At 44.7% G+C, this 72,089-nt stretch overlaps 1 long non-coding RNA gene across 1 annotated transcript; it reads left to right on the top strand.

Annotated features, from left to right (window-relative positions):
- The first annotated feature begins 32,266 nt into the window (after window positions 1–32,266).
- Window positions 32,267–65,127, top strand: LOC128324435 (uncharacterized). Its single transcript, XR_008306854.1, has 3 exons — window positions 32,267–32,320; window positions 60,463–60,638; window positions 64,196–65,127. It is a non-coding gene; the product is annotated as an uncharacterized LOC128324435 (long non-coding RNA).
- Window positions 65,128–72,089: the final 6,962 nt, after the last annotated feature.

The raw sequence follows: 72,089 nt of genomic DNA, 5'->3' as shown, positions 1-72,089 counted from the left end.
TGCATACAATGTCTCTTTTAAGAGGCAGTGACCAGAACTGTACAGAGGAATGTTCAGGGATAAAACAGTGACTGAACATTGTCTAAAATGACATTTGGATGCAAACTTTAGGAACCAAGTAGAAATATCCAAGGGATTCAGTTATCAAAAACTACGTTTTGATAAGGCTAGCACAGTTTCTCAGGGCCGAGTCTCCACATCCCTAGTAAATGCAGAACAAAGCAAAGGGAAACCAAGACAAAAACTGGTTCAAGGTGAGGCATATCCAGGAAGCTCTAAATAAAAGATACTAACCAGCCTGCTAGGTCAGTATCCTTTCCTTTGCTTTAAGGATCTTCTGTGATACTGGGGACAATCAAACCAGACAAGCTCAAGTGGTTTTAGATCCACGCAGCCACATGTTGCATTACATGTTCTGTGAGTGGCCCTCAGTTTTCTTCTAAAAGCAGTTGGATAGATGTGGTTTTGAGTGAGGCTGTGGTGTAAGGGGCATATATTCCCTCACAGCAGTTCCCGGATACAAATATGATGAATATGTATATACCACTTTTCAACAAAAGTTCCCAAAGTAGTTTACATAAATATGACTAAATAAATAAAGAACTAATCTGTCTACTTTCCTTTCATTATCTCTACAACTGGACTAAATTAGGTTCAAATCAAAATCCACAAGTTAAATCTCTTGTGCCTCAAATGTTCATGTGTCTGCCATCTTGGATTGCGGTGGATGACATCATTACAAATGACACCATTAAGGTGTCCCTGTGTGTCACTCACCACCCTGAGCCTTTCTGGAAGAGCGGTATAAAAATTGAATGAATGAATGAATACAACTTTACCAAATTTGGTTCAAATCAGTTAGTCATCCTCAAGTTAGTCCACTTGTGCCTCAAAAGTTCACACATCTCCCATCTTGGATCAGAGTGGATGACATCACCACAAATGACACCATTGGGGCATCCCTATGTGTCCATACAGCTGAAGAAAATTTGGTTCAAATTGATTAGGTGATTCACAAGTTAGCTCACTTGCACCTCAAACATTTTTGTGTCCACCATCTTGAATTGGGGTGGATGACATCATCACAAATTATGCCATTGAGGTGTCTCCGTGTGTCACTCACTACAATTGTACCTCATTTGGTTCAAATCAGTTAGGCAGTCCACAAATTAGTACAGTTGCATGTCAAATGTTCATGCATCTGCCATCTTGGATCAGGGTGAATGACATCATCACAAACTATACCATTGAGGTTTCCCCATGTGGCCCTACAGCTATAGCAAATGTTGCTCAAATCAGTTAGGTGGTTCTTCAGTTAGGCCACCTGTGCCTCAGTTATTTGTGTCTGCCATCTTGAATTGGGGTGGATGACATCATCACAAACTATGTCATTGAGGTGTCCCTATGGGTCCCTACAACTGTGCCCGATTTGGTTCATATTAGTCTAGGCCAGTGATTCTCAAACTTGGGTCCTCAGGTGTTATTGGACTTCAACTCCCATAATCCTCAACCAAAGGCCACTGAGGCTGGGGATTATGGGAGTTGAAGTCCAATAACACCTGAGGACCCAAGTTTGAGAAGAATCCCTGGTCTAGGCATTGTGACGTTGGGGACGGGGGGAACACACACATGGACACAAGGAATGCTAATAAAATGGCTCCCTGTCCCCAAAGGACATAAGATAGATACCAGAAACATGTATAGAAACATAATATAGATACTAGCAACAACCATTGGAGGGATGATGTGCTGGGGATGGATAGTGCCAGTTCATCTTTCCCTGTTAAATAAAGAGACTCGCCACTTTAAAAAGGTGCCTCTTTGCTCAGTTAGGAGGGGACTGAGGCAAACAGCAGTTCCCGGATGCAGACTGCATCACTGAAGTTGCTATTCAACATATGTATGGGCATGGAGGGGAACAGATAAGACATGTTCCCCCACAACACAGCTGTAGTTCAAAATGCTCTCCAAAATTACTTTTAGGAGAAGAAACAGATGTCAAGAGATTTCATCAGGGAACTCCCACATTATGTGGATCTCCCACATAATGCCCTCACCCTGGTATCTCATGTAGAGGCTATGGCCAGGAGTGCTTTCTTTCAGCTTCAGCTGATTCGACAGCTGCATCCATTCCTTGAAGAGGATGACCTCAAAACAGTGGTAACCATCAGCTGGTAACCTCCCAGCTTGACTACTGTAATGCACTCTACTTGGGGCTGCCTTTGTACGTAGTCCGGAAACTTCAGTTAGTTCAGAATGTGGCAGCCAGATTGGTCTCTGGGGCAACCCAGAGAGACCATATCATGCCTGTTTGGAAACAGTTACACTGGCTGCCGATATGTTTCCGGGCAAAATACAAAGTGCTGGTTATTACCTTTAAAGCCCTGGACGGCTTAAGTCCAAGTTATCTAAGAGAGTGCCTTCTTCTACATGATCCCCACCGCATGTTAAGGTCATCTGAGGAGGTCTGTCTCCTGTTGCCACCAGTTTGTCTGGTGGCGACACAGAGGCGGGCCTTCTCTGTAGCTGCTCCTGGGCTGTGGAATGCACACCTGGCAGAAGTTTGTAATTTGAGATCATTTCTGTCCTTCAGGAGAGCCCTTAAAACCTATCTGTTTGGCCTGGCCTTCCAGGGTTTTAAATGATTAACTGTTATAAATTGTTGCCCTGATTTCTAGGGTTTTTAACTGTTTAATTGTGTTTTAATAGTTTGATTTTAATTAACTTTTTTTAATTGTTTTTATCATACTGTAAACTGCCCTGAGCCATTTTGGAAGGGCAGTATACAAATCAATCAATCAATCAATCAATCAATCAATCAATCAAATAAATAAATAAACATGGAGCTATGGCCTCTAGTGAGCTTTAGGGATGTCCAAACAGGTTCAATGTGGATGTTGAGCTGACCCCACCCCACGTTTGGTTCAGCTTGATATCAGACCGACACACACACAACCCCCCCGCTCTTTGGGGGGGGGGTTGTGAGATTTTTCTGTTAATTTTTAAAAATTGTGTGTGTGTGTGTATAGATAGATAGATAGTACTTATCCAAGCTGGGAGGCTTCTCTGAAGCCACGGGGGGTTGTGTCTCTGGAGGTTCCCCCTCCCCCCTCTGTGGGCTTCTTTTATGCTCCAATCGCCCTGTTCAGGTGGTCTTCAGCCTGATCCGGGCCTCAACCTCACCACAGTGGCCATTTTTGAGGCCACTGCACATGCCCAATGGGCCTCTGTATGGTCAGAGCATGACCCAGGCCACGCAGAGGCTCATTGGGCATGTGCTGTGGCCTCCAAAATGGCCACCGTGATGAAGGTGAGGCCTTGAATGGGCCAAAGACCACCCAAACAGGGCAATTTGAGCCATAATGGAGGCTGGGGGGGAATCTGGAGCTCCCCACAAGCAGGTTCTCTGTGACTCCCAATTACTCTTTTGTCAATTGGGAGGAGAGCGGCTGCAGCAGCAGAGAAAGGAAAGGCTTAAAGCAGCCTTCTCTTCTCCTAACAACAGCAGCAGCCATCTCTGATTGGTCCTCCTCATCTTGAGCTCCTCTCCCACTTGACAACTGAGTGCAGTTGCTGAAATAGGGATGGAACCCAGCTGGGAGCTAGCTGTTCAAGTAGAAAGGAAAGTCGAACAAACAACTCTTATCTGTGTGTGTTTTGTGTGATTTGTTCCCCCACCTGCTTCTCATGTTTATGGAGTGTGTGTGTGTGTGTGTGTGTGTGTGTGTGTGTGTGTGTGTGAGAGAGAGAGAGAGAGAGAGAGAGAGAGAGAGAGAGAGAGAGAGAGAGAGGTGTATTCTATCCCCAATTGAAAGCCTTCCTTCCCTTGTGTGTCTGTGTTCCCCCCCCCCGCCCCCCGAAAGCCCTTGCTTGTGCCTAAGCTATTTTTAACTTTTAAAAAATGAGTTTAAATGATTGGGTGCTTCCCTTTAAGTCCTGACCCATGTGATCTTCCCCTCAGAACTTGCAATGAGTCATTTTCCTCTCTGTGGAAAGGAATGAAGGTGTGGTGGCAGGGTGTTTGTTGGTTGATTCTTTGATGGTGGTTGTTGAACATATATTCAATTGTTTTTCAACCAAACAAATATTCCTTCAAAAAAATGTTCCTTGCTCCCAGAATGGCTCACAATATTTGAGAGTTGGGGAAGAGTGGAGCTAGCCTAGCATCCTGGATTGTTTGCTAATTTTAAACTGGTTTGCCTAGATATCCCCTCACCTGCCTTTTACAAATGCATATTGTTTTTTTAAAAACCCACCATGCTACAGCCCTGAAAAAAGTTGTTAAGCTTGGAACAGAAGCTTCCTTTGGAATCCACAGAAGCAGAAGAGATCAGGAGGCTATTCACACGATGGGGCAAAATCAGGCTAGCGGAGGCTAGCCCAATTTTGTCCCATCGTGTGAGCCCGGTGGTCCCTAGGTGGGTAACCTCCCTAAGTACCCCTGCCCTTAAATCAGGTTTGCAGAACAAGCACTCCACAAACCTGGTTTTAATCATCGTGAGTAGCCACGGCGCGGCTTCACGCTACAGTTACTTATGAGGAGATCCCCGGAGGGGAGGTGAAAAGCCACCTCCCGGCTCCGGGGGTCTCACCAGCATGCCCTGTGAACTCACACAGGGCATGCTGGACCTTCTGGGGGCTGATTGGCCCCCGCTCCCCCTGCCCCCTGGCTCCGTCACGGAGTTGGCAATTGGGCTCCCTCTCTGCTCATGTGCGGGGAGAGTGGGTTTAGCCTGCTCTCCCTGCGCACCCTGCTAAACTGGGTCTCACCAATCATGAGACCCGGCTCCTGGTCTTGTGGTAGCAAGCATGAATTGCCCTCTTGTATTTCACAAAGCTGATACTGTTGCATTATTTGGTTCTGATGTTGTTTACACGTTGTAACTGTAGTCTCCTTTCCTCTTTTAATCTGCTACACTATATTACATGTGTCCTTAATGTTCTTCTGCAGCAAAGACATGGGAACAGGAGAAGGAATGGAAGACAGTGAGGGGCCCATTTTAAAATCTCATCTCCGGTCCCACTACAACCTTGGTACGCCCCTGCCAGTTTGGGTCTGTTTTGGACTTGAACCAAGCCTGGCCAGCTGGTTTTTTGCAAGCTCACCCTTAGGGAGCTTGCATTCCAAAATCAGGATGGAGCTGATGAGTGATTTTCAATCAGACAATGTCCCAAATATTTTTTAGGGTAGCAGAACAGCATAGAAAGGCTGAGAAGTTTCAGACCATTTGTTTTAGGTTAGATTCCCACTTTCATTTTTGAGGAGGTCAAGTTACCATAGAGTGATTTCTTCTGAACGTGTTGAGATTGTACGAATTCATCCTCCCGTACAAATGGGTAATTGTTGCTTCAGTTGGGCTGGATTCTTTAAGAACTTGCAAGAGTTTGAGTGAAAATTAATCATGTAGCCTTCTCCAGCCTGACCCCAGGATTTTCCATTATCACCATCAGTGGCATCTGCGAAAGGCATTTTTCTTTCAGATACAATGAGAGATAGCATCATACCTGCACCATGGCACCTATTTCAGCAGTATTAAAAGATGCTAATTGAAAAATGAAGCCACGTTATACACTTGAACTGTAGTTAACAGCTGCGCAAAAGTGCAAAGGTATTTTTCAACATGGCAACACTTGCTTTATCTTTTGAACGTACAATGTATTTTCATACCATTCTTTCAGAACAGGTTTGTCAAGCCCATATTCTGCCACTAAGACTTCACAACAGACCAGACATTTACAATAAGGCCAGGATTTCTCAGCTTAATCAACTGAAGCTTGAATCAGCCTGTAGTATCTAGAGGAAAGAGTTGTGGCACACAGGGATTAGGCAATCGAGTATTATTAGGAATATTAATTGTTATTAATATTAATAGTTTAATAAAATAAGTTAGAAAAGTGCAGACTGCTTTCTATTCTCCTGATGCTTATTATTTATCTGCCCCGCCTCCAGTCTAGTACTAAATAGTAACTAAAGCACCATCCAAGAGCTGGCCTGGATCAAGGAATGGATTGGAATGGATTGACCAGAAACATCACACAGCCCTCCTGCCCTAAATGTTCAGGTTAGCATATCTTCCATTCTGGTTCTTCTGATAGCCGAACCAAACTCAAATGCATGTATTATTATTATTATTATTATTATTATTATTATTATTATTATTAATCCAGAGCAAAGCTACATTCAGAAGGGGAAATCTGAAACAGAAAAGCAGTGTGGAAAGGCATTCCAATTCTCTCTCTCCCAAATCATCTCTTCCCCTACCCTTCCAATTAAAATGCTCTGGCATTTCTTGGGTTACTAGTCATGGGAAGAGATCCCTATGCTCATATAAATGTACAGATGTAGCCCTTATGCAGACATTCAGCTGTGTGTGAGGATGTCAGGAGAAAGAACAGTATACATGATCCAGCTTTCTTCCCACTGGATATTTAAGGTAATGTGTAAAATGACTAAAGTGTGACTTCAGCATGGTGACTTGCAAATATGTTCTCCTAGGCCAGGACTGCACAACTTAGGCCCTCCTGCAGATATTGGACTACAATCCCATCACCCGGGACTATTGGCTGGGGATGATAGGAACTGTAGTCCAAAAATGGCTGGAGGGCCAACGTTGTGCAGCTCTGTCATAGTTATCCAGCCTACGGGCTGTGCTATGCAAATAGTAAGTGGTAGTGGTGGTGGTGGCTGAAGTAGTTTCTCCTAGCATGATGGCTGTTTAGATTCAGTTTTTTTGCGAGCCAGGGATTGGTTCTATGTTTTCCTTCCTTGTAGAAGAAGGGACACCTTCCACCAACTAGCTTCATGTCCAAGAGAGATTGCATTACAGGCCAACAGAATGCTTGGACAAAACAAAGGCCTCACTTCCTTTGATCAGTTCCACAAATGACTTTATTTGGTTTCCTTTGGTCAGATTGCATTGGTGCAATCAATTAACAGATGCTGAAGAGACCAAATTTTCAGTCAAAAAAAGGCTCCCTACCCTGAAAAAGTAGAATGTAACTCAAAAATTAACTGAAGGAGGACCATTTTGGTGAAATATGCCAAAAAGTTTTGTTTGGGGTTTGGCTCCCCACCAACACACACACTTTATATTCCTTGAATATCACCAACAGCTAAGTAGGAATTTCATTTCCAACAACACCTCCAAACTGAGAAGTCCTTTAGATGATTAATCAGCCATCTTTTGTTATTAGTCATAGCATGATTATTCATATTGCAAAAGGTTTGCAATTTAGAGTGTTCAGTAGGAAGTAGCTGTAATAAAGGGTCAATGTAATTATTTTAATAATGAAGGTATAATTAGTATAATTGGGCTTTATTAGAAATGCTTTCGAATTTTTTATGTACCTTTTTAAATGAAAGCCCAAGATTGGTTTCACTTCAACAGTGAAGTGTGCTTTTAAAGAAAAAGCGGTGTGTGTGGGGGGGGGGGAGAAACTAATTAAAGTAGCAGCAGTTTCTCAGGAGGAGGGGGAAAGGGCCCCTTTCTTATTGAATGTATTCTTGAAAGAAATATTATGTGACATAGCATTCCTAATCATGGAAAGGATAGCTATGAGTAGAAATGATGAAATGCGTGGATAATTGGGATGTGCATGAAATGGATTTTGCATTTTGCTTCAAACTCGAAACAAAAACGCATATGGCCAAAGTGTTTTGCTGAAACAGCGGAAGAATCGGGAGCTTTCTCACATAGGGCCTTTACCCTGAATCTGCTCCAGAAGGGAGGGTGTGTGTTCTCACTACAGCCAGATTCCCGCTGAGGTCAGTTTGACATCTTTGGAAGCACCCCCCACACACATTGGGCTTTTCCTGCTGGATTTCTCCTCATCCAGGTTTATGTCTGAGTCTTTAAAATGCTGTTTTTCAGTGAAGTTTCCTGGAAAATCCACTGCAAGGAGCTGACATCAGTCTTTACATTTACATGATAAGTAATCAGTTCACACAGACAAGTAAGCAATTCACACCTATGGAATGAAAAACTGCCTTCCAAACCAAAGCTGCCTAGCAGCCTCGCCTTCACCTTGAGGCAAAGAGTTGAAAACCCAGTTTTCAGGCTTTTTGCTCATTGAAAGTTTTTAGAGGGGGGAGATAGGGAGGAGGATTTGCAGCCTTTTGCAGAAAATCAGCATTTCCTTGCATGCCATTCAAGCTAGGATGAGGTTGCAAAAGCTTAGGCAATGCCGCAGAAGGGCTGACACATGCTGGGGACGTGTGTGGGGGGTTGGGGGGGGGCAGAGCATAGAAAGCCAAGGCTGCTGGCTAACAGGCAGTCTGATCCACAAACCAATTAAGCAGAAGTATGTCTGTGTGGACTTGAAGAGAGCCAGATCAAAGAGGGTGCTTTCATTACTAAATCCTTGGGGGAAAGTGTGTGGCAGCCCGCCTCCTCTAGGAAGCCATTGGCTATAAGGAAAACATGGAAGTGAGCTGTGTGTGAACCCACACAAAAGATATAGTACACTTTAGGTGAAACTCAGTCCTAATTCAGGATTGAGAAGAGGCTGCACCAAAAATGCTTGACTTCAGTTGAGCACTCTTGGCTTGAATTGTTTTTTGTTTGTTTGTTGTGTTTTTTTTTGGGGGGGGGGACATCCCTTCAGTGCTCCTTTTTATTTTTAATGCCACTGCCAGTTTGCAGTGGCAATATTCCTCTGTGCTGCATGAAAGAGAAGGAGGGAGAACTAACTCACTCACTCTTTCTCTCTCTCTCTCTCTCTGGCACAAGGTGCTGGTGTATACTGTAGTTTTCCCAAGGGCAACTGGAATGTGGACCACCTAATGGCACAGCAGGGAAGCAACCTGCCTAGAGAGCAGGAGGCTGTTGGTTCAAATCCCTGCTGGTATGTTTCACAGAATATGGGGAACTCTATATCGGGCAGCAGCGATATAGGAGGGTGCTGATAGGCATCATTTCATACTGCATGGGAGAAGGCAATGGTAAACCACTCCTTCATTCTACCCAAAAAACCACATGGCTCTGTGATCACCAGGAGTTGACACTGACTTGATGGCATAACCTTTCCTTTTTTACTGGAATGTGAGGAGCACTGGGGCCCATGCGGTATCTGGGTGCTTAGGAGGATAGGACAGAACAAATTTGGATTGGCTCAAAAGGCTGAGCCCTTTCCCATCTTTTTGGACAATGGTTTAGCTTATTTGTGAGCCAGTGACATGAGCCTGTGGGGATTTGCCCATTATCAGGGGCATACCATCCATTCGGCAAGAGGAGACAGTTGTCTCCTGGCCCACTGCCTCAAAAGGGCCCCCCAGAGGCCAGCCACACACACACCCGATTGCAGCTGCCTGCCTGGGCAGGCCACGCAATGGCCGGCAGCCTCGCTGCAGCAAGGGCGGCGATGGGTGTGTGTGCTTTCCCTTGGCAAGACCTGAGCAGCTGTGCCTGCATGCCCTCTCTCTTCCGGGTGGGTCAGCAACCGCCTGCCTGCCTATGCACAAGTTCTTGAGAGGAAAGGAAAGCCTATTGATATCATTGCTTCTGAGTAATGCAGGGCATGAGGGCAGCATGCAATTGGGCTGTGCTTGGTACTTTTATTCCTCGGAAAACTTCCTTTTGATCATGAGAAGGGAAAGGAGAGAAACCAATCCCAACATCGTGTGTTGTGTCCCTTTTCTTTCTGTTTAATTCTATCCCAGGAAGGAAGCTCATAACTAACCCAACTCCATCTAGTTGGAACGACATCTCTAGCTGGATATTAGCTGAAGGGATTCCGCTTGCTTGGTGTCCCATCTCTCTCCTTCTCCATTCACCTAACTTACTCATCTTGCTATACCTCTTGGCTGCCGTGTTTCCCTTGTTACTGTTTTCTAGCTGTCTTGCCATTTACAGTATTTAGCTGTCTTGCATCTCTTTCACTTTCCTGTTCCGTGTTTATCTGTTCGACTCCTTTTCTCTTCACTCTTCAGCTACATATTCCTCACCCACCTTTCCCAGCCTTTAGTCCTTCCTGTTTACATTCCTATCCCTTGCCTACTTCCCTCCCTTGACTCTAAGCTCTTCAGCTGCCCACATCCATTAAAAGATCAGTTGTTTCTGCTGTCCCCGGCAAGCCTGGGGGCAGACACGCTGCTGCCTTTCTCCCACCGGGTGGCAGCGTGTGTGCTGCCTGGCTTGCAGGTGATGGAGTTGAGTTGTCAGGGGAGCAAGCCATGAAAACGGTTGGGTGGAGGTGGATAGCGGTGGAGGAGGAGGAGGCTACAAGCCTCCTCAACACCGGAGGCAACAGGCTAGATTCTGCAAAGGGTGGAATGTCAGGTGTGGAGGAGATGGTGAATAAGGTTTGCGCATTCAGTACGTCCTGGTGTGTGTGCGCATGCGCGTGTACACTTCTAGGGGAGCCGTTTATGTGTGTGTGTGCCTGATCCAAGAGGAGGCATGTAAAAGTGAGTCATGCAGAGACACAGGGGAAGGGGTTATCTGAGGACAGGCAATTCCTTAGTCTTGCACATACTGTAAGAGGGTGTGCAGCAGCCTCAGATATACAAATGCTGGGAAGCACAAGACCAATACCTGACAACTCCGCCTCATCATTTTTTGCACGTTTTTGAGTAATTCTGTTAATTAACATACACTGCATACAATTGCTCCTATTGGCTCTTGAAGTGAGCTCCTCACAACAGTAAAATGACATTAGGAGCATAGGAAACTGCCTTATACCAAGTCAGACCGTTGGTCCATCTAGCTCAATATAGTCTACACACAGACTGGCAGGCAGAAGGTTCTCCAAGGTTGCAGGCAGGAATCTCAAAGCTGCAGGAGTGAACCAAGGCGAGAGCTGGAGCTTCCCTGCTCAGATCCCCCAAATAAGCTTAGAGAACCACCCTGACGCCATACTGGGAGATTGCCCATAACGTGATTGCGGGGGCGTTGAAAAAGCAGGAGAGGAGAAGAAAGAGTGCAAGCAAGCAAACTCAGGGTTAAATGGAGCATGTGGAGGGGAGGGGGGACTGTGCATGTACACTGATGGAGGGATTTCCACCAGACTAAACAAAGGAGCTCTCACAAGAGAAGGAACCATATAAATGCTCACTGTGGTGTAAAGCTTCTACAATAAATTAGATTTACTTAATCTATTAAATTATCCAGTTGTCAAACTGGGGTCCACAGATGTTGTTGGATTACAACTCCCACCTGAAGGCCATTGTAGCTGTGGATGATGGGTCCAACCATAACTGGGGATCAAGTTTGACAATCTCTGGGTCAGATATAATTTTGTATCCATTTCTGAATTCAGAGGCATGTGTTCCTTACTCATATCACCGGGCTGGGTGCAATAAACTTGGTTCAAACTCAAAAACTAAGCATAAGCACCCCACATGCCTTAAAAGGCACCCCCGCATGCCCCACCTCTGAGCTTCAGGCTGACATATAAAAGGGGCTGTTGCTGCCTGTTTAAATAAGAAAGATCCACTTTTAATGTAAGAAAAAGAGGAAATCTGAGCAGAGACCTTGTGCTATTTTTACTCTCGCCCCCTCCCAGACACTCTCTTGACCCCCAGATGCTCCTTACACTGGTCCTTCATGGTTTCAGAGACAGAAGGGGAGTGGGCAGAGGCGTATCTAGGGAAAATAGCGCCTAGGGCAAGCACAGAAATTGCGTCCCCTGTCCAGACATCTGACGCCCATCTTTCAGATAACTTTACTGTAATATAAGCTCAAAAATACAAGTCAAGCTTATTAATCTTTTAATATTTCAAAAACTATTTAGCAGTGGACGTAGCCAGACCAAAAAATGCTGGAAAACTACAAATTTCAATATTCTGGGGCTCATGAAATACCCAAATACTATGTGGAGGTGTACTTGGAAAACTAAACAGAAGTGCCTGTCTAATTCTCTACTATGCATTGTAGCATCATTATTACACAAGTTTTAAAAATAAATGGAGAATTTGACTCTTCCCAGATACTCTGAAAATATTTAAAGAATATGCAGAGTAACCTGTATCTCTGCTTGGAATATATTCTAGTATTTCAGAAAGACTGTTAAAATAAGAGAAAGAGAGCAAGAAAATCCCAGTGGGCCTTAATACTAAGGATTTCACGCTGATTCAAAGACAAACTCACCATTAATAGCCATGTTATTAAGACATCACATTTGAATCACTTATCACAAGAAGCAAAGTAAGAGCAAATGAATACAATCCTAGCTCATAAGCTTCAGCTCAGTATTCACAAGCCCTGATTCTCTGTACATAGTGCCAATCTGAATATGTGTGCAGTGACTTATATTATATTAATTTTAAAAAATTGTTTTACCTGTAGCCTCTTCGGGGGGCTTCCTAAAGGCTGGAGGGGTCTGCAAAGCTTCCATCTCCCCCCGTTGGTCTCTAGGGCCTCGCAAGGACCATTTCAGTATGTGCAGTGTGCATTTTAAATTATTTTTTAAAAAGGCTGCTGGAAACAAAATGGCCACCACGCATGCTCAAATGGCCTCTGTGAGGCCTGGCATGGCATTGGGCCTCACAGAGGCCATTTGAGCATGCACAGTGGCCATTTTGTTCTCGGTGGCCATTTTAAAAATTAATTTATTAATTTTTAGAAATGGCACCCCCTTCAAGTGGCGCCCGGGGCATGTGCCCTGCCTGCCTTACCCTAGATACGCTCCTGGGAGTGGGTAAAGAAATATGTGGCAATTCTCTTTATTTTGCAGGGAGAGAGCAACTGGTCCTATCCATCCCCAGAAGAGCATCCCTGCAGCGGCTATTGCTACAGTTGAAAAGCGGTATATAAATATACCATGAGGGCCCATTTTAAAATATTGTCTCCAGGCCCACTCCAACCTTGGTACGCCCCTGCCCATTACTAAAATATTTTGGGTATACACCTAACACGTAAGCAGCCTTTATTCACCACTCACATTTGTTGGATTGGACCCAAAGTCTAAGAAGACTGAGCTACACAGAATTTAAGTTATTGAAGCTGTGAAGGAAAGAACTTTGTTTCCAGTAAAATGTATAAGTGGTGTATTTCCTACATGTTGTTATTGCTGGTATAGTGTGGCTAGTTATGTCATCAAAAGCAGGTTGTATGAAGCTGCTGGTAATAGTTCCAAAGAACAGAAATGTAACAGAGATCTGGAGGGAATAGAGGCATAATTCTTGTTATAGCAATAAGAGCAATTTCTCCTAGTAAGTAGCTAGAATGGAATCATTCACCAAGTGCCTGTGTGTGGTTATTTGCATGCAGTACTATGACTCACCTAGTCAGTTCCTATCAGGTTGTCTGCCTTCCTTTCAGGTCATCTGCCTTGATTAAACCCCTCCACTTTGCATTCTCTATCCTCTTGCTTGTTTGCTGTTAACCCTGGAGAGTTGGGGTGCCTCATGGGACTATAGGGTTATAATCTAAACTGATCGTATCCACCCTGAGATTTTAAAAGGGGAAGATGATAAACATAAAGCACCTTGTCAGGGAAGAGATTTAGTGCACCATGGGAACTTCAGCTATTATATATAACATTTTGAATTGGCAAATGTTACATTTCAGTCCAATTGTGTCATTAGCCTTTAAAGATTTTGGTTGATTACAATTCATTATGATTTTGTGAGGAAGGATATCAGTATTGCTATTCTGCATGTGGGCAACTCAGACTGAGACAGAGAGACTGAGCTACAGCCTCCCTAGCCACAGGGCCCACTCCTAACAATGTTGTTGACACGGGAAAGCAAATAATTGAGAACATTTTAGCTGCAGCTATTTCTGTATGGTTTGGGATAATAGTAACTCTCCTAGAAAACCATAGGAACTGCTCCAATGTAGAATCATGCCCTGTTCCAAGGAGAGGGGAGATTTTACCTGTGACTAGTGTTTTAGTGATCAACCACCCCTCCCCTAAAGAGTTAACTGGAAGTGAATCTTGTCCTGACTGACAGGCTGGTAAACTCCAGGGATCAGCCAATCAGCCCACCAGGTGGGCATTTCTTTCCCTCATGTGAGCTTGTTCTTAGACAAAGGCTAAAATCTACTACAAGTGCCCACCCTTCCACCACTTGATTGGGGTGGGGCGCAGAGACTCTTTATTTATTTCACCAAGCTTTAGCTCACTTATTGATTTTAGGTTTAATTCTTATACGTTATTTTCTGCCCATGTTGCTAACAATAACACATTTTGTTAATTTATTCATTTTGATTGTATTTTTGATTAGCGTAAATATTTTTGAATCAGTTCCTCAAGAATGGTGGGGTATATATTTTAAAATAAATAAATAAATAAAATGGCCTCATTTGCACATCACAAGAAACCAGAGGTTTCTGAATCTGTGGTTAATTTTTCTGACGGTGAATCGCATTGCAGATGTTCATCAAACTGCAGCCCGGCAACCTCTGGTTTTAGGGTGGGGAGCCCCTCCCTCTTCCTGTTCTGTCGAGTCCACATCCTAGCAAACTCCATAGCACTTGCATTGCCAGACTGTGGGCAAGGTGACAGGACTTCTGCATGGTGGCAGCCATTAGCCATGATCTTACCCAATAAAGCAGGGCAACTGCTTTATTGGATCAGAGATGGGAGGCATGGCAAGTGCTCAGAAAGGTGACCAGCAAGAAATGCCTCAGGCATGGAGCAGGAACGATCCCAGGTGGGTCTTGGCCACCCTCTCTATGATTACAATTCTAGAAACAGCATGAAACAGCATTTATGGTGGTGTCTGCATTCAGGTGTAAAACTGCCACCACGAAACCTCAGATTGGGGAGGTGAAACTCACTACAAATGGAAGGTTAAAATAGGATTTTGGTAAGGGAAACCATAGGTTGCTTTTGCCATGGAACCATGGTTTCACGCATTCAGACGTACATAAATTCCAACCTCTGCCCCTTTTAGCTGCAGTTTTGTGTTACTTGCAAATGTGACCGATGTTTGTTTCCTGTTTGCCTCTCAACACAATGAGGTGTGTGAGCTAGAGGAAGTATGGAGAGTTGCTTGTGACTGCTCCATACTCAGACATGGAGTATGACTCCTGAAGGGAGTACAAAATAGGGAAAGATGTGCTTTTCATGCCTTGCACAAAAAGGGACCCAACTACTGACAATGGGGCACTGTGTACTTTACTGGTAACTAGAGACCAGTAGAAATCTCTGGAGAGGGGAGCTGGTCTTGTGGTAGCAAGCATGACTTGTCCCCTTAGCTAAGCAGCGTCCATCCTGGATGCATTTGAATGGGAGACCACATGTGAGCACTGTAAGATATTCCCCTCAGGGGATGGAGCCACTCTAGGAAGAGCAGAAAGTTCCAAGTTCCCTCCCTGGCATCTCCAAGATAGGGCTGAGAGAGCTTCCTGCCTGCAACCTTGGAGAAGCTGCTGCCAGTCTGTGAAGACAATACTAAGCTAGATAGACCAATAGTCTGATTCAGTATATGGCAGTTTACCATGTTCCTATATTCCAAATGCTCACATCCATATTCTTAGTCAAGTTGTGTCTTTAGTCACAGACTTTAGCAACTCAACTCGCTCTGTCCTCCATCTGGCATCCACAGGCAAACATACAGCTTGCTTTCTTGAAGACTATTGCCCTACCAGTGTCATATCACATGGGAACTAGTCCTTTGAAACTATGCAACTTTGATTCATAGGCAATATGCGCTTTTCAAACCATTTCAAACATGGAACTCTATTTGGGCTTGATATGTTTATTTCTTCTGATATGAACAACTTCTTCTTCTTCTTCTTCTTCTTCTTCTTCTTCTTCTTCTTCTTCTTCAAATTGAGCTACTTGGGTTGATTGATTCCCAGATAAGGATTTTAAAATGCCACTTCCCCACCCCACCGAAACCACAGAGTGAAAAATCAATTAGAAAAGAGCACACTTTGAAATACCTGAGTTGTCATTAGTATGCTAGCTGCTCTTCAAAGCTGAAACTTTTCATCTGTTTTTCCTGTGATCACTTAAGGGCTCAGTCATTTGTTGCATTGTCTCCCTGAATCCTGCCATCTCAAAAACATATCTAAAAATGGCAACACTAAGGATGCCAGCAATTAAATTCAAGAGAAAATTACTGCACGGGAAATTGGTTTTAGGGGGTTTGTAAATCTAAGCAACATGAAGTACTAAATGAAGCTGGGCTAGGAGATGTTAAACGGTAGCTTTAATTTTCATGGAATAGATAAAAATTGTGAAGATCTAAAGTAAATTCAGAGGCTGCTGACGTGTTCTATGTCCTCTTGAAACTTTGCTTAATGATCGCTCGATACTATTTTAAGGTCCCTCCCCCCCATTTCTTCTTGCAGCCATTAAATTTTTAACAATGTTTACAGGGCCATCCATTTACCCTGTGGAATTCACTAAAGAGTTATTGGTTCAGTTCACTTAAAAGGAATCTGTAGTAGCTGAATATTGCTGTGTTTAGTTGTTGTAGGACTGAGCAAACATTATCCATGAATAACTTTCACCTCTAATTTGGGTGGCAACTGAAAGGTGGAAGGGGATTGAAATGGTCTCCAGTTCACCTTATTGTCGTGTTGCAGTTGTGAAACGCTTTCTACTGGCGTTTACCACTCTGAACCCCATGATGGGTGGCTTCTCACAATCACCCATAAGTAGGTACAAAATAAGTAGGAGGGAACCACAGGTGCCCGGGGAGTGCGCACTCCCATCAGGCATGTTGTCTGTGGCTGAGAATCTCCGCCCAACTTGACTCCTAGATTTGAAGTTGGATGGAGATTTCCGATAGCATCTTGGGCAGAGGCTGATAACCGGGCACATTGGAGGCTTTAGCTGACATCCCCCTGCCGGGCACTCTTTCCGCCCAGCTCCATGGATGCTTGGGCTGCTGTCAGCCCTTATTTCATGTTCCATGAATGAGCATTGCAGCAGGATCATGGCATCCCAATCTATGGTGCCCCCCCCCACTTAAATGTATGAATGAAATATCAGGGTTCCTGTTTGTTTATTTGATACATTTTAATACCACCCTATACATAAGTCCCTGGATGGTTCACAATCTAAAAACACATTAAACACAATTAAAAGAGTTTAAAATGCAGATAAAAACTGTAAAACATAAAACTTTAAAACTATAAACTAAAGGCTATTAAACATACCTGTTTAACTAACTTAAACAGGTATGTTTTCAGGTCCTTCTTAAAAGCATCCAGAGAAGAGGGGGCTCTAATTTAGTCTGGAAGCATTTTCCAAAGTCCCATGACAACCCTAGAAAAGGCCAGGTTTCAAGCCAGTGACAACCACAAATGGAACTCCCCGGTTCATGTGGAGACAGTTTTACACATGTGACATTGTACATGTTGGCTCTAGTCATAATTTTACAGTTCATGTGCATAGGCTGGATGCAAGCCTTGCTATATGATTGCACTCTCTTGTCTCTTGCTCTTTGTCATTTTCAATGACAAACCACGAATCCACTCTCATCTGCTAACCTTAAAGACACATAAACTTCAAAAATCACTTAAAAATCAGCCCTTTGCCCAATTCCTTTCAAATAATTCTGATAGCTTCCTGGCCCCCCTTGGGCACTACCACCCACCACACTCTGCTCTAGGCCACCCCTTTGCCCCCGACGTGAAGCTATACATTTGCTGACACCTCCATGCTTCTTTATGGAGAAAAACCTTAAAGTCGCGTAAACTTCAAAAATCACTTAAAAAGCAGCCTTTTGCCCAATTCCTTTCAAATAATTCTGATAAGTTCCTTGCCCATCTTGGGAACTACCACCCACCACACTCCACTCTAGGACACCCCTTTCTCCCCAACGTGAAGCTATACATTTGCTGCAATCCTCATTATTCTCTATGAGGAATTACAAAATAATTTTAAAATTCACCAATAATCAGAGGAGTGTCTGATTGCCTTGGAACTTTGTGGATAGTAGGCACCCCTGGTTGTCTACCACCCACCCCATGTTTGTGCCCCTAGGTGCTCCACAATAGGGGATATGGGCTGGTTTGGGTCCCATTATACCCTATGAGAAAAATAATTAATAATATTTCAAATATTCATTAAAATCATAGGGGTGTCCAATTGCTTCAGGGTTTGCATGGTTGTTGGCACCTATGAGTGCTCCACAATAGGGAATAATGGGCTGGTTTGAGTCCCATTATACCCTGTGAGAAAAAAATAAAAATAATTTTCAAAAATTCATAAAAAATCGTACGAGTGTCTGATTGCTTTGGGGTTTGGGTGGCAGGTACCCCTCGGTGCCAGCTATCATCCTACCAATTTTTGGATGTACAAACCGGTTCAAACCAGTTTGAAATGGTTTGAATTCGAACCGAACCAGGGGGAGGTTCGAGCAAAACCAAAACCGAACCACCCCCTCCTGGTTCTAACCTGGTTTGAATTCGAACTGAACCGGGCAAACCGGTTTTGTGCACATCCCTATACTCTAGTCCCCTGCTAACTGGGCAAAGAGGCACCTTTTTAACATGGTGATTTTCTTTATTTAGCAGGGGGAGAGTAACTGGCCCTATCTACCCCCAGCACAGTACCTCCAGTGACTGTTGCTGGTGTCTATCTTCCATTTCTTTTAGATTGTGAGCCCTTTGGGGACAGGGATCCATCTTATTTATTTATTCTCTATGTAAACTGCTTTGGAAACTTTTGTTGAAAAGTGGTATATAAATAATTTTTGTTTTTGTTGTTGTTAGCCCTGTCCCTGGTACACCTTCTCAACTCAAATGACCTTGTGTATAGGCCTAATAACATATAGGTCAGACCATAGAGAAGGGTAATGCACTGGAAGAGAGAAATGCCCTGGTCTCAAACATATAGCTAGAAAACAACTATCCAGGTTATACATGTCAGTCCAGGAAAGCCTTCGGCACCCTTAGTGGGGTCAGCTGGTAGCACATAGGGCGAGGCCTTAGAGATAGGGGAAGGGGGTTAGCATCACCCGGGTCCTCCTCCGAGTCAGTCACATCCCTGGGCTGACTCCTTATTGGGAGGCTACAGCCCTTCCTCACACAGCTCTACCCTCATCATAGGCTAAGCCATTTTTAAAGGCAGTTTCACATTCTGACCATCTGAACCCTGCCCTTCCTGAATCCTTCCCCAAGAGTTTTATTACCCTTTCAATTACTGCATTATCTCCTCCTTTCCCCTAATCTGCTCAGCAAACCCACACCTGCTCCCTGACTGGAAACAGTCCCAGTCAGCTGCACCTCTGGGCTGGAATCATTGGTAGGTGCTGAATGACCTGCCAGGCCTTCTACTGCAGTCCAGACACCACACCGGCCCTGTCCAAGACTGGCACTTTGCCCCAGTGCCCTCTTCACCGTTGCCACTCTGAAGGTTGTTGAAGGGTGTGGTTGGGCAGGCCAGACAATAGGTTTGTAGCAATCGGCCCCTCCCTTACCCTAACGAGTAAACCAGAAGTGAACCCTGACCTGTCTGTCAGGCAGTGACCTCTAGGGATCAGCCACTCAGCACATGGTATCCGGGACCTAGAGGGTCTGGTGGCAGGAAATGAAGGGGGTCTTTGTTCTCAGAAGGAGCTAGGAGAGGGAGGAGAGAAGATGGGTGGAAGGCTTCGTGAGGAGCAATGGAGTTTGTTTCCTCATAGTCTACAGCTAGCCTGGAGACATCTCTCATGAAAGGACATCTGCAGATCCTTGGGAGACAGGATTGCAAGAAGCTTGAATTCTCTTCTGGAGTTTGGGGTGAGTTCAAAGGGGAAGGGATCCAGGGCTTTTTGGCTTCAGAAAGGCTTAGCCAGAGAATAAGTGGTCTATTGTGTTTTATTTGTAACGTAACCTTCTAAGAAACCCTAGCCAGAGCCCTTTTTGTCCAACCAGGGCTCTGTAGAAGTCCCTGTACCATGTAAAGGGGCTTTTGAAGATTCCTTGCAACTGGATCATCACAAGTTTTAAAGTGTGCCACTCCAAATACCAGCAGAGTGTTCTTTGTAAGTAAACTTGTAAAGTACTGAGTATTTCTTTTTACCTGTAACTCAAAGCTGAGAGTGCCTCAGACTGAAGCAGTCTGTAGTATTTTGAATAAAGTTTTTTATCTTTTTGTTCTTTATATTTCACCTGCCTCTGAGTGGATTTTTAATTCTGGGGAAAGAGGGGTTTTATTCTGGTGCAAACACATCTCAAGTCTGATTGCTCAGCAGCTCACACTACCAAGTTTGCTCTTCATGTGTAGACTGCATTTTGAAGGTTTTCTGTATTTTTCCACTGGTAAACCAAGGAGAGTTTCCCTGGAATTTAGCCCACACAAGGGAAGGATTAAACTCTGTCAAAAGTGGACATGGTGGCAGCAATTACCAAGAAACAGTTAAGTTTTAAAGGAATAGCCTTTGTTGAGCAAACATGGAGGGAATGAATCAGCATTTTTCTTTCCCCCACATGGACTTGCCTTGAGTCAAAGACTGGGCTTAAATCTGCTACTTGCTACAAAGTTATGCATTATAACAATTAACAAAGGTTTAAAACAACTGGACAATAAAAAACAGACAAAATGCACATTACAAAGTATTCCACTATAGTATTTCTTCTGGAGTACAAACAAACAAACGTCAATGGACAGGATGTGGAAAACCTGAAAAAAATATATCCAATATTTGGGAAGAACCCTGAAATTTTCTTTCAAATTTTACTTTGGAGAAATTTCAGTTCTCTGTATGCTAAATGCACTTTGACCAAAAGGTCTTTATCGGTGTCTTAAATAGGATAGCATTCAAGCTGCTCCAAGATTCAATAAGGTTCAGCAAGTATACAATTATAATGGTCCAACATCCAATCATCATGGGCTGGGGAGGTGTATGGTGGGGCAGGGGATTGTGAACCTGATTGCTCCTACCATGCTAAGAATGTAATGGCTGCAGATAACTATTATGTTCAAACTTCACAGTACACAAGTGCCAACAAAACCTGATAAAATAAAGATTTGAGATGAGGTAGGGGAACTGCTCTCTAATCACATTTGCTTTTACTAAGCAAAGTAATTTCAGTCACATACACACACATACTGTGATTTCCATGTTAACAAGGTTAGCATTTGAGCAGATATAACCTCATATAGCAGTATGATAAAGTGCCCACTAAAAGACAAAATACAAGCTCCATTCACCATGTAGCAGTTTTATCCCAATTATTGAAAGACAACCCAAGATGAAAAAGATATGACAGCTTTTGGGAAGGTTTTTCAGGGTGTAATTTCAACAGCTGTCTAGACGAAGGAATTCTATTACAGCCTCAAAGACTGACTCTCTCTGTCTCTCAATGCTTAGAAACTTAGGCTCCACACAGCAGCTGTAAAAAGCTCAAAGATTTCACATCAGAAAGGTGGAAGCCAGAGCACAAACCTACCTGCAGATCTTAATTTGGGGCAAGAGAGGGTATTCATATGGGACACTGAAGACAATAACTGCTTTGTTGGATTAGAGCAGGGTTGATCTAGTCTAGTATTCAGTTTTCAGTCAACCAGATACCTCAGTAAAGTCCATAGGCAGGACCCAAATGAGATCACCTCTCATCATTATTTGGTATTCAGAGGTATATTGTCTCTCTACATTACATGCATGCATTTGTTCTCAGAACAAAAAGAACTCACACTGAATGGGCCCCATCTGATTAAGGTTCCATTCATTCCAAAAAATGGACCAGTGGGGGCAACTAACTGAAGGTCCATTTCTTGAACTCTTACTCATTTTCACTATTATGGTTTGCAATGCTCTTATTTTTGACCATTTCTTTGCTACTGCTCATGATGAAGGCAGGAGTTCAAATGCACAGCTGCCTCCTGGAGGGAGTCACTTTTGTTTTGTTTTTGATTTTTTTAAACTTGTGCTGCCCAGGATAATACTACACTCTGGGGAATATGGATGAAAAAGTATACCAGCACAATAGTGGCAGTATAGTTAAGCTGGAGAGTGTTTCCAACATTCCATCATTATAAGCCCTGTACATTCTATTGCTTATAAAATCAAAACCATTTGTCTGATCTCAATGGCCAAGGGCACACATTTACTAGGTAACAAGAGACACCTCTCCTGTAAATTTGGTGAAGATCCATTGGAAAATGGCTTAGACAGAGCAGTTTAAAGTTTTTCTCTTTTGAACAGGGGTTTAAACATATTTTCGGACTAAGGAAGTGCTATTTAAATGCTTTTGTAGTCCATTTGCATAGTTTTGGCCTTTAGACTACATGCCAGAAAAGTACCTTTTGTATATCCTCCTGGGACCCAATTGATTGCTTACAATTAATTGATTACAATTAATCTTCAAAGTTGGGTTTTAAGAGGCATAAAAATGCATTTTTAGTGCTAACTAGGGATGTGCACAAAACCGGCTTGCCCTGTTTGGTTCGATTTCAAACCAGGATGGGTAGGTTTGGTTTTGGATTTGCACGGACCTCCCTGGTTTGGTTCAAATTTGAACCCAGTTCAAACCAGTTCTAAAAGGTTCTACATAGGGTATAATGGAGATGCAAACCAGCCCATAAATCACTATGTAGACTACCTAGAGTTACCGAGGGGTGCCAACCAGCCACCGAACCCCCAAAGCAATCGGACACTCCTACGATATTTAATGAATTTTTCAAGATTTTTCCAATTTTTGCATTTCTCCCATAGGGAATAATGGGGATTTGAGGCAGCCTCATTCCCCCCCTTTTTTGGGGGGGCTGCCAGGGCACCCCAAAGTGGGTCTGGGAGCATGTGGGTTTTACCACAACTCCCCACTGCCGGACTGGGAAGAAGAAGGGGTGGGAACTTAAAGGTTGCCTGCACTGCTGCTGCTGCTGGGTGTGGGTCACGCACACTCAGCGGGTGCATCATCACCACCCTCCTGGTCTGTGCAAGTCCTAGTGACCTCCTCTTCCCTAAGTGTATCGACCAGGAGGTCCCTCCACCTGGGCAAGTCATCCGCACAAACAACATTGCCCTTAATGGTCGGGTCACAGAGACAATCCAGGACATACTCCTCCCTGTCACCCAACTCATCATCCAGCCTGTTGACAACCCGGGCCCTCAGCCTTCCAGCCAGAGCATGCCCCTCTGGCATGGTCAGCAAATTCTGGAGTTTACATCAGCTTCTCCAGGAGAAGAGCCGCATGCAGGGCCTGGCTCAGATGAGTGGTGTCACCACACAAGCTCTTTGTGGCAAACAGGAAGGGCTTGAGTGCCGACACCATCTCGGACATGAGTTTGCACTCTGCAATGGATAGGTTGCACACATCTAAGGACTGGGTCCTCGCCAGGTCGTCGAGGGCCACTTCCTGCTCCAGAGGTGCAATCAACTGGGCCAAAGAATTCGCCGATGGGGACCTGTGGTACCCCAGGATGGCATCTTCTCTGCTCCCACCCTGGCCTCCCGCACCAGCTTGGGGACCCCTCTCACCTCTGCCTGACACCCTGCTGCGAGCTTTGCTCACCACACAGTGCTCAGACATTCCCAAAGACCCTTGGGGCTTTTTTAAAAAATTGGGGAAATGTAAGAAAAAATGGAGGAGTGTTTTAAAAAGCCCTATTGGGGGGGGGCTTTTTATTTTTTGAAGCCTATTGTGGGGTAACCTTTAAACAAAAAACATATTTTGGGGGGAAACCTTTTAAAAACAGAAACCCTATTTAAAGAAAATCCATTATAAAACAAGCCTACTCACCCACTCCACCCACAATACAATACAATAAAAAATAATGCAATAAAATACACAAGGGGGGCAACTAAAGGAGAACCTGTAAAAACAAGAAACAATTTGTGAAAACAAGAAACAGCCTGTAAAATATATATATATATATATATATATACACACACACACACACACACACACCTCCCCACACCTAAACACAAAAGGAGCCACTATTTAAGGAACACTAAAGTGGGAAAGGGGGACAACAAAAAGTAATCACTTAACCCCTCATTGTCTTGGAGATCTTCTGCCCCACAGGTCAAGAGAAAAAAAGAAGGAATTCCAGACCAGTGGCAGGCTGGTACAGCTCAGGACAGGCACAGCCAGGGTGGAGTAGGGCAGGATGAAAAGCTTAACAACAATTTCACCCGCCCCCAAAACAAATTAAAAGTATAAGCACTAAAAAATAAATTAAAATGCTGGTGGGGGGAAAGGCTGTGGGCATGGGGATGGGGAACTGGGGGGGGGGAGAAAAGGGGAGGACAGAGAGGTGCTGGAGCAGGTGGTGTGCTAAGCACAGAAAGAAAAGGATTAACAAAGAAAAGCACCTGCTCCAGAGAAAACAAGGAACACCCCCGCCCAAATAACCCGGAATAAAATAAAAACATCTCGCAGTGGCTGCTGAGTGGAGGAGGAGGACACACACTCTCTATTTCAACTCAGCCAACAGATTTAAAAGCAGCAGCCACCAAAAGCAAAAAAGGGAAAGTGGGGACTGGGTTAGGGAAATGGGCCAGAGAGAGGCCTCAGGCCAAAGGGCCTAGGCACCCCTGTCCCAGAGGAAAGGGGAGAGAGACAGACACAGACACTCACTCACTCACTCACTCACGGTAAAAAAAACACCAACCCAACAACAGCAGAACAAACACACACACAGTCACACCAGGGGGGAAATGGTTTAAAGCAGGGGAGGGGGGACAGAGAAACAGGCAGAAGAGAGGACTGGGAACAAAAACACAGCAATCTGCCAAGCAGACTCTCACCACACCAGCAGTAGCTCCAGCAGGCAGAAGGAAGCCAAGGATCACTGTTGCCAGAGTGATTTTGCTAGGCCAGAGGCTTGGCTTTAAATAGGATTTGAAACTCCCTCCTTTGGGAGGCCCCACCTTTGCCCTGCCCCCTGGCAAATAGGGTGCCAGTTCTCAAGGTCTGGCACAGTGCACAGCCTACTAGAGAGCCAGACTCATCTGGCCAATCAGGGAATCAAGAGCTCAGCCAATGAAATCAAGCAACACAAGTCACACAAAATGGAGAACATCTAAAATGGTCTCTAGAACCTTTGAACTGGCTCAACCAGGCTCAAACTGATCCTGGCTCAAATTGATTTGATCTCGGACCAGCACTGCCTATGCATTGCCCTGTTTGGTCCGAGATTGAACCTTCACACCGAACTGGTTCACACATCCCTCGTGCTAACAGAGTCTGTGCAGTAGCAAGTTTGAGGTTACGGAGCCCACAGCGCTGCCCACAATAACCATGGCAGTTGACTCACTGCTCTGAACCTGTTACTGCTCCTGCCCATTGCTCTCACCAGCCACTGCTCCAACCTTGCTATCCACTACCACACTTCGGCCCACTGCTTTTTCCTGCCACTCACCATGGTCCCTGGCTTCCAGCTGTCCTGGCCTCTGTCTAAAGGGCTCAGATGGTCACTGCGTATGTGTGGACTCAGCACATGTGCGGAGGCCATCTGAGCCCTGGGGGTGCAGCAGCCAGCAAAGAAAACTCCTGCCCTCTGTTCTGGCATGCACCCCTCACCCATTTGGGCACATGCTTCATTTTGGCCCCTCACCCTGACAAGCTGCTATTCCCTGCTGGCAGCCCTGGCCTCCACCCCCGGGGCTCAGCTAGCCTCCGGCAAGTGCGGACTTTTGATCTGTGCAGGTGGGGCAGCCAGCAGGGAATCCCAGCTGGCTGGGCACCAGGCTGAGTGGAAAATGCCCAAATAGGTAAGAGGTGTGTGCACGTGAGCACGAGCGAGAGAGAGTGTGCGTGTGTCTGTGTGCATGTGTGCCTGTATGTCTGTCTTTCTATCTGTCTCTGTCTCTCTCTGTGTCTGCCTGTGTCTGTGTGTTTCTATGTCTGTGTGTGTGAATGGCTATGTCACTTGTGTTCAACATTTACATTATTTTGCTAACACCATCCTGAAGGAAATTAAATGAAGCAGGAGAACTGTGAGGTTTATGCAAAATTTCTAGGAAGAGAGTCTGTAGTTTTGGGCACAGTTGTTAAAACTTGTTATTAAATAATTAATAACAAATATATTTGTTATTTTTAATTGTGTGTGTGTGTGTGTGTTTAAGAAAAAGGAAAAAGGAAGTACAGATTTAAAGTGAACACAAATTACTTGCTTCTTGTTGTGTCCTTATTCACTGCTGGATAATCATGAGGTGGGGTCAAACTGTCACCATTACTGAATCCACTATTTTTATTGCCCCCGCACCCCAAGAAGACATGAGACATAAGTATGGTAATAAAAAGGGCCATAATTTTATTTATTCATTCAAAACCTAACATTAAAGAATAACAGAGATTGGCTCTCCACCCCTACGGTGTGGCAGCTAAAGGCATGCACACTCGGTGCATACCTGCCTAAAGCGTAAACAGCAATGCCCCTTGGCTCCAGACAGCCCCACTGCTCTAAAGCAGGAGCTGCCCATCCTAGCCGACCTATGTCAGGCCTTTGCCATAGCAGCACCCGCCCCCTGCCCCCCGGCAGCCGCCGAGCATGTCTGGGGAGCTTAGCCTGACAGAGTTGATTGGTCCAAGCCAGAGTTCCCTGAGCCATGCAGCTTCTAGGGAGCTGACCTGTCCAATCTAATTAGCCTAATGCTTACCTGAAGGTGCTCACTGACCTGAGTTGTTATCCCCAACCACACTGTACCTGCCAAAATTGTGACCAGGAAAAGTGACCTCAACTAACTAGCTAATGCTGTACAGTCAGAGGCAGGTGAAAAAGGATGTGCACCAGGGGCCAATCAGGTGAGCGACCAAAAAATTCCTGCCTGGCCCCAATAGGCGACAGCAAAGCCCAGACTGCACCTAGAGAAGGCGGGGAGGCTGCCTGCTAAGAGCGAACTGAGGGGAAGGGATGCTGGAGCCAGCCGCGTGTCCAAAAACCCCACCCACACGTGCTGGGCAGCCAATGGGCTGCAATCAAGCCTCGTGCTGCTTGTCAGGGGGCTGGGGCAAACGGGCCGCACTGGCCATTTGGGCAGCAAGCAACCAGATTTGCTTTTTTTTTCCCCAAGTGTGTGTGTGGCCAGTCAGTCGCTGCAAACCGCCTAAATAAGGATGCGCTCGCTTTGTCTAGGGGCAGGGAAAGTATTTTGTTTGCCCTTGTCCCTTTTTGGCTGAGGTTTGCTCTTGTCTCTTTTTGGCTGGGGGGGTTTCTTTTTCTTTATCGGGCCATGTGCGCCCAAGGAAAGATGGCAACGCCGCTTAGCGGTCGTCTCTCTAGCTTCCTTATTTCTTTCCTCCCCCCATGTGCCCTCTGATAGGGAACCAGCCAGGGTGTCCTCAGCCTGAGAAGGATCCATCCCCAGAACAAAAAAGGGAGAAATTTAGCTCACCAAAGGCGATGGAAATGGACAGAAGAAATGGGGCAGGAGCCCCGTGTGTCTGATCAGGAGCGTAGACAGGAAGGAGGGAGTGGAAGATAACCCCCTATGTAAGCCGTGACCTCCTACTTCGAGGGAGAAAGAAACATTTGCGGGGGGGGGGGAGAAGTGTGAAGGTTTTACAAAGTTTTGGGTATACAACATCAGGAAGTTTTACCTTGTGGTTTGGGTAAGGTCTTCCCCATATTGTCTAATCATATTTTCTTTTTTAAAATGCCTGGAAATTCAGTAATTCAAAAACCTTGGGTTTAAAATGAGAGTTAAGCTGCTTTACATTTGCACTCATGCTCTAAAAAGAATGGAAGTTGCAAGTTAAGGTGCCCATCCTAACTTCCATACCATATCAGCTGTAAAGACTTAATACAGTCTGATATATGATGATGGCTTTAGAAATGAGGATCCATGCACCCACACTTTGCCTTGGTCTTTCAAATGGACATTCAGTTGGGGAGGGATGCATCCGGACAGACATTTAACAGGTGCAGTTACCCTAATCACTTTCTAGAGATGCCCCTGATGAATTTCTGCTTCATGCATCTCTGATCAAGGCAAAGTGTGGGTGCATGGAGCCTCATTTCTAAAGCCAACATCATATACCAGACTATAGAAAGTCTATTCAGCTTATATGGCACGAAGGTTAAGACATCAATTTGCAATTTCCATTCTTTTTAGGGCATGAGTGAAAATGTAAAGCAGCTTAACTCTTATTTAAAACCAAAGGTTTTTGGATTACTGATTTTAGGACATAAAGTTTGTGGACCTGCCGGACCAGACCGAGGGTAGGGTTCGATGGGGGCCGGACTGAACTGGCCCGGTTCCGTTAGAGGCCATTCCGGCCTTGAACCAAACTGGGCCAGACAGTTCTGTGCACACTCCTATTTCCTTGCACCTTTTGCTTGGCCACCAATGCCCATTTTAAATCACTGTTAACAGCAAAGGTGGTACTGTGGACATGAGTAGGGAAAGTTGTACAGGGAAACACTGATCATTGGCATGGCCAGTGAGTGGCTGCAGGAAGAATGCTAAACCTTCAATCCTGCCTTTTAAGCTGTTTGAGGAAATTGGGTCCAAAATTCAGGTCATACCTGAAGCAGCGCCACCAAGAAATGACAACTACAAGTATGTTTGCTTTGTAAACGGCACCTTTTCTACTTTACTTAATCTCAAGTCAATCAAAACATTCTATGTAACACAGGAAAAGCAGAAATTTAAGAACACCACTTCTAACATATTTCCCTTCCTGAAGCTTAACAGAAACAAGAAAGAGTAAGAGAACTGAAGGTGCTAGGAAGCAAGGGTGTGTGTGTGTGTGTGTGTGTGTGTGACATGAATTGGGCTACAGCATATTGTGTGTGTTGTGTGTGTGAGCTTCTCAGCATTATCTATCCATCTATAATGCTGATTTGATGTAGTCTATGCATTTCAAGTTACAAAAATTTCAAAAGTAGTTGTAAGAACCTCCATGTGAGCAAACATTTAGAAACGGGCTATCAAATATATGTCATATAATATTATTCCATTGACAGAAAAATAGGAGTATTTGACTGAATCACTTACACAGGAGAGGACAAAGTGCATTTCTTAAAATGTCCTCTAAAAAATCATGAGAACAGCAGTGTGGAAGCCTTCTCCTCTGGGTTCTTGACCCCTACACATTGGTTCTGCCCTCCATTCTTTCTTCTTCCTGAGGGGAACTACAGGCTCTTTGGAGAGAGTTTGCAATTGGTCTCCTTGTTAGAACAATTATAGCTCAAAATTTCCAATGCGGGAGAATTGAGGGAAGATGGAATGCTTCTATAGAATGCTTTTATTGTGTACATTTGTTCAGGCAAAGTGCTTTGGGTCCCTGAAATATTGTTATTGGGTGTTTTTTTTATATACAGTACCTGTTATACCTGAAGGTATAAGGAGTTTAACTGGATATACATCTTCACTATAGCTTCAGCTGAGAAAGAAAGAGACAGAAGTCTTTCTCAAGCAGCTTGCTCTGGGCACACAATCCTGGGAGCCTGGTTAAGGATGCATTTGCACCCTTAACCTTAGCTAAGAGCTGGGCTTTGGTTCTGGGTCTGGTGCCATGGCACCACCAGGATCTGCGTTAATCCTGTTGGTTCTCACAGACAGCCAAGCCCAGGTTGGGCTACTCATGAGAACAGCCTCAATGTTTGCTTAGCTTATAGAAAGAGATCATCCCAGGATCCTTTGCCACAAAATCTTGTTATTGATTTGTTGCAAATGCATTACAAAGTATACAGGCACGCCCGAGCTACAAACATACAACTTACAAACACCCGTATGTACAAAGTTACAATACATTTTATTTTAAGGAACTCCCCCTCTCCAACTTACAAACACCAACCCACACATACAAACAACGGATCACTCCTGGGAACAATATGTGTTCCGAGTTATGAACTTCCGACTTACAAACAGACTTTTGGAACACAACCCGTTCGTAAGTTGGAGACTTTCTGTAGATAGGTACCTTTCCCTCTGTTTTTGTACATCATTTGATCATTTATATGTGCGGTCAAGAACAGCACATTAAAAAAACCAAAAACGCTAACTCACTCTAAGAGAACTAATTAAAAAGTCTTTTGCACCAGCTCAATAGATGTTAGCTCATTTTCAAGTGGAACCTCATTAAGGCAAAACCTTCTGCACAAATGTCTCTTTCCAAATAGAACTTCTGGCAATTATTAATGATGTTTCCATGTGAATTACCATCTGCCAAGCTATAAAGCTAAACAAATTCAACCTAAACCCAGGCTAGATTATGTTTGGTGGCCGTTTCTTTAATAGAGGCACTGGCTGATTTTGGAATGCAATCTTATTTGTGCAAGTGTCACTCTTAGGATTTAGGAGTTTTGTAATGAAGGCATTACTGTCAGGATGCAGTATAAGATGTGTCTAGTCTACCATTTCTGGGCATGAATTTGTGTAAGTACACAGCACACAGCTATTTGCATAGCCTTCTCATTTTGGACTGTGCTCCTCAGAAGGGATTTTTTTTTCAAAAGAATGATAAAACAGGCAATTAAAACAAATGAAGTAAATACAGCTCATCATTAATGGGATGTAAATAAAGCTTTGAACTAATGAGAAATGAAAAGCCTATTACCTGCTGATGAATACATTGTTAATATTGTTTTATTACTCCCTACTTCTGTAAGTGGTAGAAAGTTCCAGAAGCAGTCTATTACATGATCAGGTTCTTTGAAAGGGGGGAGTACTGTCGATTTTTGGATTAAATCTACACTTGAATAGATTAGAGCAGGCAAGCACCCATGTATAATGCTAGTCCATAAGCAGTGCCTGTTTCTTGAGAAGCAAACAACATGCCCTTAAGGCTCATCCTTGTAAGTCACAAAAACTCAGAATTCTGTTTCCTTTAGTAGCTACAACCAAATTGTACCTCTCTAATCCACCCTACCCTGCCACTGCCAGCTGGAGGTGAAATGTTTGGTGGCTAGTAGCCACCTGCAACCAATTCTCATTTAGGCCATCAGTGTGCACTAAGAAGCATCATAGCTATCATTAGATCATAGCTATACAAAATCCTAGCAAAAAGGCCATCTGTGTATGTTGCCCATGATACCTCAGTGAGCACATGCAGAATGTCTGGTTGCCGAGAACTCGTTCCTGGTGAATGTGCATTCTCTGCATGAGCTCAAAGTTCTTGTCCTGCTGTGTTGTGTGAATCCACCAATGTCCAGTTCCCCAGCTGCACTTCCCTCCACCACCTGGCATCGTAACCAAGGTTCGAAGTTGGGTGCTGCATGGTAGAGGGAAGTTAGGATGCCAAGTGGTGGAGGGGAACTGGACATTGGCAGGCTTGCATGACACACTGGGACCAGAACATACAGCTCATGCTGGGAATGTGTGCTCGGCAGAAACCGGCAGCTCACCGCAACTGGATTTGCTGCTTGTTGTGTGAAGCTGCCCTATGTGGACTTTTGCAGCACACTTTATATGAGGCTGCCCTTGCAGACTCTTTGAAAACTGGGCTTAATTGAAACCTATCACTAGGTTATTATTCAGTCTTCAGTGGCTCCCTGTCTGATTCCAAGTTCAATATGAATTACTGGCTACTTCCTTTCAAGTCCTAAGTTGCTTCAGCCCAGTGTTATCTAGGACCACCTGCTCCCAAGTAGTTCTGCTGCCCCGCCCCTGCTCTGTCACTAAAACCCTCTGGGGATGAATTGCTCCACATATCAATAGCATTTGAGATTCAGATGGCAGGCATGCAATCCAGAATATTTTCTAGGGCCCAGCCTCAGTGGAGAGCCCTTCTCTGGTAATTTTGAGCTACTCCATTTGTCCTAATATTTCTCTGCAAGTTAAAATGATGATCATGACTGATGATGGTAGTCTCACAAAATAAGTGTGTGTGTCCAGACCAACACTCATGAAATATTTGGTTCAGTCAGTTCCAAAAATATACCCAGCAGCTGAATTGTGGAAATAATGACTCATATGAGCAATCCAACATTGAAGCCATGACTTTATGCTGGATAGCCGTTCTGATATTATACTACTAAGCTTGTGAGCAAATTGCTCTTGTGGGCAACTATTTGCACAAGTCTGTCTTTGGATGTATTGTTGGAACTGACCCTCTAGCTCTGGGGTGTGAAACTGCCAGCTGGTGGGTCAGATCAGGCCCATGGAGGTCACGGAGCAGCCCATATGATGCTGGGATGAGACCTGCCACCACTGCTCTTCTTCCCCACCCTCACTGCTGCAACACATATACTTATTTCTATCTGACTGGCAGGCTTCCTTCTTTCCCCCGCTTCCTCTGCCGATGCCAGTATTTCTCTCTCTCCCCCCTGCAACCCTTGCGCGGCGCTGGAAGCTGCGAGTTGTTTCCTTCTTCCTTGCCACTGCCACTCTCCTCTCCTCCTCCTCCCTTTGAGTTTTCTAGTGTGTGAATCACTAGAAGAGGGAGACAGGAGATAAAGAGGAGGTAGGAGGAAGAAGATGACGACAACAACAAAGACAGAAGATAGCACAGAGCACTTTTACTCTGGATGGGGGAGAGGGAAGGAAAAGACACAGAGAGAGGAGGGTGGAGGAGGAGAAAGAAGGGTGAGTGGAGGGTAAGGGGGGAAAGGGGTTCTGCTTCTCTTGGTGCATGATGTTGATTTGGAATTACTGATCTGATTATTGAGTTTATTAAAAATATGTTGAGAACATTAACAGTTAAAATATGATGGTTGTATTCAGAATTTCTTTTTAAAATACAAAAGAAAGAAAGAAAGAAAGAAATTCCCTGAGGATATTCATGCAAAATTTGGCATCTCTAGGTAATAGAGGTATATCCATGTAATAGAGGAATATCGGGAAGTATGATATTCAGAATTTCTTCAAAAAACTAAAAAAAATATTTAACATTTCTCCAAGCATATTCTGGTATAAAAGTAGTGCGTTCAACCAATTTAAATAGTAGGGTGAGGGCAGAGGAAAGGAAGCAAATGAAAGAACAGGGAGGAGAAGGACAAGGAGGAAGATAGAATGTGGTGTGAGGCTGCTGCGAGGCAGGCATGGGATGATGGAAGGCAGTGCAAGGCTATATGCAACCTTCTGTAGATGCATTAGAATCAAATCTGGCCCACCACCAAATTGAGCTTTACACCCCTGTTCTGGTTTATAGGCTGAGCTATTGTAATTCCATGTATATTCCAGGTTTTTGTAGTTGCTCAAGAGAAAAGACTTGATAGTAGAATGTTTGTCAATTAATCCCGGCTCTCCAAAAAAGGGACCACTTTGGCTAAGAAGATCCTTGCACAGTGTTATCTCACAAAGTGCTTAGAGACAGTGGTATCTGTTGCTATGGACAAGAAATTGAAATAGAGGCAGAGAAACCAAGGAGTGGGTACTTCAGTGTGAAGAGGGCATGGTAGAGAAGCAGATGTAGGAGAAGAAGGGGAAGTAGGAACCTTGATGGTAGAAGAGAGAGTTAGAGGAAGCAGGTACAAGAGCAGGTGGTTTAGGAAATTAGAAAATGATAAAGGCACTGCCTAGAGATGTACATATCAGGTGGTATAAAATATAATAAATAAATAAAGGGAAGCTGAGGAGAGCCTTATATAGAGTTTAGGAAGCCTATTGTTGGAGGATCAGAAAAGGGAGCTGAGGAGACATAGGTAAAGTAGCTTATGAAAGCTGGTTTGTGTATATCGGGGGGGGAGGGTTATTCCCACAAATGTGAAGGTGGAGGGAAGGCAGGGTAGAACCTATCGTCCCTCTGCCCCAGATGATCCCTGAAGGTCCTTTGCAGCACTCCGCTGCACATCCACACGATCCATGCTGCACAGAGCAGCACAGATCTCTGAAGGCTGGAAGTCGTTTTCCCGGCCTCCAGGAATCCCACAATGCACCGTGCAATGAGCACAGTGCATTGGGGGATTCCCCTGGGAGTTGGGCACACTAGGTGCCCAACACTATGTATGCTCAAGCTGCATGCAGACTTAGCATATACATGACCCTGTACCTGGGGTAACCCAGGTAAAAGCCTGCATACCAAACCCAGATTTGTGGGGAAGGCAGTAACAGGATTGGGTTGGATCCCAGTGCTGCATACAAGCAGCCCTACCCAGGTAGCTCCCTAACCTAGGTAGCGCTGCTCATGTGCATAGCTTTAAAAAGAGCGGGGGGGGAGGGCACTGAGGTTGATCACACAAGTAGCCCTGCCTGGGTAAGGCTGCTCATGTGAACACTGGGAATCAAGGCTGAACCCAATGCTGCCTCCTCAGGTAGCCCTGGATTTTTACCTGGCCTTTCCCCCAGGCTTGGTGTCGTGTGTCTGCTTGGGCTGCAAGATGAGGGGAAATCCCTGCATTGAGGGGAAATTCCTCAGTACACCGCACTCATCATGTGGTGTGTATTGTGGGATATCTGGAGGCTGGGATACATTTTTTCCAGCCTCCAGAATGCTTCATGGCTCATGGCAGTGGCTGTCATGTGGCCATGTGAGCTGTGCAGCTTGGATCATGCCTAGGTCATCTGGGGGGAAGGAAGGTGCTATCCTGCCTCCCCCCACCATCCCCAGCTAAGCAAAAGTCTGTGTGAACAACCTTATTGTATACTCAAGACTGCATTTATGTATTATCTCTCTCTCTCTCTCTCACACACACACACACACACTCAGACTGACTTGCTTCTTTCCACCGTTGATGGAACTGTGGTGTAGATTAGAGCTTTTAACTCAAAACCAAGAGGACTTAAAGTACTTCAGAGGGAATAAGTTAGGATGGGAGCATTAATGTGATACATACCATTATTTCTCTTTTAGAAATCTAGCAAGCATGTGGGATAACTTTCACCCTCCCTGAAGTGCATATTGCCCCTTCTGTGTCCACCAGTATTTTTTACCCACAGTGTATTCTGTAAGAGAACTACCATGTAGCATGTACAGAATCCATGCTGTCCTATTTGATTATTTTGTCCCACCCACTAGCAATCTGTCGTGCCAACTTTCTCAACTGCCTTGCTTATCTGCACACTGATGAATGCTTTCATGGCAACCTGCAAATCTTTCTTTTCAGTATTTTTCCATAGGCCTCTTTCATTTCACAGATATTTCCAAGCCAATTGGCGTTCCATGATTTAGAAGCATAATTTGAAATTGTTATTGGGCCTGAAATTCCTCTCAAACAGCAATTTATCTTGAGAGTTTCTCAGATTATCTTAAAAAAAAAAAGGAGCAAGAGAAATACAGGCATTCACCTTGTATTGTTGTGCCACTGTTATAATCCACTTGTGACAGATTAATTAATTGATCAAATAGATTCATCAGATGGTGGGGGGGGGGACTTTGAGCAGGGAATGGGACTGTAGCATCTACTTTGGATGCAGGAAGTCTCAGGTTCAGTTCCTGGCATCTCCAAATAGAGCTGGGAAAGAAATGAAATCCTAGCTGCCAGTCAGGGCAAACAATACTGACCTTGATGGCCCAATGGTCTTTCTCAGCAAAGGGCAGCTTCCTGTTAAATCTGGAAAGGATTAACAGTTTTGATGAACCATATGAGGCAAGGCATGGGCTTTTCAGCCAGTTGTTAAGAGAGGGCAATGGCTTATTTTATTCAGAGCTGTTTAAATGTAAAAAAGGTATCCAGAAGCTAAGGAACATTTTTTTAAATGGTTGCAGCCCCAGAAAAGACTACAGTTCCCAGGAAACCCTGCACCTTACATGGACCACAAGGGAAGAAGTAGAAAAAAATCTTCTAGGTTTCATTTTTAAAGAGAAGCAGCAGAAGGCATTGCTAGAGATGCTAGAGAGAAATAAAGGTAGAGCCACCATGTCTCCTGTCTGTACCTTTAGGGGGAATGGAAAGCTTGGCTCTGAATAAAAACAACTGCTTCAGTTCTGGCTGAAACAAAGCAGGAACGACTTGAATCCCCAAATTGAATCAGAGGGCCCTTAGCTCTTAGGCAGTCCCCAAATCAGATCGTGTCTGCTTTGTGCAGCCCTACCAAATAGAGACTCCATTGTTATGCCAGATGGTGGGGAGATACATGCTGCTGTCTTCATGTGCTGCTTGTAGTCTTCTGATTGGCCATATCTGGAAACAGAATGTTAAATGAGATGGACTGTTGGCTAGGGAAATGCAAATCGATGCAAATTTGAATTGATTCAACTTGAATCTAGGTAATTTGGATGATTCAAATTTGAATTGAATTACCACTAAGGGTAATTCGATTCAAATCGAATCAATACTATTCAGATTTGAAATGATTTGACAACCATTTTGGCACTTTGTAAAAATAATTCACACACCCTGATTGATTTTTTAAAAGTGCCAAAACAGGGTAAATTCGAATCAACCCTGTTTTGAACTGATTTGATTCGAATCTGAATCAAATTGAGCAGATCCTATTTGAATTCAAATTGAATTGTAAAAGTCTATTCATGCACATCCCTGCTGTTGGCCTCATCTAGCAGGGCTCTTCCTATATTCTTAATAATAACGATAGCAAGAGTATATATCTATGATAAATTTGACACTGGTGTTAACATGCAGCGAGAAAGCTAAGTAGCATATTTTGAACTGAAATCTAGACAATATGTAGCTTTTCACTCCTGGGATGGTTTGTTGTGACCATCACAACTCTCCTTCCTGCTTTTCAGGGGCATAGCTAGGGGAGAGGGGGCCTGTGTTCACCCCTCTCTCTGGTGGCCCCTTGGGGTGAGGGAGACAATGAAGAAGATAGGGAGGGGTGGAGCTGGGGGCCTGGGTTCTTTGAACCCATCCACTTAATTATAGCTACGTCCCTGCAGCCTTTAGTGTAATTATACATGTTGTTTCTTCTTGCTTGGGTTTTCTGAGAATGCAATACACCATTGGCGAGAAAGAAGCCGACCTCCACTGCTTTCTGACGCCTCATTTCCTAGGAACCACAGTACAATAAGTGGTCAGTGAGTAGTGCTTGAAACATTACAAAGTGAATGTTCTTGTCTGCAGTGACTAAATGTATTTGATTTTTTTACTTCTGTTTCCGTTGCCGATTTACAAAGCACTCAGAAGCCTCCATCAAAGGGGAGACAAATACAGGGACCGCTTCCCAAATTGCAGTGACTGACATGCCCCACAGCATAATTCAGGTGGTTCAGAACTGCCCATGCCTCTGCGGGGCTCTAACACACATGCCTACGGTGCTGGAGTAGAGGGCTGTTCTGGTACAATTCACCCTTCTGCAATCGCAGATCACACACTATCTGCATTGGGCGGCAGCTAGGGTTTTATCCAGAGCTGTCTGTTGGGAGCACATCACTCCCATTCTGAAAGAGTTGGACTGGCTGCCGGTTCGTTTCCAGGTCCAATTCAAGGTGCTGGTTTTGACCTTTAAAGCCCTTAACGGTTTGGGCCCGGGGTATTTGAGGGACCGCCTGCTCCCAAGGGTTGCTGCCCGCTTGACGAGGACATCTGAGGGGGCCCTGCTCCGGGTGCCGACAATGAGAGAGGCCCGGCTGTCGTGCACTCGGGACAGGGCCTTCTCTGTTGCTGCTCCTAGACTCTGGAATGCTCTCCCAGTGGCCATTCGTTCCTCAGACTCCATCACAGCTTTTATAAAGCTTGTTAGAACTTGGCTTTTCATCCAGGCTTTTACATAATCGTTTTTACTGCTGCTTCTGTGTGCTTTTACCTGTTGTATTGTTTTTATGCTTGTATTTTATAGATTTTAAATTTGGTTTGTTTTTACTTTTTTTAGCTTAATATTTTTATTGTCTTTTTATTGTATGTTTTAACTTTTGTAAACCGCCTTGGGGTTGTCTTTTAACAAAAGGCAGTATATAAATGCAACAATAAAAAATAAAATAGTGCATGATCTGAAATTGCACCTGGGCAGTTGTGCACAACCTGAAATGCAGATTGGCACGGGCAGTTCTGAACTGCCTGTGTTACACTGCAGGGCATGCCAGCCATTATCTGTTATCTCATGCTCTGAATGTGTTCACATTTAGGCATGAATAAAATTGCTTGTAAGAGATGGAGCTGTGAACTCAAAGACCTCTTGTAGCTAAAATCTTATTTCTGCTATCAGCTCACTAGGTGGTTTTAGGCCAGCCACTATCTTCTACACACACTCTTCTGCAGTAAGGTCAGTGCTGTTATTGCCAATCTTATTAAATTGTTTGGAGGATTACTTGAATAATCACTGAGTCTTGTGCATCTGCTTTGTTGTGGTTAGCTATTTTTTATAACTCAAAATAACTATAAAATGCCTACCAATACAAATAATCTTTGTGTTTGTTTTTTAAGGATAGGAATTTGCCTATCTAGCCCCAACACAACATCTTTCCTGTGGCTGTTGCAAGTGTCTACCTTCTATTTCTCTTTAAATTTTGGGACAAGGAACCATTTTATTTATTTTTCTGCGTAAGCCCCTTTGAGGACTTTTTGTTAAAAATCTAATAGTAGTAGTAGTAATAATAATAATAATAATAATAATAATAATAATAATAATGGGAAGGACTTGATGTCTGGATAAGACAAACCAGTCAATAACACCTGTCTGACTGTGTAAACAAGAAATAATAATAATAATAATAATAATAATAATAATAATAATAATAATGAAGAAGAGGAGGAGGAGGAGGAGGAGGAGGAGGAGCAATTAATTGGTGCCCTAGGTGCAATTCCAAAACAATTTGAAGAGCACCTCAACACCATAGGGGCCACAGAAATCACCATCAGCCAATTACAAAAAGCAACTTTATTGGGAACAGCCTATATTCTGCGACGATATCTATCATAACAGCAACAACATTGATAATAAAATTCAGCCCCCCCAGGTCCTTGGGAAGAACTCGATGTCTGGATAAAACAAACCAGTCAATAACACCTGTCTGACTGTCTAAACAAAAATAATAAATAGAAAAAATAACAAAATACAAAGATCTACAAACTGAAATTGAAAGGCTGTGGCAGAAGAAGACCAAAATAATCCAGTAGTAATTGGCACCCTAGGTGCAATTCCAAAACACCTTGAAGAGCACCTCAACACCATAGGGACCACAGAAATCACTCTTCAATTACAAAAAGCAACTTTACTGGAAACAGCCTATATTCTGCAATGATATCTATAGTAACAACAATATTGATAATAAAATCCAGCCATCCCAGCTCCTTGGGAAGGACTTGATGTCTGGATAAAACAAACCAGTAAATAACACCTGATTTTCTGACTGTGTAAACAATAAATAATAATAAATAATAATAAATAATATAATTTTTGTTTTCAGACTGTATACCTGTATAAAGACCCATTTGTATGTGTGTGCATTCAGTGAATTGAAGTATAAATGCTCCTAAAGAATCATCAGATGTAGTCTGAAACACAGATGAAGGAGGGGAGACACTCCCTCTTTCCCCCCTAAATGATAGAGTCCCCTGTGGATTAAGCCCAATCACAGGAACAATATACTTTATTTTAAATGACTGTGAATATATACAGAAATGCTGCCTAATTGGAGGAGAAAAAGACAGCAAAGTTAAATAAGTATAAAAGCAGTGACTCAGAATGTCAACTATTTCAGCTGGAAGGAGATTAGGCTCACTTTAGCAATCTGCGCAAGGCTCATTTGATGAATGTAGCCTTCCAAATGGCATCACATTTGAGACATTTAAAATATACATTATATGGGATAAATTATTATTCAGTACTGGAGGAAGGTGATTTCCTGCAAAATTATTATAATTAGCGTAAATGAGCATTGTACCTGAAATAGCAGCGAATGGTTAAGATTCTTGTTTGTATGGCCAAGCAATGAAAGGGCAGTCATTTCCATATCCCGAGAAAAGAGAGAAATGGAACTGTAGATCCAATAATGATGGCACCTTTATATGTAGAGGGAAAAGAGTAAAAAGTTTGATTCAAGTTTCCATTGCCTGCACATTTTTTAAACTAAAGTTCTCTCTCTCTCTCTCTCTCTCTCTCTCACACACACACACACACACACACACACACACACACACACTGAAGTGAATCTCAAAGTTCACTGAGGTGATAAACCCTGAAGTGATAACCCTGTGCCTTGGAAGTACCAGATTTTAGGTGTTACATAACTAAATCCCACCCCACCCTGGATTGAGCCAATTTTAACATTAGATACAACCTGCTGTGTTTTGATTTCTATTTACATATGTTGTATGTGAGCCAGCATGGTGTAGTGGTTAGAGTGCTGGACTAGGACCAGGGAGACCTGAGTTCAAATCCCCATTCAGCCATTATAATTGCTAGGTGACTCTGGGCCAGTCACTTCTCTCTCAGCCTAACCTACTTCACAAGGTTGTTATGAGGAGAAACCTAAGTATGTAGTACACTGCTCCTTGGAGGAAGAGCGGGACATAAAATGTAAAATAAATAAATAAATATGTGTATATTTTGTCCTATCCCCAGAAAAATTCCTACGAATGCCCATGGTTACTTCATTTTTAAAAAAAAAAATCCTTCCACATAGAAAACTAGGTGCCAGGGAGATTTCTAGCTGAAGCTGTTCGCTGACATGCTGCTAGTTTTCTGTGTTAGTGATGCTGCCAAAGGCTGACATCCAGCACATCCCTCCCATGATGGAAAGAATGTAGAAAACCATTCTTCTATACATGGGGTCATGTATGTGGGGCTGGGAGTGGGAAGAGCAGTAGCATATGTTCATAAGGCTGTCTAGAGGAATAAAGTGCCCAGTTAACACATGTGAAACATCCCTCAGTCATAACGGACATTGTAGCTTTGTGCTCCACCGCTGGTGCAGCCCACAGTAATGTGCCAAGCCATAGCAGTATGCCTTTTAATTGGATATACAGGAGACTGAATGAGATGAGAGAATGACATATCTAGAGCCACCATTATTAGCAGACAGTCATATGCAAAGTCCATCATGCTTTCCCCCCATCATGAACTGTTGCACAAAATTATCTTTTTAAAAGATGCTTTTATTAGTGTTATATATAGAAACAGAAAGGTTACATCTCAGAGAATCCGTCAAAACAAATTAACATACAAGGTCTTATCCATCAGAACCAGGACATAAGAAAAATAAAGTAGCATTAATAGAAAATCTTTAACTGGGTATCAGAAGCTATCAATAAAAGAATCTTGAACCTTAACCCTGGAGAAAAGCAAAAGACAAAAAAACCTGCCCCAACCTAGTTGATCATCCTTCTATCAGGCACTCTAAGGAGGAGAAAACCGATCCAACTATGACATAGAAAATAGAAATAATGCAAGTAATTCGAGCGCAGACATCCCCAATATTCTGTGGTGTGGACTCCACACAAGAGGCAAAAAAACTATAGTTAAATTTTAGTGATTAAATTCTGTATTCTATAAAGAAGAGAATATAAGTTCCCTCGCTGTCGTGCGTCTGAATTGAAACCTGTATAAATAATAATAAGAAAAGATATTTGTTTGAGAACAAACAGGACATAGGAGTTTTGCAGGAGTTTAGCGGGAAGTGTGCGGGGGAGTTTGGATCACAAGGAACCTGGTAGAGAAGAGAACGTAAGTACATATTCCTCCCTCGTATCCCTCATATTCTTGGGAAAGGCTGTTTGGACAGTTAAATAGCTGACCATTACAGCTGAGACCTATCCTTCTAATAAACAGATAATAAACTACTTACAATAAACTAACTCTAAATACTGTAAACAGCCAAAAAGACAGTATGAAGATAGAAAGTCAGCAGGGGAAGGGGCACTTCCCAGTGTACTGCACAGAGTGCCACATGTATGACTATTTGCCCCATGGGCAGAAGTCATGGGTGTGTGTTCGGTGCAAAGAGCTCCTGGCCCTCAGGGAACAAATCCGTTCCCTTGAGACCAAGGTGGCAGATCTGGAGAAGCTCAGAGAGACAGAGAGGCATGTGGACTTTAGGGATGTGATAGAGGCATCCCACTCCAGGGCTGGTAGCTCCTCTGCAGTCAAGGAGAATGAAGGTCTTGGGCAAGGAGGACATCGGTCTGAGGAAGAGGGAAATGCTCCTTTAGAAGGGACCCCTTCCATGGATGATAAGCCCATATCTTCTCGCACAGGGGAGGGGTGGGGGCCTCCTTGTAGTGGGTGGTTCGATCATTAGAGGTATAGAGAGATGGGTTTGTGACCCGCGTGTTGACCGCACGGTGACTTGCCTGCCTGGTGCGAAGGCTGCAGACATCATGCGGCATCTAGACCGGCTCCTAGGCAGTGCTGGGGAGGAGACAGCTGTCGTGGTGCACGTTGGCACCAGCGATGTGGGGAAATGTAGTTGGGAGGTCCTGGAAGCCAAATTTAGGCTGATAGGTAGTGTACTGAAGTCCAGGACCCCCAAGGTAGCATTCTCAGAAATGCTACCTGTTCCATGCACAGGTACAGTGAGACAGGCAGAGCTGAGGGGTTTCAATGCATGGATCAGACGTTGGTGCCAGGACGAGGGGTTTAGATTTGTTAGACACTGGGACACATTTGGGGGCAAGCAAGGCCTGTGCAAAAGGGACAGGCTGCACTTGAACCAAGATGGTACCAGACTGCTGGTGCTTAAAATCAAAAAGGTTGCAGAGCAGCTTTTAAAATGACACCTGGGGAACAGCTGATGGGAGCTGGGCAGTATCCCGTTTGGCAAAAGCCATCCTTTAAAGTGCGAGGGTGCAAAGAATTCAGATAAAACAGAAGGGGACAGTGCAGAACCGCATAAAGAGCAGACGGGAGCATGTGCCAGCAGGTCAAAGAGTCATAAGAATAGCATACTTCAGGGGAGAGATTCAGTGTATAGGTGCTTGTATGCCAATGCCAGAAGCCTCCGAGCCAAGATGGGTGAGCTGGAGTGCTTGGTTGCTAACGCAGAAATATATATAGTGGGCATAACAGAAACATGGTGGAACAGTGAGAACCAGTGGGACACTGTTATCCCTGGATATAAACTCTATAGGAAGGACAGGGAGGGGCGCCTTGGAGGTGGAGTAGCACTGTATGTTAGAGAAGGGATAGAATCTAACAAGCTTGAAAACCTAGGTGGACTGGAGTCCTCCACAGAAACCCTGAGGGTGACTATACAAGGCCGGAAGGGGAACATGCTACTGGGGATGTCCTATCGCCCTCTGGATCAAAACGCCGACAGTGACTGGGAGTTGCACAAGGAAATCAGGGAGGCGTCAAGGAGAGGCAGGGCTGTAATTATGGGTGACTCCAATTACCCACACATAGACTGGGTAAATTCACAGTCAGGTCATGACAAAGAGGTCAAATTTCTAGATACACTAAATGAATGCCCTAGAAGAGTTGGTCATGGAACCGACCAGAGAGAAGGCAACCTTGGACCTAATTCTGAGTGACACCCAGGACCTGGTGTGTGACATCAGTGTCATTGACCCTTTAGGGAACAGTGACCACAGTGCCATCAAATTCAGCATACATGTGGGGAGAGAATCACCAAGGATGTCTAACATGGACATTTTGAATTTCAGAAGAGGAAACTTCTCCAAAATGAGAAGTATGGTGAAAAGAAAGCTGAAAGGGAAAAACAGGAGAGTCACTTCGCTCCAAAGTGCATGGAGTTTACTCAGAACCACAATACTAGAAGCCCAGTTAGATTGTATACCCAAAAGGAGGAAAGATACCACTAAGTCCAGGAGGATGCCAGCATGGCTTAGGGGTACCGTCAAAGATGCCATAAAAAGGAAGAAGACTTCCTTCCGAAATTGGAAGGCCTGTCCAAACGAAGAGAACAGAAAGGAACACAAACTCTGGCAAAAGAAATGCAAGGCAACAATAAGGGAGGCAAAAAGAGAGTTTGAGGAACATTTAGCCAAAAGTATCAAGGGGAATAACAAAAACTTCTTTAAGTACATCAGAAGCAGGAAACCTGCCAGGGAGGCAGTTGGACCATTAGACAATGAAGGAGTGAAAGGGATTATTAAGGAGGATATGGAGGTTGCAGAGAAGCTAAATGAGTTCTTTGCATCCATCTTCATGGCAGAGGATACTGAGCATATACCTGTTCCTGAACCAGGGATTTTAGGGATGGAGGCTAGAGAGCTGAATCTGATAGAAGTGACAAGAGATGATGTACTAAACTGTCTGGAAAAACTGAAAGCTAACAAATCACCAGGGCCGGATGGCATCCATCCAAGAGTCCTCAAAGAACTCAAACGTGAAATTGCCGACCTCCTTGCTAAAATTTTCAACTTATCCCTGAAATCAGGCTCTGTACCATAGGACTGGAGAGTAGCAAATGTAACACCGATTTTCAAAAAAGGATCTAGGGGTGATCCGGGAAATTACAGGCCAGTTAGCCTAACATCCGTTCCAGGCAAATTGATGGAAAACATCCTCAAGGATAAAATTGTAAAGTACCTAGAAGAACAGGCCCTGCTGGGAGTGAGCCAGCATGGCTTCTACAAAGGTAAATCTTGCCTCACCAACCTTTTGGACTTCTTTGAGGGTGTCAGCGAGTGTGTGGATCAAGGTGATCCAGTTGACATAGTATACCTTGACTTCCAAAAAGCTTTTGACAAAGTTCCTCATCAAAAACTCTTGAGGAAACTTAGCAGTCATGGGATAAGGGGACAAGTACACGTTTGGATTGCTAACTGGTTGAAAGACAGGAAACAACAGGTAGGTATAAATGGAGAGTTTTCACAATGGAGGGAAGTAAGAAGTGGGGTCCCCCAGGGATCTGTACTGGGACCGGTGCTTTTAATTTATTCATAAATGATCTAGAAGCAGGGATAAGTAGCGAGGTAGCCGAATTTGCAGATGATACCAAACTCTTCCAGGTAGTGAAATCCAAAATGGATTGTGAGCAGCTCCAAAAGGATCTCTCCAAACTGGGGGAGTGGGCAACAAAATGGCAAATGCAGTTCAATGTTAGCAAATGTAAAGCGATGTACATTGAGATGAAAAACCCCAACTTCAAGTATATGCTGATGGGATCCGAGCTGTTGGTGACTGACCAGGAGAGGGATCTTGGGGTCGTGGTGGACAGCTCGTTGAAAGCATCGACTCAGTGTGCGGCAGCTGTGAAAAAAGCCAATTCCATGCTAGGGATCATTAGAAAGGGGTTTGAAAATAAAACGGCTAATGTTCTAATGCCCTTATACAAAACTATGGTGCGACCACACTTGGAGTACTGCGTACAATTCTGGTCACCACATCTTTAAAAGGATGCTGTTGAACTGGAAAAGGTGCAGAAGAGGGCAACCAAGATGATCAGGGGCCTAGAGCACCTTTCTTATGAGGCAAGACTACAACACCTGGGGCTTTTTAGTTTAGAAAAAAGACGACTGCAGGGAGACCTGATAGAGGTCTACAAAATCATGCATGGTTTCGAGAAATTGGAGAGAGAGAAATTCTTTTCCCTCTCACACAACACTAGAACCAGGGGTCACTTGATTGCCAGGAGGTCTAGGACCAACAAACGGAAGTACTTTTTCACACAATGCATGATACACTTGTGGAACTCTCTGCCACAGGACGTGGTGACAGCCAACAACCTGGATGGCTTTAAGAAGGGTTTGGATAACTTCATGGAGGAGAGGTCCATCAATGGCTACTAGTCGGAAAGCTGTGGGCCACCTCCAGTCTCAAAGGCAGGATGGCTCTGAGAACCAGTTGCAGGGGAGTAATTGCAGGAGAGAGGGCACACCCTCAACTCTGGCCTTTGGCTTCCAGCAGCATCTGGTGGGCCACTGTGAGAAACAGGATGCAGGACTAGATGGGCCTTTGGCCTGATCCCACAGGGCTGTTCTTATGTTCTTATGTTCATTCTCATTTCTTCCATTAAAAAGGGAAAACAAAAGGCAGATATATGTGACATTTGCTTACGTCTTTAGAATCATCGGGTTCATTATGCAATTTAATTCCTGATTAGATTATTACCCCTATTAGACCATATTTAGAACTCCCTAAATATTAATGGTTAAAATAAGCAAGGCAATTAACACAGGGAATACCTTAAAAGACTAAGTAATGAGGTTACATATTGTTATATATGCTCAAAGTTATAATCCTAACGTTTAGTCACTTATAGTCACATATTTTCCAGTTTCTTTTCTAATGATATGTGTTAATACTTTAGGTCAAGACTTTGAATATTAAGGTTGTATCAGTATTAAATCCTATAGAACTCCCTAAATAATATTTGGTAGAAAAAAAATTAAGCACAGAGAATACATTGATGAGCCAATTTACGAGGTATAATATTATTTATACTCGACCCTAAAACCTATAAATCGATAGATAAACCCTGAATTAGTCATATTTCTGGAGACCAAAAAGAAAAAGGAAAGAGACATGGTGGGGGGGGGGGAGAAGAAATTAGCATTAAAGTCTTTGAGACTTTGTGAATCTTCTCGCTCACGTAGCAAAGGGTTAACATGAAATCTTAGAAACAATTTCCAAGGACATTCTCACATAGGGGAGAGACAAAGCTATGCCAGAACTACAACTTTTGTGCCTGAGGGGGAAAAAGCGGTTATCAAGTTTCTTCACATAGAAATCCCTCCAGCTGAAATCATTCCACGTAAGTCTCTCCATAGCTGTAGCTCCCAAAGCCAAGAAGTTCTACTAATTTACATACAAAGGGTAAACAGTAGAAGCAAGTGCACTTTCAAATAAAATTAAGGCTTTCAGGGTCATTCGAATAGAATCTTCTGAATTCATCTCAAAGTAAAACACATCTTATCTGTCACTCCCCTTACCAATTTCCCCACTCTGTCTTTAGCAAGATCAACATTCAGTAAACATGAAAGTAATGAGGGATTAAAAGTTGTAAGGGATAATAAATCTTCATCGTTCGAGCTCAGCCAAGAGACTAGTATGGTTATTCTTCTAGATAAAATCAAGGTCTCAACACGAAGGGAGCAAACTCCTTCTCCAACACTTTCGCTTCTCCAGTCAGAGCTTGGATAGTTAATAGAAAAAAGGTGATTGTTCAGCCATAAAACACCTTGTCAGTCATGCAAACAAAAGGAATTGTAAAAGGAACTATTAATACAAAGCAAGTCTTCTAGAGTCGGATCCTCCCAGCAAATGGGTAAACAGAATTTTTTCCACGCAGGGCTTTGTAAGACAAACATAGCTGAATTGACATGTGGCTTTGCAAAACATTAAAATGAAGAACAGAGTCAAGAAAGGGGGGAGGGAGACCATTCTTCTCTCCAAGTCTATCTTCTTCTCCATTGCAAGTTCTTGTCTGCTGGAAAGTTCAGAATGGGGGAGGGAGGAGTTCACCAAGAATTTAAAATGGGAAGAAAAAAGGAAAAAAAACCATGATATTCCCCGACGATGAAGGCTATAAATAGTTTATAGTTTGGAGTTCAAGATTAAACGAAGAAACAAGTAATTGCTGGAGTATCAGACATTTTTTAAAAAAATTCTTCGAGGCAAAATTGAAAGCTGTTAGCGTTGGAATGCTGAGATCTCCAGCAAAATAAAAGATAGTGAAAAATAAGCAAGAGCTATCAATAAAAAGCCATAGAACTGCTAAACTCACGGCCGTAGACATCGCAGAGATTTAATTAGGAAAGATGTAGATAGGAATATAAGTAGCAAGGTCCTCCTTAATGAGGTTGGAGGAAACCTCTCCCATTCAGCCTGAAGCAGAAAGGTCTCTCCCGGGGGGGTCATCCAGAGTCCAGACTTTCTCAAGCCTGGAATCTTGCCAGTCTCCCCTCCTGTCGAAGGGGGGAGGGAAAGCTCTGCATGCATTCTGATCTTCATATTAATAATGAAGATAATTAGACCAAATAGGATTGAAAATTCCCGAGAGGTTAGTCAGGAGCTTCCTTCCAGGAAGCCATATTTGCTCTCTCCACATAAAATTCTCAGTGCAAACCCATAATCAGTCTGTCACAGAATGTGTAAGTATATCATTATTGTTTCTCAATATTTTAGCTAGTACTTTTTCATACCATGGCATATAGCAAGTCTGTAAAACACACTTTATGGTTTGAAAAATAGTCTCTTTTCTGCTTGTGGCAAGTTTGAAATTCACATTTTGGGTGGGATGCAGGTGCTGCATGATGAGGCCCCCTCCGCCATGCAGATGTGCCTATCAGGGCAGGAGAATTAGTGGCAGCCATTTGGAGAAAAGAGGCATTAGCTTTGAAACCCTCCCAGTGCTCCATGAAGCCTCAACTACAGTGGCTTGATCATCCAGGAAATCTTCGACTAGGCCAGGTCTTGTGGGATTTCAAGCCACTGAACCTGAGGTCCCATGATGCCTTGTGAAACTACTTCTCTCCAAATGGCTGCCGCAAATCCTCCCACCCCATGGGCAAGACACAGGAACTGGGCCTACATACCAATGCTTCCTGCCTTAGTTTACTGGCAGATAGCTCATATAGAGGTGGCGCTGCGCAAAGGAGCAAGGAATTAGCTGTAGAGCGACTGCAGTCATTCAGCTGAATGTAGCTGCAAGGTAGCCTTTAGGTGTCTAGAATACACTTCCCATGTTCATGCTTTTGTCACGACAGCTAGGGGTCTCTGTTTCTTTCCCATCCATACTTCATGTAGTTTACTACAAATCTCCAGGGCCAAATTAACAAATCTCCAGGGCCAGATTGCATCCACTCAAGAGTTCCAAAAGAACTCAAATGTGAAATTGCTGAGCTCCTATAAAAAATATGTAACTTGTCCCTACAGTCAGGCTCTGTACCAGAGGACTGGAAAGCAACTAATGTAACTCCGATTTTCAAAAAGGGATCCAGGGGGGATTCCGGAAACTACAGGCCAGTCAGCTTAACTTCTGTGCCAGGTAAATTGATGGAAAGCATACTTAAGGGCAAAATTGTTACACACAGAAAAATGGACTTTGCTGAAGGAGAACCAGCATGGCTTCTGCAAGGGCAAGTCTTGCCTCCCTAAACCTTTGGAGTTCTCTGAGAGCATCAACAGGCATGTGAAAAAAGGTGATCCGTTTGACATAGTATACTTGGATTTCGAAAAAGCTTTTTTTTACAAAATTCCCCATTAAAGGCTCTTGAGTAAATTTAGCAGTCATAGAATAAGGGGCCAGGTCCCTGATTGGATCAGTAACTGGTTGAAGGACAGGAAACAGAGGGTAGGAATAAATGGACAGTTTTCACAATAGAGGGAAGTAAGAAGTGGGGTCCCCCAGGGATCTGAACTGGGACCAGTGCTCTTTAACTTGTTCATAAATGATATAGTTGGCAATGGATTTCAATCAGGCTTTTGAGTGGAAACAAAAATGTTTTTAAAATGCCCTAGAGCTGACTTTCATACGATTTATCGGGGGGAGAACGATTAAATTACAGGCAAGACTTGGGTATTGTAACTGACACTTGTTATAATGATGAGATGGAAGTCCTCTTGTTGTTTTTTGTATGTTTGTTTTGTTTGTGTGTTTTTTCTCTTTCTTTTTCTCTCTTTTTTAGTTTGTGTGTGTGTGTATGTGTGTTTGTGTGTGTATATCTTATGTTGTGAAAAATCGAATAAAAAGTTATTTTAAAAAAAAATGATACAGAAGTTGGGATAAGTGGTGAAGTGGCCAATTTGCAGATGACACTAAACTATTTAGGGTAGTGAAATCCAAAACAGATTGTGATGAGCTCCAAAACAAACTCTCCCAACTGCATGAGTGGATGGCAAAATGGCAAATGTGGTTCAATGTAAGCAAATGTAAAGTGATGCATATTGGGGCAAAAAAAACCCCAACTTCACATATATGCTGATGGGAGCTGAGCTGTTGATGATTGACCAGGAGAGAGATCTAGAGGTTGTGGTGGACAGTTGGTTGAAAGTGTCGACTCAATGGGGCTATTCTCATGATTAACAAAAAAACCTCCCACCAGTCCCCCACCCTCCCATTTTCAGCTCCATAAGGTTCTCCTGTTGCTTGTAAAGGGGAATACTTATCAGATCCTCCTTTGCAAGCACTAGAACTGGGGTCAACCCAGTTTTACCCAGTTTGACTACAGTTCTAGGCACAAACTGAACTGCCAGCTGATTTGTTAAAACCGGTATGCTATTTAACATAATTAGCACATGCACCCCTACAACATAGTGAGTAAACTGGTGTGAGGATTGGGGAAATTCTCCCTGAATTGTTTCTGTTAGAATTGGGAAACCTAATTGCTTCATATATTTCAAAACAGCATTTCAAGCTTTTCAAAACTTTTGGCCTTGGAAGTGTTGGAAATTCTCTTTGGTGAGAGAATCCCTTTTTCATTATAGCAGACAGCGGAATTTACTTAGGCATGCGTGTGTGCTGAGAGTAAAGTAACTTGGAGCCAATTCATAGTTTCAAATCAATATATAAGGCATTTATTGAGGAACTCCATTCTATATAGGAAAGTGAGGAGTTAGGATCTCTAATCTATCTATCTAGCTTGATGCAGATGGATTCTGCATCTTCTCTGCACACATGGTGTAGGGAGAGGAGCTTGCCATGTTGCAAGGTAGAAGGACAGGTAGGGAAGAGAGAGAGGAAGGAAGTCACCCTGAGATTAGCAATCTTCATTCCAAAGGGATAGTGTCAGAGCAGTAGAGAAGGGATGACCAATGTCTTGACCCTCTAGCCCTCTGACTCACTAGTCTGTCCCCCACTGTCTGAGACAAGAGACAGTGCAAAGTCCTTAACTTCCAACAGGAAGTACTCTCTCAGCAAAGCTATGATGGGAAGGACAAAATAAATGATGCTAATGCTTATTATTACTTCAAAAGTTGTAGGCTTTCATAGTTTTCTTCACTGGTTAACACATCCATGTTTGTCACTTGAGAACCTGAATATGTGAATCACCTTATTGAACTAATGTTTTGCCTTTTGAGATAATTTATTGTATGTTAAACTTCCGGGGATCACTTTTTTAGCAGATGCTTTGCTTTGCTATATTTTATAATGAGATCTAAGATTTTATAAGGAGTTTAATGAATCTGTCTCAAGGTGCCACAGGTTTGCAACCAACTCCTGAAGGCTTTTAATATATTGTTTTATGATATCATCATAATGCCATATAACAGATAAACACCGATTAATATGTTTCCAAGATATTCCCTTGAAGAAAAGTTATATCAGCTCAAATTACACCAGTAGCTCTGAATGTCACTCTAATAAAGAACCATTTCGTTCACTTGCTCCAACAATCTCCTGTCATATTTGTATATGTGAATGGGCTATCAGATATACAAAACCACAGACAGAATGTTAATGGTAACTCAGATGCAATACTTTACAATGGAGTCAATTTGACACTCTTTATACCAGTCATTCAATGTACACTAATTAAGTTCACACATACATGTGTGAACCAGCTTCCTTTCTTTTGCATAAGATTGCATAATTGCAGTGGTGAGATTGGAAGAAAGAGGAATTATTATTTATGTTATTTAAAATTTTTATTTCCTGCCTCTCCAGTGCACTACTGGAGCAGCTCACAACAAATGAGAATAAATAAAATCAGCTAAAAACTAGACCCAATTAAAATCAGATTTGCAAATTAAAAACCTACTAGAACAGACAATGTTAAAAGCCTCTCTAAAAAGATGGGCCTTTGCATGTTTCTTAAAAACATTGAGGGAGCATGTGAAAGGATCTGGGGGGGCATAACTGAACTGAAAGGCCCCACCTGAAAAGGCTCTACCATTGGTCCCTGTCAACCAGTCAATGGCAGGCAGGGTCTGAGATGTGGAGCAAAGGGTTCTGGCAGGTTCATATGGGCAAATGTGATCTGACAGACATTATCATCTCTCTCATAGGCTGGATTTTTTAGTTACTTCAGCAGCATGGCTGCAACAGGGACACTCCTTACAACCAGATAACATAAGATGCCTGGGACAATGCTAATGGAGTCCATACTATGGCTCCTTTGCATGCCATCATCTGTCCAGTTTCCTAAGAGATGACATTAGCATGGGAAAGAGCTGCAGCATGCATGGGCTCATCCTGCAAGATCTGGTACTTCTCATATCATTGGTGGGGAGGGCATGAGAAGAGCAGCACTGTAGCAGCTCCCACCCCAGGAAACCAGTCTTATTAGCTTTCTGATATCTTGGCATGTAATGGCGCAGTGGGGAAATAACTTGCCTAGCAAGCAAGAGGTTGCTGTTTCGAATCCCAGCTGGTATGTTTCCCAGACTATGGGGAACACCTATATCAGGCAGCAGTGATATAGGGAGATGTTGAAAGGCATCATCTCATACTGTACGGAAGGAGGCAATGGTAAACCCCTCCTGTACGCTACCAAAGGAAACCACAGGGCTCTGTGGGTGCCAGGAGTCACCACCAACTTGAAGGCACAACTTTACCTTACTCTCCTAGAACAGAGTTTCTAGAAATACGAAAGTGTTCAGCGACAGGTCCTTGAGAATTTGATGCAGAGCTGGCGTAATGTATACAATCCCACCGACACTTCCATTTTTACCCCAAGAGAAAAGAAGCAGCAGAATCTTTTTAAAAAAACAACAAAAAATGACCTGTACTTGTGGAGATGGTGCATACATTGGATGACATTTAAATTTATTTTCACAACTTTAGAAGACTCCTTCGTCCCATCCCCAGTGTAAAAGGTCATAGTAGACTTTTGTAGAATGTTATGTCCACTGTCAGCCACAGCCTGTATGGATAGTTCTACAAGCAACGGCAGATGGGAAACCACACAGCATCTATCCATCTGGAAATGATGCTTTGCTGCAAGAGAGAGGTGAGAGTGGCTGGCTTTCATCACCTTTTAAGAATATTCTCAACTAATATAAATCATAGGTGTTGGCTCCTAGCCACCGTTTACAGAAAGCCCAGGGTTGTCTGTGACTTTCATTTGTCTTTTCTTTTATCTTTAAAAACCTAGTTGTGCTGTGTGTTAGAGCTGTGCTTGAATATTCCCAGTTTTAACTCTCAGGTGGAAACTGGTAGTTTTGTTAGGACAAAAATGTTTTCCCCAAAGCCAATCCTGTTTGGTGCCATTGTTTTCTATGGCTACTGCTACATGGGCAACAGGTTTTTTGGAGTACTGCTTCTTCCTCCTTCCTGGATTTGTCACATGGGTAATCCTACCCTCTCAAGGATTACACAGTGAATGTCAAGAATCACAGTGCTACACAGCCAAGTGAATTTGACTTCATGATGTTAATGATGGCACCTGAATGAAGGAAATAAAACCTGTAAACAATTAGCAAATATTCATACAAGGAATGAAATAAATAGATAGATAGATAGATAGATAGATAGATAGATAGATAGATAGATAGATAGAGGTGTGTCTTTGCCACTGCTGAAATTGTGTTTTAACAACAATAAATTGTTTCAGTTCAGCTCTGTCTGATATGGTTTGAAAAGCAATGTACTGAAGGATGAAATAAAAAACTGACAGACATTTCTCCCAAAATATTTCTTTCTCTCTCCAAATCACCCTAAGCATCTGCAGCTCCAAATAAAAGATTTACTAACAGTTATTTGATACCTACCTCAGCATTTTATATTACATGATTCGGAGTCAACCTTTGAAAGTATCAGACACGCATGAACTCATATTCAATAGTACTTGACCACTGACTTGTTACAGCAAATGTTGTACTATCTCAATTGAACCCATCAGGAAGACCCCCTGAAATACTATTGTCAGCACATTGAGAGTTTGTTATGGGGCCTAATGGTCACATTTTGATACCGACATTTTAATGTCAAGTTTCTGTGTCAATTTTTGATATTGAAATCCACTTCACAAAATTTGTCAAATTTCATCTTTCCTGCAAAACATCAAGACCTTCCTGAGGAATTGCTTGAGTTTTGTTGACCTTCTTTTGAGTGCAAACTGAATTTCCTCTGATGTTTTGACTGAAAAGGAATCTCCATATTCAATTTCAATTTTGTGGAATGTGAGTGGCGCCTCCATACTTCTCGGTATTACTCTCTTTATTGTTTGGAAATTTCTACTAGACTCTTTTGCTCACCTAATAATAGTCTTAAGTATCTGCTTGGCTTCTTCAGTCCAATTATGCTATCATTTCAGTTGCCTTTCTCTCATTCTTTCTATTCAACTTCGAAACATCATTCCATGAAATAACATGTGCACTTATTATAGAAGGAGAGGGACTGAATGGAAGTCTGTAAGTGCAACCTTTGCTCATAAAGAACATTTTCTAATGCAAATTGCTTTTGCATTATGGTAGCAAATTGATTTTCTATGGTAGCAAATTGATTTTCTTTTTAAATTGACTGATTATGTTAATGGAGTTAAAGAGGCCACTATGTGCCAATTTTTTATTTTTTGAAATTGCAAGGTAAAATTACATTTTTGTATGCAAATAGTCTGTTTGAAAAATAATATTTGTGGTTTTCATTGGAAGATGATTGAGCCAGGACACTTGTGGCAGAGGATTTAAAGATGGAATAGACAGGTTGTGTATCTGGGCTAGTTGGCTCACCTCTCATTGGTGGACACAGTTGCTTGATAGTTGTAGTATAGGCTTCTGCAATTGTAGCAAATCTGAATAAGGGCGATTGTGATGTAATGGCGAAAATGCTGGATGTCAGAGAACCAGGTTCTGGTCTTTGGTGAACCTTAAAATGTGCCCCCGCCCCCGCAACCAGCTAATCAGGCAATGGGCAGCATCCAGACTAACCCTCTATTAGCAGAAATTCCTTTGGAGAAAAGAAAAGGCGTTGTGCTTTAGAAAAAAGAAGAAGCATTGTGCTCATGGAAGGTGTCCTTGTGTGAGCATGATGCTCCTTGCATTTATGGAAGGAGATTTCATTGATTGAGGTTGGTCTGGATGCCACCATTGTTTTTCAGATTCACAAGGACATTCTGAAGATGAATGAGGGGAGTAGCATGTATCCTGCCATGAGCTCACTGGTGGAAGTGTGGTATAAAAAAATAATGCACAGTAAGAGGAAGATCACATCTTTCCCCTTTGTTAAGATTTTTGAAGACATACAGACTGAGCTGATGAGAATGGAGAATCAATTGAACTCTGAAGATTCCACGAATTGAAATAATTTTATCAGATTTTGATAATCTGCTCTAGAACACACATACCCCTGTTCTGGTGCCCATTTGCCGCCAGGGATGGGAAGAGTTCAAATAAAAGGATCTTAGGTTTAGATGCCCTGAAACCCATTAATTTACACATTTCCCCCCTTAATTCATATGCTGGATTAAACGCACATATCATGCTGGATAGCTAGTGCCTAAAGAGAAATCTAGAATGCTGTTCTTGATTCATTAGCTATTTAGTATAACTAGCTGAAATGAATGTTGAATCTGATTGTACTGTGGTTAATATTTTGCAACAGATATTTTGAGATCCTAGTAGTTTTTACAAAAGGACATTCAGGAATAACAGATTGTAGCAAGTCTAGAACTGGAGTGGGAAAATAAGACACAAAACTTTATAGTGAATGCTCTAGATTAAAGAACAATTAGTTAGATCATATCTAGACTGGGCAGCTATTTTCAGAAACATTCCCATCCAACAAAGCCATTCAGCCTTTAAGGCACTAAAGTCCCAGTCACAATTCCATGAGCCATCAAGCCTTGAGGGAGTGACCACAACTCATCACACTAAATATATTCCTTAGGATGCTCCCTGTTCTTACTCTTCCCCAGCCCCTCACTGTACCTCTGTTGTGACCAAAGTGAACCTAACTAATGAGGAGGAGTGGTGTGAGTTAAGCAAAAAGACTCTCTTGCCAAATTCAGATGTAACAGGAAGACGGAGAACCTCCACCCCTAAGAAAGAAGGAACTGTGAATTCCTTCCTGCCAAGAACAAAGCTATATCCACCCCCCCAAAGCCAGGCCAAGGCTCAGAAAAGCTGCCCGGCCTGGGAAATTAACTTATTTTTGTTGGCAGACCTTTTTGTATTATTTTGCCACTCCTCCTGTAAAAGAGTGGGTGAAGGATTTTCCTACAGAGCTCAAAGGGTTGATTTGGTTCATATCTACCAGTTGATAATGAGTTGTCTGCAGAATGATTGCAGGCATTAAATATGATCAATCAGGCCAGAGTGCAACTGTTCCGTTTTAACATAAGAGGGAAGGTGCCCATTGAGCAGGCTCATAGTTATATGGATGTATCTAGAGATCTTGGGTTCACATCTCTATCAGGAGAACACTTTGAGATTCTTGAAGCAGGCAGGAGAAAAATAGAGCAAGGGGATAATCACATACTCACCAAAGCTACCTAGTACAGAAAGGTTCCATGTATGCATTTGGTCTGGACTAAAACTTGGTTGTACTGTCTGTATCTGAAGAGAAGCCTAGCAATCTTCCAGAAGTGTTGCGAGGCCATATTTATTTTTAAAATATGTTCTTAAAACTTCATACATAAAGTATAACAATCAACATATGATTTACACTCAAAGAAAAGGGGGTTGAGATTGCTACTTTAAAAAGTGATATATTTGTAGATGTATGTGAGCCTTATTTTGCCAGAAGTTAATAAATATAACCCAGTTCTGAGCAAATTTATTACTTTGTCATTTTCCTCTTTGTGTTCTAATATAGTTATGATTTAATATTATTTATACAGAATACTTATATAGCACTTAATAATAAAAACAGTTCTCAAAGCAGTTTACCCAGCAAAGGGAATAAGAGGGTGATTCTCTGTTTCAAAGAGACTCACTAAGACTATTCACCTGAGGAGGCTAGCCCAGGCTAGGATAGCCCAGCCTGGGCTAGGCTGCTCATGTGCAGTGCCGGGATCTGCATGGACCCACCTAACCCTACTTATAACCTCGGCTTCTAGCCCTTAACCCCAGTCAGTGCCAAGATCATTTGGGTGCTGGGGCTGCTTGCAGCCTGAGCATGCACAGAGATAGGCGCCTAGAGCACCCAACTCATGGGGCTATCCCCCAGTGCACTGCACTTGTCACATGGTGCATTGTGGGATAGCCAGAGACCGGGATGCATTGTCCCAGCCTCTGAAGCACATGATCCGGCGGGGATCGTGTGCATAGCTTTACGGTCTAAAACACATACACATGAGACAACAGCAAAAACCACTGGGAGGGAAGCTTTGCTGAGCTAAATTGGGACAGTTGTTGTTCTCCTGCTAAATCTCAGAGAGCCACCACCTCTCTGCCCATTTAGTAGGGGGAAATTGCTTAGCAAGATGACATATTCACATGTGTGTGCAAAACCAGGCTAAGGGAGCACAGCCCAGTTTTGCACGTGTGTGTGAGCTGCTGGGATCAGGCCCGATCCCAGCTGCACCACAGCAGCAAAAATTTCCCCTTAAAATGGGATTAGGAGATCGAACGCTCTCCCAGCCCCATTTTTCTGCTTGTGTGTCAGCTGCAGCTGCTTGCAGCTGTGCCTGGCAGACTCGGGAGGGTAGGGGGGATCTCCATAATGCACTGTACACTCCCAACACAGAATGTGGCACAGTCTAAAAAAAGAAGCATGGACCCAGAATCAGCCAGCCACAGTGCTAGGTGCCTGTGCTGCATCACTTGCACAAGTTACTGTCCCACACAATGGCACACATTTATGCCTCAATTGTAGCAGTAGCAGCAGCAGCATCCTTTGCAAACATAGCCATAAGCTGAACTCAACTAGAAGAAGAAGAACCTTCTTGCTCTGGATGCTGCTTGGTGGGCAGGAGAGGAACCATCCGGCAACCACCACCAAGTCCAGCCAAACTTGGCAACACGTTGCCCAAAACTGGATCGGCTCCATCTCTGGGTCTGCCACCACTGGCTCCTGCAGGTACTGCAGAACAGACTGCTCCACGCTGCCACAGTGCTCCGATGGCTCCTCATGTATCCCTGGCAAGGCACCAAGACACCCCCATGCGAACCACTAGGTGGAACGCCCGGGCAGAACTGCCGGTTGCATTGCCATGGCGACAGACACCACGCTGCTGGCCCAGCAAGTGGTGGTGATACTGATACTGGGGGTGGAGTGTGCAGAAGTTGGCACTCCAGCACTCTCATCCTGCTTCCCACCCAGCTTCTTCTCCTTCACCTGCCTAACCTCTTGAACAAGGAGGTCCCTGGTCAGCTTATCAAGAGTGAGAGCATTGCCCTTCATCCTTGGGTCACATAGGCACATAGGCAGGACAAAACAAACTCTGCCGATTGATCCAAGGTATTGCTTAGCTGCTCCACTACTCCAATCCTCAGCTGACCTGCCAGGGCGCGTGCTTCCCCTGTGGTCAGCGAGTTCTGGAGCTCACCCTGCATCTTCTCCAGGAGAAGAGCGGTGGGCCAAGCCTGGCTTAGTGCTGCTGTCTTGGCACACAAGTTCTTTGTGGCAACAAGGAAAGGCTAGAGTGTCGAGAACCTCAGAAATGAGCTTCCAGTCTGCATTGGACAAGTCACGCCTCCTTGTCAGAGAATTGATGGCCTCATCTTGCTCCTACAAGAGCTGGAGCAAGAGAAAGGTGAAGTTCCACCAGGTCTGAACATTGTGAGGGATCACCTATTCAGATAGGTGGAGCTCACGCTGCCTCTCCCGGAACATCGGCCTTGCTTCTTGCTCTGGTAGATGTGGCCTGCTATCTTGTGGCACTTCTTCACAAGAGCAGCAATGGCGGCAGCAGGGCCTTCAGTGGGGAGGGGTCAACGTTGCCTGTCCTTAGCCTCCTTGAGGCCAAGTGTGTCTGTCTTGGCCAGGTGCAGAGTGTGTGCCATACGCTGTATGAACACAAATTGCAACTGACAGGCAACCCTCACCATGTTTGCACTATTGTCAGTGACCAGGAATCCTTGGTGAAGGTTTGGTTGCCTGACCAGTCAGTCCTGATGGCAGCCGACTGCACACCTACAGTATGGTCAGTGTCCAGCAGTTCCAAATGCAGCCCAGCCCACCTGGGCGTTCCTACATGGGAGGGGCTGGCTATGCCACCCGCAGCAGATGACCCCTCTCTCTCCTGTCCCCAGTGTGCCATGAGGGACAGGAAAGCAGTGTGCATCCCACTACGGCTGGTCCACAGATCTGCAGTGAAGTGAATACTGGTTTCAGGGCTGGCTCCAGCATTTCTGACATAACCTCCCTGCATGCCTGGTACAGGGAGGGCACCACCCAATCGCTGAAGGTGGTGTGTGAATGGATCTGGTAGTCTGGGGCAAGCAGTCTGAGCAGCTGGCGATATCCACATGGAATGCCTGGTCCTTCAGAGCCATTATCTCCCAGATGGTCCAGGTGATCAGATGAGACTCTGGCTAATCGAACCGCTTGCCCACTGACTCCACCCACTGTACAACTGCCAGCAGGTCATCCACCCACTCACTCAAACAAAGAACATAAATAAAAACAGCAACTAGTTAAGTCACTGGATTGCTGTAACTTAGGAAAAGAAAAAATCCGTTGGCATTGCAAAAGAAAAAAATAAAAAGCAGAGATAAGTCTCTGTCTAAGGCTCAGTGAGAAGGCAGCACAGGTCCAGCAGGAAAGTGGGGGTCCAACAGCTGAGTGGGAGTCCAGCAGAGCAGGACAGGGGCCCAGCCAAAGCAAGGCAGCAGCAGCAGCAGCAGCAGCAGAGCAAGGCAGCAAGGCAAGGCAGCTGTCTTCCTCCAGAATCCAGAGGCAGAGTGAAGAGGCATACAATTCCACATGTTGGATATAGTGTCTGGCTGGCTCTAAATACTCTTTGAAACTCCCTCTTTTTTGTTCCCCCTTCCCTCCAGCCAATGGGGCCAGAGGTGCCCTGGCAACACATGATTCTGAATGACAACAAGCCAACCAGAGCAAAGCAGATCACAAGCCAATCTGAAAGCAGTGGCAGAAACCAATCAGCAAGGGAGAAAACTAGTAAACACACTAGACAAAATCCCCCTCCCCTTGCCTCGTGCAGGTGGGAGGGTGCTTGTCCCAGCCCGGGTCACGAGGCCCAAGGAGCAGCCTTCATTGGCTGGCTGGCCCGTGGTGGGCGGGGCTCCGTGAGAGGCTGAGCGTTTCTTCGCTTCAGCCTCTCAGTCGCTTTCTGGCTTCCGTGGTGGAAGGAGCTCGCTTGCAGAGCTCCTTCCTTGGAGGCTAGGTGGGGGGAGCGCCCGACAAGCGGGCGGGGTGCAATTTCGGCAGTGATCTGTCGTGGGGGCTACAGTATCGGCGGCGGCAGTGGTCCCCCTAGTTGTTGGGGACCTCCTTGGGAGTCTTTCGGCCCGGTCGCGGCTGCAGCATTTCGGGGCCTAGCGGGCCCGCGGCGGCACATCTTGGGCGCTTCTCCACCAGGGCTTTTGCCCTTCGGTTTGTTGGGCGTTGGGGGGTTGCTTGGGCGGTTGGGGCTGGTGTTTCTCCCCCAAGGCAGCCTATTTTCCTTCAAGGGTCTCGTGCCACTGCGATTTGGTTTGCTTTTCTTTTGGGGCTTATCGGGCCTGCTTAGGAGTGGGCGTGGGGTTGGCCTTCCAACCCTGTTCTGAGTGGGCTTGTAGGCCTGGGTGGTGACTAAGGGTCTTTTTGTTCTCAGTTATATATTTCTATCTATAATTTTACAAATTATTATTATTTTTTTAAAGGTGGTGGTTTTGTGCTGGTTTTCTGTGGGTGGTTTGTTGTGGGGTCTATCCTTGTGGGTGCACATTTATTCAAGAAGATGCCGGGGAAGGCCAAGGGTAAAAAAGGGGGGCGCCCTGTCAAACAGCCCAAGAGGCCTGCTCCCCCACAATCATCTTCGGATGAAGAGGATGAAGAGATGACTCTCATCCGTGGGTTAATTGTTAGAATGGAGGCTTTGGAAAAGGCCAAGGCAGCCCCTTCCGATAAGGGTGCTGGTCCTTCGGGTGGGGGTGGCGTGCCTCCTCCTAAGGTTCCACGTCGGACTAGGGGTTCTGTGAAAAGCCAGCTGCTAACATCTCTTTCTAGTAGGTTGGCCGCACTTGAGGAGGGGCTAAGCCCTGCCGGACCGGGCCCTGCTACACCAGCGTTACCGCCTCCTGCACCTGAGGTCCCAGCGCCTGAGCAGCCTTCACCATTGCTACCTCCACCTGCAGCACCGGCTGGCCAGCTGCCAACGGATCCGGCTAATCCTTTGCCCCCGGGTGAGCCAGTTGTACCTACACCACCCGGCGGCACCGGCCAGTGGCCTTCCTTTCCCTGGCCGATGCCTGCCATGGGTGGATGGGGCCCAGCTTCCTACTGGCCCCCATATACACAATCTTGGGGTGCGGGTTCCCCGCTGGTTTTTTCCGGGGTTATGGCAGGCTTACAAGGTGCTGCGGAGCAGGTTTGGTCAGGTAATTGGCCTCCCAGTGGGTCGCTCCCACCCCCGGGGGTGGCTCCTGCTTCAGTTACCACTATGGGGTCCCAGCCAGGTTTTTACCCAATGGGTATTGTGCCGTCTCCACAACATGCGCCCTATGGGGGTATGGGGCTCCCGCTAGGCGATAACTTGCTCCCTTCTACGAAGGAAAAAATTCTGAAGGGGGAATATGTAGACATATTTAGTTTATTGTTTAGGGAACCCGAGGTTAAGCACAAGGAGGGGGAATCCTGTAAGGAGCATGAAGCCACCAAGAGGAAACCAGTTGAGAAAACTTGGAACAACTGGCTTTCCGGCTTCACGATTTATATGGGGGTTATTGTTCAGGCCCAACCTGCAAGGGGTCCTGCCCTTCTTAAATACATGGACATTATTCACAGGGCGGTCTCCGACTTTTCGGGATCTTCCTGGGTACGATATGATGAGAGTTTTAGAATGCGGGCAGCTTTGGATCCCACCTTACCCTCGGATGCTCCTTTGCAGGAGCTATGGCTGGTTACTATGTCTCCCGCCCAGCCGATAGAGGGAGACAGGTCGGACAGTGGGCATTTGCTTTCTAAACCGTCCGGGGTTCCACCTGCAGGGGGTACGGGGCAACAGTGGGTTCAACCCCACCTTGTTTGCTGGGAATTCAACACCAATGGCAGGTGCTCCCGTTCCCCCTGTCGGTTTAAACATGCCTGTGGTGTCTGCGGGGCACGTCACCCAAGTTCCTCCTGTCCTAGGGCCAAGTTCGGGGGCTCCGGGGGCAAGTTTAGACAAGGGAACAACAAAAAGGGTGCCCCTCCCCCACCCCCTTCGAATAAAGGGTCCTAGCCCTGTCAAGTTAAGGGTGCTGCAACGGTTGTTGTTGGATTATCCAGACCGTTCAGCGGCTTTGTATTTGTTGAGTGGCTTCCAGGATGGGTTCCGGATTCCCTCTTCGGCGCGTAGGGGTTTAAGTAATTCCCGCAACCTAAGATCGGTGGTGGGCAAGGAGGAGATTGTATTTAGGAAGATTAGAAAGGAAGTGGCCACGGGCCGGGTGATGGGGCCTTTTGCTAGCCTCTCCTTCCCGGGCCTTAGGGTTTCGCCGTTAGGGGTGGTTCCTAAAAAGGTCCCTGGTGAATTCAGGTTGATTCATCATCTTTCCCATCCCAGGGGGTCATCGGTAAATGATGGCATCCCTGATAGCCTATGTTCTGTATGTTACACCTCATTTGACGAGGCCGTAAAGGTAGTTAGGAGCAGGGGCCCCGGGGCCCTCTTAGCGAAATGCGATATTGAGTCCGCTTTCCGCCTGTTGCCAGTGCATCCGGATGACTTCGAGTTGCTGGGTTTTACTTTTGCAGGTAATTTTTATTTTGATCGGGCTTTGCCTATGGGCTGCTCGATTTCCTGCGCGGCATTTGAAGCATTTAGCTCCTTCTTGGAATGGGCAGTCAGGCGTCTAGCGGGCCTCTCCTACACGGCTCATTATTTAGATGATTTTCTTTTTGTAGGCAGAGGGAATTCTAGGGAGTGTCACCATTTACTGCGCTCCTTCATGGAGCTGACGGACCAGCTGGGTGTGCCCTTAGCACAGGACAAGATGGAAGGGCCGGTCACATGCCTTTCCTTTTTAGGAATTGAGCTGGACACCATTGCTGGTTGCTCCAGGCTGCCTCAGGCCAAGCTGTTTGTCCTCTTGGGCATGGTTCGGTCCCTGGGTCGAGCCCGTAAGGTCTCCCTGAGGGAGCTGCAAGTGGTTTTAGGTCACCTCAACTTTGCTTGCAAGATGGTGGCTCCGGGCCGGGCCTGGCCTTTTTGCGCCGGCTGTGTGACTTGACGGTGGGTGTTCGGGCTCCCCATCATAGAGTGCGGATTACGGAGGGCGTTCGTGCTGACCTTGCCCTCTGGGAAGCATTTCTTACTGACTTCAATGGGGTCGCGTTTTGGCGACAGGATAGACTACTTGAAACCAACCTACAGGTCCACTCTGATGCGGCAGGTGGAATTGGGTTCGAGGTTTATTTTAGGGGACATTGGTGTTCCGCTAGGTGGCCTATGGAATGGGTTAGGCATGGGATTGCTCGTGATTTGACTTTTTTAGAACTTTTCCCAATTGTGGTGGCCGTGCATATTTGGTCAGCTGAGTTTGCCAATTCTTCAGTTTTGTTCTGGTGTGACAACCTGGTGGTGGTCCAGATTGTCAATACCCAGACCTCCCAGTCACCGAGGGTCATGGGCTTAGTTAGGGCTTTGGTTTTACAGTGTCTGCGGGCTAACATCCTTTTTCACTCCCGCCATGTCCCGGGTATACGGAACGACATAGCTGACGCTCTGTCTCATTTTCAGTTAAACAGGTTCAGAGAGTTAGCACCCGAGGCTGCCCTACTCCCGGAACCCATGCCGGCCTTTCTTTGGGAACTTGGCGGGCGGAAGCACAGCAGGCCATAGCGGCATCTCTGGCGCCTAGCACCAGAGCGAGCTACGCAGCCAAGCTGGAGGCTTTCTCGCTTTTTCGGGAGTCTGAAGGTTTGGTGGATGTTTGGCCTGTCCCTGTAGAACACATCCAGCAGTTTCTGGTTTTCCTTCATAGGGCGGGGCGTGCGGTGTCCACCCTGGGGGGCTATTTAGCTGCACTAGCCTTTGAAGCCCAGGTTCGGGGGGTTAGTGACTCATCCGCCGACCCTCGGGTGCGGCGTATGTTAGAGGGTTGGACCAGGGCGGAACCCAGGCCCAGGGATTCCAGGCGCCCTTTTACTTTGGATCTGGTGGCTCCCACATTGGACCGCCTGGTGGGGTGCTGCTCGGGGCCATGGGAGGTGTCGTTGTTTAGGGCTGCGGTCTTAGTTGCCTTCTTTGGGGCTTTTCGCCCAAGCGAGCTGCTCCCCCGCAGTGGGTCCTCCCCCCGGGACCGCTGCTTGCAATATTCCGATTTCACATTCAGTGAAGGGGAAGCCCGCTTGTTCCTTCGTCGCTCTAAGACGGATCAGAGGGGCAGGGGCCAGACAGTTCGCCTTGTAGCGGCCAGGGAGGTGAGTGTGTGCCCTGTAGCGGCCTTGAGGCATTACGTTGGGTTAGCCCCTTTTGCAGGGGGCTGTCTTTTTAGTCATAGTGATCAGACTCTTCTTACACAGTATCAGTTCCTGGCGGTTTTGAGGAGGGCTCTGAGGGCTGCGGGGGTTCCCCTCCAGGGATTGACGTTGCATTCATTTCGTATCGGTGCAGCCACCACCGCTACGAATATTGGGCTGCATGAGTCTGCCGTCCAGAGGATTGGAAGATGGAGGTCCGTGGCGGTCAGGCGTTACGTGCGCTGACAGCGGGCGGTTGTTTTATGTACTGCTGACTTGTTATATTTTTTCTTGACAGGTGCTGGTGGGGCGGCGGTCCCGGTCCGAGTCCTGATGGGTGGCCATTCCTTGGTCTTTTGGGCTTTCAAGCGGGCCAGCACCTCCCACTGGGGATCCCAGCTGGGTTTTGGACGCAAAGCTTCAGTTTATTGGTTGGGCATGAGGGGCATGCTCTGGAATCAGTTGCTTCCAGCGTTAAGGAATCATTTAGACAGGTTTCCCTCTCCTGACATTCTTGTTCTTCATCTTGGGGAGAATGATCTAGGCCGGCGGCCTGGTCTCGCCATCTTTCAGCAAGCCTCATCGGATTTGGCTATTTTGCGCAGGTGGATGCCTGGTGTATACGTGATTTGGATTAATTGGCTCCAACGCAGAGTTTGGCATGGTGCTCACTCTGGTCTTAGTCTAGAGAGGGCACGCAGAAAAATTTCAGCTGCAATAGGCAGACTGGTGATGGCAGCTGGGGGGTCGGTGGTTCGGCAGCCGGATTTGGCTGCTCGCTTCCCCGAGCTCTTTCGCCCTGACGGGGTGCATCTTTCCGAAAAAGGTTGTGATTTATATTTACACAATATCCGTGAGGCTCTTGCTGAAAGTTTAGGCAAATGTGGGGCAGGAAGGTCAAGCGATGGCTAACCTTCCTGGGTGGCAGGAACAGTGCGGGCTGTGGGGTAAGGAGGTATAGATTTAGGTGAGCACCCTTGGGCATTTTTAAGGTGGATTGGTCAATCGCTTCCATGTGGCCTGTGCGGCACGGGAAGACTTTGATTGCCAAGAAACCTGCTTCAGGGCTTCACCAACCTTTGGGCTGTGCAGTCCGAGGCGGTAAAGATCCGAAGCTGTTCAGATCCCCTCTTTAAAAGGGGGGGGTTGGCTTTGAAGGAATTGGGCAGGAGCTGCCTGCCTCTTTCCTGAGCCAGGGTGTGTCGCCCTTGCGGGCAATGGATAGGACGTTTTGAATCCTAGCCCATGCCTAGGTGCCCGCACTGTTTAAGTTGGTGATTAATCACCTTGTTTCAGGACGCCATGCCTGTTGTTGTTAAATATTAATAAAGCGTGGCCCGTTTCTCCCATTAAAAAAATGTCTCTGTGTCTTCTTGGGCCGGGGTCTGGGTACAATGGTGGCTGCCACAAATGTTCAAACTTTCAAACTGATTCAAACTGGTTCAAAGTGAACTGGGTCCGGTTCAGTTCGATCACGGACCAGCCACCTTTTTTTGAGGCCGGTCTAGTTCACAAATTAACTTTTCAAACCAACCCATTAGAACTGGTTTGGCACACCCCTATTGGCCAGCTGGCATCCATGACTGCAAACTTGTTACAGTATCTATTTTCCACTTTTTGATATTTCCAACATGTTGGATTGTACGTACCTCTCTCTTTATGTAGCTTTTGATATTGCTTTGTCATGGGCATAAGGCAATATTCTTTTAACCCACAAAGAAATTTCCCCCCTACATGCTTCTTCATGTAGTCCAGAATGGCACAGTGATTACCCAAGATATTGCTCCCCAACTATTGTCCCCAAAGTTCATGTAACTATTTTCTTGCTCCCTTTCACAATATAAATCCAAAAAAATCTTCTTTATTTTGAAGAGCAGATGCTTCTTATTCCCTGATGCCTCAGCCATCCACTCCTCACAAATGCAGTAAAATTTCTTGGCTCACAGCCTTAACCAGTTAGCTAACTAATATGCTTGAATTCGTAGAAATTCAAGCCAGAGTTGTGATTGCCAATTGACTGTCTAATACCTTCATGTAGTGAGATTTGATTTTGTCTTTAGATACTTTCATATGCATATAGTATATGTTTAGGGTAATATTTAAGGCTCTCACAAATGTATTCATGCTGCAAAATGGACATTTTAAGCCCATAAGAACATAACAACAACCCTGCTGGATCAGGCCCAAGGCCTATCTAGTCCAGCATCCTGTTGCACACAGTGGCCCACCAGATGCCTCTGGGGAATGCCATAAGCAAGAGGTGAGGGCATGCCCTCTCTCCTGCTGTTACTGTGAAGTTTAACCTCTGTGCCATGTAAGCAGTAAACACTTAAAGTGGGCAGGTTCAGACATTGCATGGAACCTCAGTTGATGATGAGCTCCGCACAACCTCCCTCAGCCATGTGAGTGCATGCTCTCCCCTCCCATTCCCATGCAAGTGCCCACTTTCTTTCTAGGTTAAACTCAAGGGTTCAGGTGAGTTTTGCGGCTCAGGTTTTCTAAGGTAAGTAGGCTAGAATATGCCATGATTGGTGGGTTTGGACGTCATGACCAATCTCAGCATATCCTAACCTAGAAAGAAAGTAATGAGTCACTACTTCCTTTCTAGGTTAGGATATGCTAGTGACTCATGTGAGAATGGGACTCATGTGAGAGTGCATTCCCAGGGCTGAGGGAGATCACCTGGAGCTTGGCTACATCCAAGATTCCTCATGACATCTGAACCTGCCCCCAATCTCTTGGCCAGTGCAATACTGAACCAATTCCAAATAGACTTTGCCAATCACTAATAAAATGGGGTGGGGATTCCTTATTTGTTTTTGGTTTTTTAGCATTCTTATTAATACTGAATTGTGAGCAAGTGTCTTCCATATAAACTATTTTAAATGCCAGATCACTGATGTATCTTTCCATTTATCTACACACACTTTTTAAAAAGAAGCAGTCAAGAAAATAATACTTAATGTGTGAAAAGTATCCTAGAGCTAGTTACAGCTAGTTGTTTCAACTATACAACAACCTTCACCTCTCTAGAGTCTGAGATACAGTAGGAGAGGGGGAGATATTATAGTGTAAGGTCTTACTCATTTCATATTCCTCAGGAAGTTTTGATTCATATGCACTCTACATGGAACTGCCTTTGTATGTAGTTCATAAACTTCAGTTGGTCCAAAATGCAGAGGCTAGATTGCTATCCGGAGTTTAGGAACATTGGACCATAGGAAGCTGCCATATACTGAGTCAGACTATTGGTCTATCTAGCTCAGTAGTGTCTTCACAGAGTTGCAGTGGCTTCTCCAAAGTTGTAGGCAGGAATCCCTCTCAGCCCTATCTTGGAGATGCCAGGGAGGGAACTTGGAACTTTCTGCTCTTCGCAGAGAGGCTCCATCCCCTGAGGGGAATATCTTACAGTGCTCACACTTCTAGTCTCCCTTTCATAAGCAACCAGGGTGGACCCTGCTTAGCTATGGGGACAAGTCACGCTTGCTACCACAAGGCCATCTCTCCTCATCCTCGGAGATACCATATTATGCCTGTTTTTAAACAATTGCATTGGCTGCCAATAGGTTTCTGGGCAAAATACGAAGTGCTGATAATTACCTTTAAAGCCCTAAATGGCTTAGGACTGGGTTACCTAGGAGAATGCCTTCTTCTGCATGATCCCCACTACACATTAAGGTCATTGAGAGAGGTCCATCTCCAGATGCCACCAGCTCGTGTGGTGGTGACTTGGGTACGGGCCTTCTCAGTAGTCGCTCCTGGGCTATGGAATGCAGTCCCTGTAGATGTTAGTGGTTTAACATCTTTATCAGCCTAAAGATGACAAAGACACAGCCTAAAGACACTTTTTTTTAGCCAAGCTTTTAGTAATCTTTGAATGTTTTAAATTGTTTTAAATGGTTTTAACAGTTTGTTTTATTTTGTTTTGATTATGTTTATTTTTGTGAACCTTCTAGAGTCTTTGGAGTCAAGCGGTATATTAGATAGATAGATAGATAGATAGATAGACAGATAGATAGATAGATAGATAGATAAGTTCAGAAATTAGGGGTGGGGAGCTAACAAATGGCCTTAAATATTTCAGGTTACTTAGCCTGTAGTAAAATAATGGGGAAGAGTTCTAAAAAAAACTGGCAGTAAAACAAAACAAAAAATCGTCTTTTATTAAGCTCTCCTCAGGATCCTCAAGAGTAGTGGCCAAATAAGACCTCAAAACTGGACAATTTTGACAGTATTTTAAAAAAATGATTATTCTGGAAGGGATATGATTGACTCTGCTGCATTATTGTGCTCTGCTGAATATATGCTGCTGGGCCTAGACAAGAGTAACAAGGGAAGAAAATGAACAAAGTTCTTTACTGTCCTTGTATTTACACTGCATTTCAGTTGGGGACGGGGGCTACCGAGATGGGGGTTATCCTTCTTCACTAGTTCCAAGGCAGGACAGATCTGATTAGTTGAAAAAATATGTACACACCCACCTGACTCTGAGGAGGATAACCCCACCCCAGTTCTTTTGGGCTGAGACCACAGAAGGTAAGCAACACAAACTAACAGTAATACAAGAAAAAACACAGTGGCAATAATCAGACTAACCCAAACAGGGAATAGCCCTTGAAAAAGCAGAACAGAAGGGCCAGGAAGACAGAAGAACCCTTGGACTTCCCTAGTAAGTGTCAGTACAACTACAGTGTTTAAGAGAGAAGAGTTCAGACCGGACCAGGCAAGAGCGCCAACCAGGAGGGTCGAGATGTCCCTGTCAGCACCAACCAGAAGAAACCTTCATGGTGAGTATACCAATACTCCGTTCAAGTTGGTGCTGACAGGGACATCTCATGGAACATACCACAGCTTGGCTGAAAAAAACACCTGGGTGGGAGCACTCCTGCCTAATGCAGTGGAAGTACCTGCTGAAGAACTCTCCTGCCAAAATCAGCCTGAACAGCTGAATAGGGATCAACCTTATAGTGTTTGGTAAACGTAGAAGGAGCTGACCAAGTGGCTGCCCTACATATGTCCTGCACCGAGGCATTGGTGGAGAATGCCGCTGTAGTTGCCACCACCCTAGTGGAATGAGCAGTAACACCGGAAGGAGGTCTCAGACATTGGACCTCATAAGCCATGGTGATACAGGCCCGGTGAGATGAATCTAGAGACTCAGGTGCCTGAGTCTCTAGCTCATGGAAGCCCATGCCTCTTCTGGCGAATGCTGCAAGAGTGAGCAAGGTGGGAGAGGGAATGAGGAAGGTGATTGTTTTCTCTCTCACTTGCATAAGGGAGGAAACTGTTGGGAATTCTCTCTGGTAAGAGATACCCTTCTATTACAGCAGAGTGCACAGAGACAAAACACAGCAGAGTCTGCCCAGGCATGCGTGTTTGCTGAGAGCAAAAAGAAACTTGGAGCCAGTTCATAGTTTCAAATCAATATAAGTAGTCTTTATTGGAGAACTCCATTCTAGATAGGAAAGTGACGAGATAGAATCTCTAATCTAGCTAGCTAGCTGGATGCAGAGAGATGCTGCCTGCATCTCTGCACACATAGTGCAGAGGGTGAGCTGAGTGTGTGTGAGAGGGAGAAGAGAGGGAGGCAGGCAGGCAGGAGGGAAGGAAGGAGGTCCCTGAGAGTAGCAATCTACATATCAAAGGGATAGTGTGTCAGAGCAGTAGAGAGAAGGGATGACCAATGTCTTGATCCCTCTAGCCCTCTGACTCACTAATCTGTCCACCTCTGTCACTGAGGCATGAGGCAGCGCAGAATTCTTCCACCCACCTGCCAGCAGGTGCTTGCGCAAGGTGGGCAGCGGATGGAGGAGCAGGCAGCAAGGCAAGGCAAGGCAGGGAGCAGGGATGTGGACAGAACCGGGTGGGGGAAGTTCGAAGGCAGCGGGTTGACTTTAAGGGCGGAGGAGGGTGCACACCCCTCCCTCTGCTTCCCCCCCCAGCACTCCATTGGTTCTGGTGGGGTGGCAGCATATCTCCCTGCCGCCCTGTCCGCTCCTCAGACTGGAAGTAAGCAGAAGTACCTGGTGCACGTTTGCATGGTTTTCAATGGAGCGCCGGCAGTGGGTGGAGTGGAGGGAGGGGTAAGTGAACCCTCCTCCACCTTTAATGTCACCCCCCCAGCCTTTGAACTGGCAGAATTGCCAGTTGTTCAAACCAGTTATGTGCACATCCCTAGCTGGAAATGGTGAAGAGGGAGCAGAGCTAGGCCCCCTTATGATAATGGAAGGGAACAGTGGGGCTTAGCACTGGGCCACATGCTAATGGATGGAAGTGGGGCAGCTTCCCAAGTGTGGGTGGCTTGTGTTCTTCAGATGCATCTGCCCAATTACAGCTCCACCCCTGGCCCATAACTATAGCCCTTCTCAGATGACACGAGTGAGGTGAGTGTATGTCACAGAGAGCTGGATCACAGTAGTTTCCATTTCCAGCCAACATGCTTTCAGTTGAGTATCCGAATGAAGCCGGTGTGTATACAACTCTCTCCACATAATCAGGATCACTAGAAAAACATGGTGTCTGTGTAGAGAAAGGGTTCTGTGCATGGTTCAGCTGTATGTGTGCAGACTCCATGCAAATATCCAGTTGAACGTGAACAGATTTACTCAACACAGTTGTATGGTCCTATGTTATTGCGATACTAGTAAGGCTGGGCAAAGCTTTAGGAGCCTATTCAGCTTTGGTCTGAAGTGAAGTGTTGTCTGGTTGCTACATTTCCCACAAGCCCCTGTGCCATTCCCAGGACACTAAGAGAAACAAAAAGAGCAAAAGGCATTTTTAAATGCAAACCGTGAAATACAAACTGCTGCCTTGCTTCCAGAAATGAAAATATAGGAAAGTAGCCTGTCTCTTGCCCCCTTCTGTCCTGAAAATACTTTTGTCTGACTGGCTGTCTTATATTTACACACCACACCACCTAGTAGCTCTGGGTGGTTTTTTAGAGGGGCAGGTGGTAGATGGGCTGAAATGAAGCTTCAGTTAGCTGAAGTATCATTTCATTTCAGAGGGTTCAGCTCAAAGAAAAGATACAAACCCCCTCCTAAGTCCCAAAGCAAAGCGGGGACAAAGTGCTGAAGTGGCCCCCAAACTGAAGTGGGGCTGCTCCACACAGCCCTAACTAACATTTACCTGTGTTTTTCAGTCCTGCAGTAAGTATCTGAAAACAATGAGGTGCATTCTAAAGAGAGATGAGGCTTGATAGTCAGGTAACCTTTTGACTTCTGCTGTTCTACTTGTTTCCTATGATTTGGCATTTTAATGGGGCTGAGTTTTTAAAATACCCAACCCTCTATTGCCTGATGCATTAGTAGATACTTGAAAATGTTTCCAAAGGGCCTGAAAATGAAGAATTGTACAATTTGTCTGAGTGGGAGGAGGTCATCCATAGGTTATATTAAATAGCTGTATTTCAAGGGAGCTGAGAGAGCATGAATGAGATTTTTTAAAGCATAAATTATAAGCCTTGGTAAATAAAAATGAAAACGATGCTACATATCAATAGGAGAAATAACCCTCCCAACACTGACATTGGTGTGTGTGTGTGTGTGTGTTGCCAGGGGCGTAGCTATAATTGAGCGAAAGGGTTCAAAGAACATGGGCCCCCAGCTCCTGAGGGCCCTCCAGCTCCATTCCTCCCTATTATCTTCATTATCTTCCTCACTCTGGGGGGCCTCCAGAGAGAGAGATGAACATGGGCCCCCTCTCCCTTAGCTATACCCCTGTGTGTTGCTTTATCCAGTTTTCATTTTAATGCTTCATTCAAGAGAAAAAGAAGAAAAGAGTAAAACTAGTCCAGCACTCTGTCTTCTAAGGCTGCCAGGCAACAGGAAACAACAACCCTGGGAAGCGTGCAACCAGGGCATGAGAGATATAACCATCAGCCATTATTTGTCACCAGCCTCTGAATGTGAAGTTTCCATTTTTAGCTTTCGTGGTTGACACTCATTAGTAAATTTATTCCTCAATTGATTTGTCTAGTGTGTATCATAAAGGAAGAGGCGTGTGCAACTGACATCTTACTAAAATGTGGCTACCTGACCTGGAAGTTCCACCTCTAATTAGAGTTCTTCTGCATCAGTTTAGGAACTGTAAGGGCCAGATATCAATGATCACCCCACATAGTCCCTTCTAAAAGCTTTTTATGCTAGGGAATATCATTGTGTCTTGTGATGAATTCCATGTTAGTAACACAC

Source organism: Hemicordylus capensis, chromosome 4, assembly GCF_027244095.1.
Source record: "Hemicordylus capensis ecotype Gifberg chromosome 4, rHemCap1.1.pri, whole genome shotgun sequence".
NCBI classification, from domain to species: Eukaryota; Metazoa; Chordata; class Lepidosauria; order Squamata; family Cordylidae; genus Hemicordylus; species Hemicordylus capensis.
Note: the sequence above shows the minus strand (reverse complement) of the source record. Positions and strands in the feature narration are given on the sequence as shown.